Here is a 68,094-nt window from a genome sequence, read left to right on the forward strand (position 1 = left end):
GGCAAATAGAGAGCTGCCAATCTCTGTATATATGTCTCTGACTGTATGTTTCCCGTCCCAAGGAGAGGACTCTATTTTTTCCGATGTATCCAGTCTATATCGTTTTTATACATGATATTCTTAAATTTGGTCGGGGAAAAAATCGATCGACCCACTAAATATCTATATAAAGTTTAAAAAACAAATTTTATAGTTTATATAATTTAAATCCGCGATAAAATGAACAGTTCTGAATAATTCATGGTTTGGTTACAGACTTTTCCGGACTGTGTGACCCGCTTTACCCGTTTTGTATTAGTGTGCATTTTGTAACTTCCTGTTCGTCTTCAAAACGACATGTGCAACAAGTAGGCCTACTTTTACCAAAAGGTAAGGTTGTTTGGTTTAAATCTGGAATTACATTAGGTGACCTTCATCCCATGATAGCACATTGATTACAAGCACGCTCAAGGTTCAGTAGTGAGTCGAAAATTGGCAAGTATTGTGATGCAAACTGGTAATGACCGAAACGGTTTTACCGGCAGATCAAAAACAGTAAACAACAAGAAAACCTTGATGCTAAAAGCCTCAAATCATCGGGGAAAATATAAAAAAAGTCACCAACTGCTTTGATAATTTGGTGCCATTGAAATCAAGTGTGCATCTTCCTGTTAACGTGGAAGTAGCAACAACAAAACACTAGTGACTATAAATATGTCTGTCACTAGAGAGAGAAACGACAGAGAGAAAAAAAATAATCTTAAAACCACTGGTTTTAAACGCCCTTTGATCCATATATCACATTCCTAGATGTTTATGTGTTGCAAACATTCGAAATGTCTAACACTAGCTACTGATGTTGGACATTCCTCATAAATGAACAGGAAGTCATCGTCTTGTCTTTTATGACATACATTGATCTATAATATGTCAGAGGTTTCATCATCCAAAATAATTAAATGTGTAGGTTTCGACATTTTAAAATATTTTTTGGGTTTCTTTGTATTTAGATACGTAACTTTTCTAGTTGAATGTATCAGATGTAAATTACCAAGTCAAAATGCTGCCTCTAGAAAACAATACATTCATCAACATAAAAACAAACTGCTCCCTTTCTCTGTGTGCAAACATTAAACCAACCAGAAATAGATTGATTAATAAGTGAATGATAATCACATTAGACCTACAGTATATGTATAACTATATACCTTAAATGAAATGGCGTTCTGAATTGTAACACTTAAAATGGGATTTCAGTGTCATTTACTTTCGTTATGGTATTTATTGCATGTTTATATTGGAGTTTAACTGTTAACCCAGGTTGATTATTTACCGAATATGTACAATCAAGGGGTATTGCCCAGTGCAATGGTTGACACCATCCGGTGAAAACGGGTTATTCAGAAAATATGCATAGAAACGTTTCCACACAAAATTAGTTATTCACTGATGTTGATAGAGGCTAAAATGATAGGGAAATGTTGGTAAAAGTGAAATGTAGCGTTTTCATATTAAAAAATCACATACTTTGTCGATGTTCACGGAGCTGCATTGTTCTTGTTTGATGAAAGGTAAATTATTTTCTTACCTTCACGTGTATCCCGATTATAATCCTGTACTGATGTATTATGACAACCTAATAAGTTTTTTTTAAGAAAACTGGTGAGAAATATAAAAAAAAACCATATTTATGTCCACAATATCCAAAACAGTTGCTTAGGTGACAATTTATTCTTATTGTTTTTTTTTTAGGTCACCTGATGAGACAAAGTCTTAAGTGACCTATTTTAATCTGACACTTTTGTCCGTTGTCGTGCGTCCGTAAACAATTTACATTTGACTTCTTCTCCAAAACTGCTTAACCAAATTCAATGAAATATGGCAGGAAGCTTCTATGGCTAAAGGTCAACCACAATTGTGAATTATATAGTCCCCACCCTCCAGGGGCCTTAGGGGCAGGGCTAAAAAGGATCAAATTGACTAAAACTTCAAAAATCTTCTTCTCTACTCTCAGATATGGTGGAATCAAATACTCTTCATAGATGGAAGGGTCTTAAGGTGCTTTACCAAAATTGTGAATTTCATGACTCTGGGGTCACACGTTTGCTTCTGGGGAGGCGGTAAACTTTGCTATAGTTTATGTAAGGAAATCACATTTTTGAATATCATTTGTTCGATTCTTACTGGAATTCATTTTTACTTTGTTAACATGTACATTATCAGCATGGGTTGACATGGGCCACTTGTTTTCTTTCTCTCTGCCTTTAATTCTAGATCTGCTATATATTTATTCTAAATAAATATGTTTTTGTTTAGTTCTATGACCATGTTCTATGACCATAAACTTGGTTGAACTGAGCATACTGATTATAGACATATATTTCATGTACATGTAGTCCTGTACCTCATCCTGTAATTCAAGATCATAGCTGCTGTCTATAACTTAACACAAGATGAGAGATGGATTCCCTTTGTCTGCATTGGTAGATTGGGATTCAAAAGCCCAGCAACATCACAATACAATTTAATTGATATGATACATTATTGTGTAAAAGGTATGGGTCAGTGTGGCTTATATATAGTGTTAAATATGTACAGTCTCTGCCACTCAGCTGATGGATCATGCTTCTTTGGCTCAGGAAGTAGAGCTTGTCACGTTGGAGACCTGGGTTCAATTCCTGTCAGGGCACTTGGCAGGAATGTGCTTTTCCCTGTTCTTTCACAATAATATCCTTTCCAGCAAAAAAATCACATGTTGAAATTGCATTTTCAGGAGTAGAGGACACCTTTCGCTATGAGTACAGCACAAGTCCTGTCAAAGGGTCCTCACAAAGGACCAAAAAAGGGATCCTTGACAGTAGAGGAAATACAGGTGGATAACATAACACAGGTAAGAATGCATCACATGGATAATGTAATACAAGGAAGAATATTACAGTGAACATAACATATATATGTAAGAATATTAGCATAAAATATTATGCAGGTGAGATATTCACATTATAAAAAGATATTGTAATAATGTCATACAGGATATAAATATAAATACAAAAGACACTGTAAGGTTTCAGTAAATTTGCTATTTAGTATGAAGTCTTTTGATTGTGTATGTCATGTGCAGTAATAAAGTCTTTCTCAGATTCAACAGTAGATATAATCAGGATAATGATACAGTATTTCTTAGAACAGACCATCTACTTCCCTACCCCTAATAATATAAAGAACCATTTATATTTTCTATATTAAAGTTGTGCTTTGAGCTTGTAGAATAATTCACTATAACACTTGTAAGTTAAATTTATCATCTAAATAAATACCAAGACTATTGTTGATGGTTTGAAATTTTTGTTGAACAGTTGGCCCGACAGCATTGGTCACAGGATGCTTTAAAGAATGGGAAAGATTTTAACCCAAAGGTAAGATTGAGAAATGTTTCAAAAAGGTTTAAATTTCTGTTATTTCTAAATGGTTGCCTTTTCATTGCTATTGCTAACTTACACACTTCACTCTCTCATAATATTAAACATCATTAAACTTAATATTGTTTTGGTATGAAAGACATACTGTAAATAGAACGAAATAGAAAAGAAATTAGTTGTTATATCAGTTATGTGTACTTGTTTATTGTATGATAACTGAGTCAGGTCAAATATGTAAAACTTTCTGTTTTCCTGTTGCAGATTGTAGCAGATATATACAGAGAGGAACTTCAGGGAACACAGTGAGTAAAACTACCCTACTACTAACAATATTAAAATGTTGATATTGGTATTTACGTTAAATATAGTTCATGTCATGATGGTCACACTTTTAATCAGGTGAAATTACTTCATGTACATCATTACAGAAGCTAAACAAATAAATCATCTGAAAATATATTTCAAATTCCTAAATATATACTTTTGTAAAATTTTATTTGCAGGTTTTCTGTGAGAAGAACTATGATGTTAGAATTCAGGTCAGTATATTATAATGCTCAACTTTCCTGTTAAAGAATTGATGTTATAAAAAAGATTACTTATTTGTAACATTAGAAGAGCAAGCATATATGTTTGATGATATCTTCATTTTCTTGTTTATTTTAGTCAGTACCTGGAGAATTACTTGTGGCCAAACTTCAAACCTGAGAAGGTGAGATCACAATATGTCTGTCAATAATTGTCTAAATGCATATATTAGTATGCCACTTTCTTTATTCACTTTTTTTCCTTTCATCATCAATTGTCAATTGCCTGCTTTAAACTATTCTGACATATGTGGTGTTTTCAATATCTACTCTGCATATCTGTCTGATATCTTCATTCTTGCATGTAAAGTTCCCAGATTGCAGCTTTCACTAGGCATGCCATCCATAGATCATTTAATTAAAGTGTTTCCCCTATTACGTAATAATCATGATTTGATGTGATCTTTCAGTGTTTCATGTCAACATAAGTATGAATGTTTTTTGTGTAAATGAAATCGGTTATTTTCGCTCATATTATTTTATTTGTACAGTATATGAGAAGTTATGGTCCTTTGTTAATTTCTGATTTTAAAGTTTGTCAGAAGGTGACGTGGAGGATAAGGAATTGGTGAAAATGACCATTCTTGTTATTAATTCAATATGTATGCTTATTTTCAGTCCAACAATGCACATATCACATCTACTGCTCTTATGGTGAATGAGAAATTTAGAGAAAGAGTTCCACCATGGGAGGTAAGCAGGACTAACCATATAAGTGTTTAGTTTAGATATAATTTATTGTCTTAAAAAGGGATGAAATGACCAGGTGCAGGTCATCACAAGTGAAAATGCTAAGTCCCATATTACTGTCGGTCCACTATATGAACGGAACATAAACTTGACTGAGGGTTACATATACAATAACATTAAGTTGTGTTTAGCTCCTTTTCTCAAAAAGTATCTGCTCAGTAGCAACAACAAAAGTAGATCATATAATGCACTAAATGGATCAGGTGACTTTGCTTTACAATTAGACTGAGTTTTCGAGAGTCAAGCAGGATTGGTAAGACATGTTTTTCAGAATTCTTGTTATACGATTGAACAGTCTATGATATACCGTATATGACCTAATAAGGGCACAGGGCGCTGGTAATTGACAGCTGCCCTTATTAAGATTCGTTATTCTGAAGTTTTATGAAACAGACTATACGTTATAGCAGAATACCCAAGGCTGTGGAAACGGTAAAATATTCAGTCATAAAAATATTCAAGATTATGATATCTATTCATTATCATACATTAAGCTTAAACATCACTTGAATATTCCTGTAAACTTGTAAACCATGCCAGCTTTTCTTTGTTCCACCATTTATGTTTAAATGGAACTCTTTTGTGTTCTATTTATAGACACAGGTGATTTCCCAGATCATATCAGACATCGTTTTCTTTGACCTAATAATTGATTTACAATGTCTTTTATTAGCTTTCTGTTCTGAACAACAGTTAGTTAACAACATGAATTAAGTCTTTTACATTATCTTCAAATAAAGATGGTAAGTTATTATATTTGTATGTGTGTTTAGTTTCAGGTGCACGTCTTTGCACCGACATCTGTAGGAATACTTCAGTAGACAAAATGTGGCGAAAACTTGTGTTCCAGTGACTTAATTTGCTGAAGAAAATTGAACACATAAAGTAGCCAAACGTTTCACATGAATTATTTCTTTTGGACACCATTTTAACACTCAGTCAAAGATTTTTTTCTTGGAAAAAAGGTAGGGGCGCCCTTTTTAGGGCAGGCACCCTTATTAGGTCATATACGGTATACACTGTATATGAATTGAATCTTTCTTTAATGTGTTGATTTTAAAAGGATATGTGTTGAGTTTGTCTTAATTAAGAGAATTTCCTGCATGCACTAGATGTTTACCTGATCAAATTTATGGGCCATTACAACAGACATTTGGTAGTTTTATGGAGTCGAATTTGAATACAATGAAATATAATGAACATATAACATTTACTAAAGCTTAGACAACTATCACTCTGGCATTATATTGTAAGGAACTTATTATGTTTGAATTAGAGATTGCCATGATCGACAGCAATTGTTTTACACACTGGGTAAAGAAATATATCTTGTATAACCTTTTTACAGTTACAACAGTATATAGTTGATAATCATAATGATGATTTCTCATATAAGTAATACTGAGTGACTCCCTTCTCTGGAATATTATAATTATAACTAGAATTGAGCTTTATGATTTTGGTCTTTTTATGTTTGGTTTTAGACCAATGAGGCCACACATTCTAACCACATCTTAATCACTGGGTCAAATCATCACAGTCACAGCATTGTAATATGGACTTTAAACTTCTATGCTTACAAACTAGGGGGAGATAATCTAGTATTAGAATTCAGCTATTAAGTAATTTTATTTTGAAAAAACTTAGAGCCAGGTGGCCAGTCTACATATTAGTTTGTGTTGCATGTTTAATTTGTTAAAATTCCATACATATTGTTATGAAAGAAATTTTTGGGAAGAAACCCTAACAATTTAGAAGGGGTAATTTAATTAATTAAAACCATTACAAAATTTTGTTTTAGACACATGCTTGTTAGAAAGTTCTGTATCACTTTTCAATACATCACCTCATTTTACTATTCCATATTAACTGATGTATAAATCATGTAATGTTGTTGTGTTCAGTGTTTCAGAACCAAGCCAGAAAATTTTGAAGAGTTTTTCCATCAGGTATTGAATGTATGTCTAGCTGAACACACATCTCTGCTGGAACACACACATCTTCTCATGTTCCTCATTCACTGCTTCAACAGTCTGGTAAGTTCAAAAAATGATTTAAGCATAATTTAAAAATTTGATTTTCTGCTTTCATTTCCCATCCATCAATGGTGTAGAGATGGTTTTGTTATATGTCTAGTTACAGACATCCTTTCCACTAGACTTTTTTCATTTTATAAATTGGATTTACTTTTGACCTGAATTGATAAAGTTTTACCTTGAACTTAATATTAAAAAGATAACTGGCACTTATCTCAGTCTGTTTAGCCAATGATGTCCCCTTTAATAGGATCACCAGTAACTTGTCGGCATTTTAATGGGGCATATCTCAAAAGTTCCTGGGTTTAAATTCTTACCCACTGCAGTTTTCACTTCTGCAGAGATACACAATATTACAGTTATTGTTTTCTTCATAATCTTCATATCTGTATGTTTTATTGAATGTACAATGTATTTAATTAGTAAGCATGGCTATGGTAACCTCTGTCAGTGATGTAACTGTTTTTATTCACAGGAAATGGACCTGATTCGAGAACAAGTTCAGAAGTTAGTGTCTCTTCCAATCTGGACTAACCTCCTACCAGTAAGTTAGCTTTACTATTCCCGGGTCTAAATAAGGCAATTTTGTAGGAAGGTTTTAAACCATTAATTTGGATGATGTTCTTATCATCTTACCCTATTAAATTTTTAACTTTCCTATAAATCTTTTGGCTAAAGATTTTAGTACTGTTCTTCAGATCAACTTACCTGGTATTATAAAAGGTGTGTGCTCACTGAAAGGATTTGTGTACCAGATAACTGTGATTAGTATGGAAATGTTTGTCCCACGTCATGACGGTACTATGACTAAAATGAAGGTCATGTAAAGGACTGATCAAATGATATGCCAATATAAGTGTTTATAACATTATAAAGGTTGTGTATTTAAAATAGTGGTAACACACTTGCCTTTCACCGAGTCAAATAGGGTTTTTACTGCCCGTTAATTTAAGTTTAAAAATAACAAGTTTTGCCTTTGTTGTAAAATTTTACATTGTACATATATATGAGTGTCTGCTGACATTATCTACAATTATGTTATTTTTTTCAGGGAAGAAGAGAAGAACTGTTCAAAACAAATGCCAAGTACAAAAAGTTTTATAACCTTATACAGAAAAATGATGCTAAAGTTGGGACAGAAAAGTTGAAGCGATTACAGTTTGAAAGGAACTTCATGTCCAATCTGATGAAGAAGTTCTTCAATATATTAGACACAATACCAGAAACAGGTAGGAATCAATGTTTGTGCCTCTGCTATGAATAATGTGTTTTTTTGTTGTTTGCATTGATGTTACAAAGTCAAATTGTGACAATTTTATGAAATTATTTTGACTACAATGTATTTAAAATCTCTAACACGAGTCAAACTCAACAAGTATCCTTGTGGGGTTTATTTTTGGCCATAATCTACAGGCTATGTTTTGGATAGCCTAAGGTTTAGTTTCCTTTCCTTCAAAGGAGCAGGGTCATACTGTATATATATCTGATATAATTTCTTCCATATCAAGTGATATATTGTACTGAAATTGTGGCACTAGTGAGTTTACTACTTCTGAAGTTTTAAAACAAAACAAGTGACTCAAGCACAATGGCCAAACTATGGTATCCACAGGTTGGATACATGGACTTTTGTAAGTGTTTGTGTAAAGTGTTTGTGTGTGATGTTGGAGTCATATTTACCATATACTACACTCCATTGTTACAGGGAAGTTAGCACATACAAAAGGTACAGTACTGTGAACGCTTCATGGAACTTATGATTGACATCGAGAGTCAGCTACCCACGCGACGGTTCTTCAATGCTCTCATGGACGATGTCCATCTTGTTGTCAGGTGTCAGATGTCCACACTGGTGAACAGAAAGGAAGGAAAACTGTTTGGGGAGGTAAGAGTAGCCATAGACTCTCAAGCTTACCCACCCCCCACCCCCAACAAAAAAAATAAATAAAAATAATAATAATATTCAGTGCAAGTATTTATGAAAAGGCCCTTTATTACCAAATTTGATTTAAGCTTTAGTCAACCTGAAATAGAAATGTTCTTGATATTAACAAGTACCAAAATATGACTAGGTAATTTAATATAATTCTGGAATTGAGTCGACTTTTTAATTGATGGATGGAATGATTTTTTAAGACATCTGACTCATGGAAGGTAAAAATTATGAAAAGCTTATAGAGACCATATTTATTTTCAACTCTCATGTTATAGAAGAAGTCTACTACATCGTCAGCCTTTTCTACTTTAATGTTTAACCTGTTATGTCAACTGATAAATTCTGTGATATGTTTGTCTAGCTCCTGGAGATGCTACAGCGGTATGCAGAGTTTGAGATTGATGACCAGACAGGAGAAGCTCTGACTATCCACGACAGGATAGACCTCCATTACAACAGGGTGCTGGCTTTACAGGTAATCTCAAGAAAACCATGTACAAAATATTTAAAAAACATCTAATTAAAAAAAAAACCTGCCTAATTAGCCTGATGAGACGGAAATTATATGAAAGGTAACTTTATATGAAGGGTAACTAGAAAGGGATTTGAATAGACTAAATATAGGTCAAAGGAAAGTGATAACCTCTTTTCATCATGTACTTAAAAGCAGATTGCAAAATGGGATACTTGTCAATTGAATATACCTTAAATATCCAGGTGAGGGATGCAAGCCTTGTGGGTATCTTGTATTGAAAAGAACTTCTCAGTGGTTAAAAGTAATAGGTCTGAGTAAAGAATTATAGACGTATACATGTACATATAGCCTATAGACTTCAGTTAGTTTTAGTATAGTTTCTTTCCAGGCAGGCAGTGTCTTGGGTTAATTGTTGGCTTTTTTCTATGTTGAATTGCCCTTGTTATAATATATAATAATTCTAATATAATAAGATGTCTTTACATAATCTATGCATCTTTCTAGAAGAAAGGATTTTTGAAGCACTGTGATGATAATAAAACTATTGTTAACTTTCTTTCACAAGTTCGCTAGTTTGCTGGTGAATGTCTTACAATTTGTGTAAGCTTTAAAAAATTGATAGTGTTTCTCATACCTGATCATATGTTTGTATTGTAGAAAGTTGCTTTCCGACATTTCTCGGACGATCTCCGCAGCTTTGCTGTTTCAAACGTTGCAAGTGTAGACAGCAGGGAATCACTGCTTAAATTCTTCAAGAGCTTGAGGTACTTTATAAGAATGAAAATCTTCAATTTGTTCAAACTAGTAATGGTCATTCAGAAACTGTCAGGAGGTAAAACAGCATAAAGAGATTAGAAGAACACAGATGAAAATCTCAAGCAATGTAGCTATAATTGGTTGAAAACTTGAAAGATATCATCGCATGTGTTGGTACATTTTACCAAATTTTCCTTGATTTTACCATGTTAAAGGTCATCAGATTAGATATATGGAGCTGTGATTGTGCATTACATTCATCAGAGGAGGAAGTAAACTTTAGGATTTGATATGCTACATCATATAAGCATTCTTTTCAAGATAAATCCCACCTGTCACAAAAAAATAGATTGAGCTGTGAAACTGAAGGATGTGTTTTACAGGTAGTTAAGGATGTGTTTTACAGGTAGTTAAGGATGTGTTTTACAGGTAGTTAAGGATGTGTTTTACAGTTAGTTAAGGATATGTTTTACAGGTAGTTAAGGATGTGTTTTACAGGTAGTTAAGGATGTGTTTTACAGGTAGTTAAGGATATGTTTTACAGGTAGTTAATGATGTGTTTAACAGGTAGTTAAGGATGTGTTTTACAGGTAGTTAAGGATATGTTTTACAGGTAGTTAAGGATGTGTTTAACAGGTAGTTAAGGATGTGTTTAACAGGTAGTTAAGGATATGTTTTACAGGTAGTTAAGGATGTGTTTTACAGGTAGTTAAGGATATGTTTTATAGGTAGTTAAGGATGTGTTTTACAGGTAGTTAAGGATGTGTTTTACAGGTAGTTAAGGATATGTATTACAGGTAGTTAATGATGTGTTTTACAGGTAGTTAAGGATGTGTTTTACAGGTAGTTAAGGATGTGTTTTACAGGGAGTTAGGGATGTGTTTTACAGGTAGTTAATGATGTGTTTAACAGGTAGTTAAGGATGTGTTTAACAGGTGGTTAAGGATGTGTTTAACAGGTAGTTAAGGATATGTTTTACAGGTAGTTAAGGATGTGTTTTACAGGTAGTTAAGGATGTGTTTAACAGGTAGTTAAGGATGTGTTTAACAGGTAGTTAAGGAAGGATGTGTTTAACAGGTAGTTAAGGATGTGTTTTACAGGTAGTAAGGATGTGTTTTACAGGTAGCTGTATGGTCTGTTGCTATCATGTATAAAGTTAAATAATAAATGTGTAACCATTGTAGAATAAAGTTTTATAATAGAAATATAAATCTTTAAGGATAGCTATTTTGACATGCAGAACAAGCAATATTTGAAGAGTCACCACTCTATCATCATTAAAGTATAATGTTAACATTATTCTGAACATTATAGTAAGTCTGACCTGCATCGAGTACTGGCTTACATTCATCAGTTACCGATGATCAAGGAAGAAGAGGAGTCAACTCAGAAAGAAGACTACATGTTGGAACTATTGGTTAGTTTTTAAAACTGAGTTTAAAATTAATGCTTCTGTTTGATTTGTTTGTTTTGTATACAGATGATCAGGCAAAACTGTTATTTATTTTTTGATATGGAAAATGTTTTAAAATTTGAAGTTTTTTACTTTTTTAAGTTTGAGTAGTGTTAAGTGTAAAATTTAAATTTGTACACTCATGCTTTTTATGTGAGTAGGTTTTCCTCTTTGGTGCTGCTTTTTAACACATTTTTTATATTTTATATGAATTATATTATCTTTGGTCATAGTAAACATAGATATCCCTTTCTTATACAGGTCTCCCGTCATGAGAAGAGACGGTCCCAGCTGGAACAAATCAATGAAATGCCACTGTACCCAACAGAGGACATCATTTGGGATGAGAACATAGTACCCACAGATTTTTACTCCGGGGACAGTGAGTGTGAACCTTATATTCATCTATAGAAAGCAATTACTATTGACAATATGGTTTCTTAGGAATGAAAATAGGAACAGTTTATTATGGTTTCTTAGGAATGAAAATAGGAACGGTTTATTATAAAAAAACTACATTATACAATGACTACTTAAAATGACCAAATGATAGATCATCGCAACATTCCACTGTAAACAAGTTTTTCTTTTTATTGAATTGATCAGTGCTTTCCTTGCCACTATCTTCTGTTTACCTTGTATTTCTGGGTTATTAGCTCCTTGGTGCATTTTTATTCCTGAAAAAAATGGGAAAAGGAATGTTTAAATGTGATGGTAAAAGTATATTTTTGATATTGTAATATTGATATGAATATATTTTCACAGGTTGTCTAGCTCTGCCAAAGCTTAATCTACAGTTCCTTACATTGCATGATTATTTGCTGAAGAATTTTCATCTGTTCAGACTAGAATCTACATGTAAGTAAACTGTGTTTTCATTTAAAAGATATTAATTCTTTTGGCATCAGTATAAACAAAAGAAATATGCAAATTTAAAGATTAAACAGAAATCATACACAGCAGGAAGTTTGAACAGAAATTACATCTAATTGGAGGAAGGAACTCACTAAGGCTTGATTCATATTCTCTGTACACATAAAGGTGATACAATTCTCTCCTTTCCTGTTACAACTAAATGCTTTTTACTTCTTTACTATTCCAGATGAAATACGACAAGACATTGAAGATGCTGTATCTCACTTAAAACCATGGTAAGGGTCGATGGCGTCTTTAAGGAAAACTTATGCTATTAAAATTCTATATAAATTGCTTTAAAAGCAATGATCTTAGGTCTAGCATATAAAAAAGTAACCTCTCCACACCGACCTAATAGTTATAGGAAAGTGTTCTATATCTGGTTTGTTATAGAATTAAGATACTACAGTCAAACCTGCTCTAACGACCCCCTGTATATAACGACTGCCTGTCTATAACGACCGGTTTTAAGATTCCCCGTGAGATTTTACTATATAACGACCCTCTGTATAGCGACTACCTGTCTAATGTGGCTAACGACCGGTGATTTCGGAACGGCGGTCGCTAATTTGTTTTCTATAGCGACCGATTTCTGTCAGCCATCTTCTGCTCTCGGCAGTCATCCCTCATAAAATCCCCGGAAAATTCAGACACATCGACCCTGGCTTGATTATACAAACAAAGGACCACCACAACCCTGGCCTGAGTATATAAACAAAAGACCCCTACCACCTGTTAGCCTTTAATTACTGTAGCTGCCCTGGCCTGGGGCTCGGTAAGAGAGGAGTCGGGTCACCATGCGTGTCGGTATTACATTACAACTGTGCACAGGTGGCTTCATTTGACACGGTCAGTTGATTTTGTGATTACAACTAGGATACATCACTTCAATAACAAACACTGGTCATATCTGTCAACAAGATTTACTCACATGAAAGCCAATAATGCCTTTCTTAATCGTAGCTGTCGGTACTAGCGTTTGTACTGCCGCCATCTTTAATTAGTCAATACTAATAAAAAGTCGTAAACTGACACAAATATCCGGATTTCAATTTGGGTCAGAAAAAAAAATATTTTGGTTTTAAGAAGTAAGACTATAACACAAAATAATTAGTAGTAACACAAATATAATTAATTTATTAATTATTGTGTATTCTTTTTCTTTATTTATGAAAGAAAGGGAGATAATTTGATAGATACATATAGCATTATTTCAGAACAAAATATTAAAAAAAAATTATCCATAAGACCATTTTGAGTTATATTTTGTGTTTGGGTCCACAAATCATTAAATATTAAACCCTTCAGATTTATAAAGTTTATGCATTTATTTAACTTCTGACTGGTTTTCTGAATGCCCTGTTCAATGACAATTTATTTATGGCAGGTTTAAGTAAATTGGTTGGTGCAATAATTTTGACCTGTCTATAAAGGCAACCTGTCTATAGTGACCATTTTTCTGCCTCCCCTTGGGCGGTCGCTATAGACAGGTTTGACTGTATTCAGATACAGTGTAACTGATCATGAGGCCTACTGTAAAAGTGGATATTTTCGCGTGTTGAAATTTTCGCTTAGTCAGCTTCATACTGTTTGTGATGTGGATATCTTTGTGCTGTCAGTCATGCTAAAAATATATTTTTTGGTGCTGCGATGTCCTTCAGCATCGAGTTATCTCCCTTGTCCTAATATTTAGACAGATGTCAATATAAGTATTAAACATCAGTAGTACTTACATATTGTTATAGTGTTAGTACGTAAATACTTCAGTATAAGAGCAGTAAGAGGTTTGAATTTCAAAGAGACAGACAATTCTACTAAGTTGTGCTACAGCCCTGGTTGAAATCTGGCCCGCCGGTCAAACACTTGACTGACCATGACAACGTAACAAAACACATAAAACATGATGCTTGAATGACGACATGGTTTATCACCAGGAACTTGTATCTTGGATTTTGTTGAATTTAGTTTATTTGGTGGAAATATTCGCATGTCAACATTTTCTTGTGTTAATATGTTCATGTGTGGATATTTTCATGGAGATTTAATGATCGCGAAATACATGTAAGTGAAAATTCCCATGCCGTAAATATTTCAACTTTAACAGTATTCATAATCTGAATACAATCTTTGTATTTGTCTTTTTTTCCATCCCCTATTGATATGTGTAGTTGTTTGATTGACAGCTGTAGTCATTGTGTACATCCTGTTTAACAGGAAAGCAGAGGATAGCAGTTGTCTGTTTGGGGGATGGGCCCGGATGGCACAGCCAATCGCAGGCTTCAATGTGGTGGAGGTAAGCCTTCTACACCAGGAATACTGGTATTGTGATTGAATTAGGATTTTATTTTCTCCCACTGAACCATTTAAAGTAATGTTATAGCTGTTTAGTATACTGATAGCAATAAAAGTAAATAGCTTATCAATATACATGTGGAGAACAAGTCAGGGTTTAAGTGTTTTTGGAGTAATTTTTATGAATGACAGTTATAACAAAAACTCTTTTTTTTTGCTGTCAAAGTAACATTAATTTATTGATATCTTAAAAGTCTCCAAATTGAATGTAAAATTAAAACATGGTTGATAAATTACCTCGTTTGACCCCTAGGTGGCGAAGCCTCTGATCGGTGAGAACCATCCTGCCCAGGTGCGAGCAGATGTCACAGTCAGTCTCAGTGTGCGGGAACATGTCAAGAATGAGTGGGAAGGTAGTTAAGATTTTACTAAAGGAGTTTGGAAAGTCATTAATTTGACATATGATAATCAAATTTCTGTAGAATATTTTGTTGATCTCTGTGTGGTTTACAGATAATTCTGATGTTTAAGAAAATTATGGCCGAATATTAATATTAGGAGTAAATTATTTGTTTGATGCTGTTCTTATCTGTCTTGTTAAAAATTTCTATTATTATAAAAGTAATTGTACTAGATAGGCAGGTCTTCTTAGATGTATAGTGTTTATGGAGATAATGTATTCATGTCATTGACCGTTCTTAGTAGAATTGTCAGCATTGCACTAACATCAGTTTCAAATTGAAAGGTCAATTAGAAAAAAAAATGGTTTATGTTTTTATGTTTACAAATACTGTTTGTGGTTTTGTGCAGGCCTGAGGAAGCATGATGTAGCATTCCTTATCACACTTCGTCCCACTCTAACCGTCCAACAGAAATACAACCACGAGATGCCCTTCATACCCCAGGTTGGACTAGTGTATGTCAGAGGCTGTGAGATCGAGGGCATGCTGGATGCAGAGGGCAAGGTCATAGAAGAAGGTAAGGCCAGAGACTGCTGAAATAGTAAATTGAAACAAATTTATTAAAAAAGGGTAAATAAACAAAATTGTTACCTTGTAATTATGATCAAGATCACAGAGATTCTGAAATCTCAAAGTCATGTAAATGCTTAGGATCTACAATATTTCCTCATTTTAATTAGTCCTCTACCGCTGAAACCAGGGGGACTATAGGTTTCCTCACCTTCCGTCTATCTGTACGACAGGCTGTCTGTCGTCTGTCAGTCCATCCACTCGGTCATTATAGCATTGTTGAAGCCATGCTTCAAGATATGTTGGTGAAAGTTGGCATGTAACTTCAGTATGAGTAGCTACAGATCAAGTTCGAGTTTCATTTTTTTGGTCAAGGTCAAAGTCACTGTTACTATTTTTAGTGAGGGCCATTAGGGGACACGTATAGCTTTAGCAATGCTCTCAGAATTCTTGTTGATATGTTGAGATATAGCCATGTTATGTGTAATGAAAAAGACCAGTATGAACTTTTCTTTTACATTGAATATTAGATGAGAAATGTGATTTTTTGTGTGTTGAAAATTGGTAGATAATTATTATCTATACAATAATAATGAGTTTGAAAACAGTCATCATTATCTCTTTAATTTGATTATTATTATGAGTGTGAAAACACAACAATGCAAGGTACTTTCTGATTCATTTTGAGTAAGTTGTTTCCCTGAAAAGTGGACCTAAATTTTCACATATATGGTAAACCCTGTGACTGAGAATGAAAGTGATGATGAAAGTGGATGATAATTTATAAAGTGTTAGTAGTGTTTCCTGAGTGTTAATCACATATCAACGTGATAGAATACTGGAATTTTCTAAATGTATTTAACACCAAAGTATATGTCCAAAACATTGACATTTGAAGTTGTAAAACTTAAAGAAAAGTAAAATGTCTTTTAAATGCCCCATTTGTATTTATATTTGAATTTTAGGGCCAGAACCCCGCCCAGATCTTCCAGGTGACATGAGGACATTCCGTGTCTTCCTTGACCCTAATCAGTACCAGCAGGACATGGCTCGTGCTGTGGATGGAGGCGAGGTAAAATATTTACAACTCGTGTAATAAAGGTGTGGATATATATTGTATATGAAAGATAAATCTCAGGCCCCAAACCCTGGTATTCCTTGAAAGGATGCTGGGGACTAAAAAATAATTGGAGCTTTGGGAAAAACGTCTGAGAAAAAGGGATGAGAACTGATCATGAGAACATCCATGCATTTTCATTAGTGCTCACACTTCTGTAATTTTGCAATAAAACTACTGAACATGCTTGTGAGGATTTTTTATACACTCAGGAAATCAGCAGTCCTCTTACACATAGTAATTTGTACATTTTAAATGTGCCGATTCAGAAGTGTCTGTTGAAGACAAATATTTGAATTTCTGATATACTGTCCATTAATTAACATAAGAACTGTATACATGCAGTTCTATGTATGTAAGAGAAGGTATCACTGGTTTCTGGCTCTGTACTATGACAATGATAAACACATTTTAACTGTTACAGGATGTGTATGAGACATTTAATGTGATAATGAGGAGGAAACCCAAGGAAAACAACTTCAAAGCTGTGTTAGAGACAATGCGTGACCTGATGAACACATCGTGTGTTGTTCCAGACTGGCTCCATGACCTTATTCTCGGATACGGTGAACCTAACGCAGCACATTATTCTCAGTATGTGTCACTCTTATGATTAACTTACTGAATGACAGAAAATGTTTAACATAATTTTACCTAATTTATAAACATTAAAAATATTGTTGCATAAGTAGATGTAGATATATTTCTACTTTTTAAGTTATTTCCCTAGTATTAAAATTAACAGATGTTGTTCATATGCATAATATTATATAATTGGATATTTTCTTGGACAGAATGCCAAATAAGATAAACTCCCTTGACTGGAATGACACTTTCCTGAATATAGACCACCTAAGGGCAAGTTTCCCTGACCATGACATAGAGGTCTGTACGGATGAAGTTGGCAAACATGTGCCACCATTCAGGTAGGATATAAAACTAATTAGTTGTGTTTGATGTCTCTAAGGTTGTTTAAGTTTCAAAGTGTATTTTTCATTTTATAAATACTTACGATAATAAAGGAAATGATGAAGGAGGCTTTTTAAAAAATAATTTATGCAGGGCAGTCACAAAAGTTAACAAAGTTAATCTTTTGCATAAGTCAAACTGATAACAACCATACAATTAATGTTTACCAGGTCATGTTGCTAAGGGCATAGTAGAAAATTATCAAACAAATATCTTTGATACAGGTTAAAGTTTCCACAGGAAGAGGTGACCGGGAAGAGGAAAGCTGATGCAGAAGAGACGAAAGTAAAAAAACAGATCGTAGTGGAACCACACACCATCCCAAACAGAGGGCCTTACCCCTACAATCAACCCAAAAAGTAATAATACATATTGAATCTGAAAAGTGGGCTACATGGTAACTGAGGATAACATTTCAAATTGGGATCAAAGCCATGACTCTGACCTTCAGTTATTAAATTTCCTTAACCTTTGGTATCTTCATATTTACAATTATTATTGCAGTTTTGTTAGTTTGCCGGGACGAAGTCAGTAGGGAGCTATTGTTATACTGTCGGTAACCGTAGACAGTAAGGTTAACGTTTTTATGAGACAGTGTTATGTCAGTACTAATGAGGATACAGCTAGGGTACTTCAGGTGTTCCTTGTAACAAGACCTTTTCACTGGTTCTACATTTTTGGACCTAGTGACTTTGACTGTGATCTTTGACTTTAACTTTAACTTTGACCACAGTACTGGTAACCATATGAGGTAGGGCTTTCATATTTGACATGCGTGTTCCTTGTCACAAGACCTTTCTATTGGTACTACATATTGGTAACCTCGACTGTGATTCAATTTTTTTTTTTTTTTTTGTGACACCAGAATGTAAAATGGTATCTATAGGTAACTCTGACATACACCCACAAAGTATTGGAGAAATAGGAATGAAATCCTTGTGTCTTGAAATTTAGCGATTCATATTTTCTTTTAACTTCCATTTTCACACATTTTTGATTGACTTAAAACACAAACTGTCATATAGATTCAAGAACAAAGTTCATTTAATTTTTCTGATTAATTTATTGAAAAGTTTGTGTAATATATGGGTGACATTTCGGTGACTAGTATTATACATACTTTGTAACTTGTCTGATAAAGATGATAGGATACAAACATGCATACCAGTCACCATAATGTCACATGTAAACACCTGACTGGTGTTATATTTAAGCCAGTCTTTACATGCAGCGTATCATAAATAATCAGAATATACCAATAATTTCTCACTTAAATGTTAGGGAATCCAAAAGATTAGTTTTGGGTTGATGTAAAAACAAGATGAGTTAGTGAGGGATTTAGGGATAGGCTCATAGGCTCATAGGCTCATAGTACATAACCAAACAACGTCCTCACTCTACCAACTTCAGTAATGATCTAATTATCCTGAAACTTCATATGCTCACAACAATCATCTTGTGGACAAGTTCGCATTTCAAGCACCTTGGATCAAAGTTGAGCCCACTGTTACTATAAATATGTCATCAATGTCTTGCTCTACCAACTTCATTACTATAAATAAGTCTTCAATGTCTTGCTCTACCAACTTCATTAACTTGCTCATAGTCCTAGAACTCAATACACTTACAACCATTATCTTTTTGGTGAATTTGGGTTTTAACCTCCTTGGGTCAAAATTGAGGTCACTGTTACTATAAATAGATGTTTGACATACTCGCTCTACTGACTTGATAATATCTGATTGTACTAAAACTTTGTACATTTACTCACAACTATGATCTCTAAAAGGAATTTGTATCTCAATCTCCTAAGGCACTCTTACTATAAATAGATTCTTGTAGTCCTCGCTTTACCAACTTCATTAATTGTCAGATATATATAGTTCTGTTACTTCAACTCTTACAACTATTATCTCTTGTGATGATATTTAACAGTCTGACCATCTTTTGATCAATGTTGAATAGCACAGGGATTTGTATTGCTTGAGCTGTCTTGTTGGAATAGTTTTTACACAAAAGATACTAACTAAGATTACCATTTTGTGAAAGAGGTGGAATGATTGCATGCTTATGTCTCAGGAATCAGATCTCGTTCACGCCGACCCAGATTGAGGCTGTCCGGGCGGGGATGCAGCCCGGCCTTACAATGGTTGTAGGACCCCCGGGGACGGGTAAGACTGATGTTGCAGTACAGATCATCTCCTGTCTCTACCACAACTTCCCAGACCAGCGTACGATTATCGTCACCCACTCCAATCAGGTATGTATGATAACACAGCAGCATACTGTCATCTTGTGAGACTATATGTCACTGTTGGGGGCCATGATAATTGGTTCAGACAAATGGGATTCATGGTACAAAAGTGGCAATAAACTATCAATCAATCAAAAATTAACTGAAACAGAAATTCATTGCTTCCAGATTTTCAGAGTTTTAGAGCAATTTATCATAAAGAAATTGCCTACAATGTGTATCATTTAAACATTTGTTGTTAAATCAAAATACACTAGTTGGACATTTCTGTTAAGATGGAATATCAGTCAGCCATATTGTAAAAGTATGTAATAATTGAAAATATACAGTATAAATCTCTGCATTGTAACTTATAACTTATCCATCATACAGTCCATGTGCATTTAGCACTAGAAATATCTAGATTTATACCCAAAACTTCACAACACAGTCACGAACATGTAGAACCAGAAAAGTACACTTACAGCCAATGCTCCTTAGAAGTTCACTGACAGCCAATTATCCTTAGATGTTCACTTACAGCCAATGCTCCTTAGATGTTCTTGAGGACTTTGAGATAGTTGTGTAATGATATGACCTTTGTTGTTGACCTCTAGGCCCTGAACCAGCTGTTTGAGAAGATCATGGCATTAGACATTGATGAGCGACATCTGTTACGTCTCGGTCATGGAGAGGAGGCGTTGGAAACCGAGAAAGATTTCAGTCGGTATGTATGTCAAGTCATTATCTAAAACAAAGATAAAATTATTACGTCCTTCCTGGAATTTTTTTACAGCATGTTTTTATCAAGAATGAGATTTGATGTTACAGTTGATTAAAAAACTTTCATTATTCTAAATTTTATTATTCTAATAAATATCAAGGTGGAGTTCAAGGAAAAATTATAATTTTAAATCATAATTATAATTAGATCAGGTTATTAAAATAAGGGTTGTTCCAGTAAAATATATATCTTTTGAGAGAACCTCAGAATAAAGAAATTCTATACATGGTGGGTGCTGGCAAAAATGTTGCCTATCATAGAGTACTGTTTTAAATAAATCATTTCTATGGGTGGTACCTGTTTAACACACGTAAAGTCCTTCCATATTGGGTAGATAGTTTACTGGAATAGCCAGAAACTATTCCAGAAACTAAATGTGAAAAATGAAGGGTCTAGAGGAATTATTGATATGATTGGGTTTTTTTAAAGACAAACTCAAGTCAGAAACAAGATTTAAAGGCAAACTGGGGTCCCAAACAAGATTTAATATAATATGTAATTGATTTTTAAGGTATGGCCGAGTGAACTATGTGCTAGCACAGCGTCTAGAGTTGCTACAGGAAGTGGGGCGTTTACAGGACAGTCTGGGCGTGCCTGGTGACCTCTCTTACACGTGTGAGACAGCCTCTTACTTCTTTCTATACCAGGTATGCATAACCCAGTGGAGTAGTAGATATTGTTTTAATATAGAAGTTAGACATAACCCAGTAGTGTAGCAGATATTGTTTTAATATAGAAGTTAGACATAACCCAGTGGAATAGTAGATATTGTTTTAATATAGAAGTTAGACATAACCCAGTAGAGTAGCAGATATTGTTTTAATATAGAAGTTAGACATAACCCAGTGGAGTAGTAGATATTGTTTTAATATAGAAGTTAGACATAACCCAGTGGAGTAGTAGATATTGTTTTAATATAGAAGTTAGACATAACCCAGTGGAGTAGTAGATATTGTTTTAATATAGAAGTTAGACATAACCCAGTGGAGTAGTAGATATTGTTTTAATATTGAAGTTAGACATAACCCAGTGGAGTAGTAGATATTGTTTTAATATAGAAGTTAGACATAACCCAGTGGAGTAGTAGATATTGTTTTAATATAGAAGTTAGACATAACCCAGTGGAGTAGTAGATATTGTTTTAATATTGAAGTTAGACATAACCCAGTGGAGTAGTAGATTTTGTTTTAATATAGAAGTTAGACATAACCCAGTGGAGTAGTAGATATTGTTTTAATATAGAAGTTAGATCAACTAGTCATACAGTCTTGATTTCCTGAGTTCAATAGTGAAATACAGGTAGTGGCTGCAAGAAGATTGTGTTTGTAAGAGTACAATATATCTATTAATCATTCTGCTACTGTAAAAGGTTGGAATATAGAAAGCACATTGTGTGTCGGGGCATGTGTGCATCTTTGCAAAATTGTATGCAAGATATCTCATGTACAGATTTAATTAAATTTAATATTGATGAGGGGGGATGGGGGGGTGTCTTTGTGAGTCCCTGTTCCCTTTCAAAAAATTGCTTTTATTTGACCTACTTATATATGTATACCCCACTTAGTAAAGTGGCTGTAGATAGTAATCACTTTGGGTATCAGTGTGTGCCAGTGTACATGTGTCTGTGATAGCCTTGTGTACTTGATATATCACAACCCCGCAATGGATTTGGTGATAGCCTTGTGTACTTGATATATCACAACCCCGCAATGGATTTGGTTCATATTCACATCATAGCATAATACTTTAAATGTCTACACCTGATTAGCGTCCGGTGGTCATCAATCAAAGGTTAAAGATCAAAGGTCACCCTTTACCACTTTTAAAATAAAAAACTTGTGTACACGATATATCATGAACACCCAAGACAGATTTACCGATAGTTCATATTCCTACCATAGCATCACATTTTCACCTAATTCAATTTTGGTAGTGACTTATTGATTGAAGTGTTTTAAAATATTATGTTTCAGGTTTTAGCAAGATGGGAGGAATTTCTTAGCAAGCTCCGACAGAGTAAGGTAAGATTGGGAAGAGTCTGCTGTCTTACCCTAATTAAGCTGGTAAAAATGATGACAACTATTTAATATAATGTGTCTTAATGTTGTTAGAGTATATGAAATAAAACCAAGTAAATTTGTTATATTTTTTACAGGATAAAAAGCCAGAAAACATCAAGGATTTCTTCCCCTTTACAGCATTCTTCAGCAATGCCCCACAGCCACTGTTCAAGGGGCGCTTCTACGAGCAGGATCTGGACATAGCAGAGGGCTGCTTCAGACATATCAAGAAAATATTCACGCAAATTGAGGTACAAGATATGTTACAGAAATTTTTGGTGTCTTCCATATAAGTACAAATCAAGTGTTTGTTTCATGGTTGTGGATCCAAGGTCAAGGTCATTGTTAGCTCCCTCTCATCATCATTGTTGTCGTTGTCGTGTGTCACTTTTTCATTTTATTGTGATGAAATTTTCTGACTAGACCTTAAATACACATGTATTGTTTGAATCAGTTCCTCTTTGTGTTTAATAGCTTTTTTGGTGATGATTGATCAATCTCTATCCAGTTTCATCAGCCCTCATCCTAAGTGTGCCATTATATCAACCAGAAACTGTTCATATATTCAGCTTCTTATTAATAAGCTAGATTTACGTGATATGCGACCAAAATGATATTTGTAGAAAGGAGATTCAGAGTTGTTAAGATTTGTTACAGGACAGAAAAAAGGTTTATGTTTTCATTCTTGAAAATGTTTTCTCTCCAGTTCTAGTTTTAGTGGAATTTTAATACAGTGTTTGAATTGTAATGTTGATATTGTATTATGATGCATCGTGCTGCATTACAACTCTTAATTGTGAGAGGATTGTAAAGAACCATTGTTGTCTTGTTGGTACAGCTCACTATGGAGTCAAAAAGAGAAAGAAAGTATTTTTCAGATGGAGTTCAAAATGAGCATGATAAACTGATTTGGTATGTAAAAAAAAATGAGAAAGTCATTATTTTGGGACATTTTTCACCTCCATATTATAATGTCTTTCATTGGTTTTATTGCTGTTTGCTTACAGGAGTTTCGGGCATTTGAGCTGCTAAGGAGTGGCTCCGACAGAGCAAATTATCTGTTGATTAAAGAAGCCAAAATCATTGCGATGACCTGTACACATGCTGCTCTCAAACGTCGTGACTTGGTGGCAGCAGGCTTTAAGGTAATTATCCAAAATTATCATATTAAGTGTTTCATTTATAGATACCTAAAGACATTAATTCCATATCTATCAGACATCTGTTCTTAAACATGTAAATTAGCTTGATGTTGGAGTTTTGATATCTTTGATAAACAACATTTCAATGTTTATCTGATGTGAAGAAACCAAAGAGTTTATTTTTTATTTCAGTTTGACAACATTTTGATGGAGGAGTCAGCCCAAATTCTGGAAATAGAAACCTTTATCCCTCTCCTTCTACAGGTCTGTATGTACTGATTACATGAAACATGAATCATTTAATATACCTCTAAGGGTTGGGTTCACTGTAACGATCATTCTAGCTCGTTAGAAGACTTCTTTACCGACCTTATGTTTGTCACTCCACTTTTTCACATCATAGCATATCAGCAGATATCAGTTTACAACAAATCTGAAAGTCACCGAACAACATATTTAGTTCTATCAATATTTTAATTTCACATAACAAGCATTAATAAAACTTTCACAAATAAAAACCTGCTGTCCTGAAATAGAATTTTGTGAAGTTGTTGTTTTCCCAATATCATTTTACCGTAACATCTTGTGTTGACATAGAACCCTGAGGACAACATAAACCGTCTGAAGCGCTGGATCATGATTGGTGACCACCACCAGCTTCCACCAGTCATCAAAAACATGGCCTTCCAGAAATTCTCCAACATGGAGCAGTCGCTCTTCACACGCCTCGTCAGACTTGGGGTTCCCACTGTCGACCTTGACGCCCAGGGCAGAGCTAGATCAAGGTCAGTGAGATCATTTTAGGGTTTGATTGATTGTGATTCAGGATTAATATGTAGAATTACAAAATAAGAGAATTAGAAAATAGTTGGTATAATTGTTGTAGTAATTGAAATTATGACCCAAATATAGCACACAGTAATATTTCGTCCATGTTTCAGCTTGTGAATATATCCAGGATGGCTTTGTCATTTAACCTAGCGGGGCTAACAATGCCACGAAATCCTGAGCAAACAGATAAGTTCTCCACATTGTAAAACAACATACAAGATGTCAAATGTACAATATACTATCCTGGATGACTTGTTTGTCTTCTTATTGTACGTTAATAAACAAATCCATTCAAAATGATTTTTAAACTACTGTCTTCAATCCAACAGAGATTGACGTGAAATATTCTACGTGACTAATGAAATATTTATTTTATTTGTTCTACAGTATATCAAGTTTATATAACTGGAGGTACCGTAAACTAGGGAACCTACCCCATGTCATGATGAATCCAGAATACCGCCTTGCTAATGCCGGATTTGTCCACGACTTCCAGCTCATCGACGTCCAGGACTTCAATGGTGTAGGGGAGACCCAGCCCAACCCATACTTCTTTCAGGTAGGTTCATATCTCTTGTGCATGTTTTATGATTTCTGATATGACATCCTTAACAATCTTCATATTGATCTCTCATGGTAGATTCATACACTTTAATTTTCCATGTCAAAATCCAGGTCATATAATGCTCATAGCATCTGTCATTTCATTTATTAGCTCACCTGGTCCGAAGGACCAAGGTGAGCTTATGCCATACCGTGGCGTCCGTCCGTCCGTCCGTCCGTCGTCCGTCCGTCGTCCGTCTGTCGTCCGTCTGTCTGTCAACAATTGACTTATTTGACTTCTTCTTCATAACCGCTGATCGGAATTTCACCAAATTTGGTCAGAAGCATCCTTATGGGTAGGGGACTCAAAATTGTACAAATGATGGGGCTGACCCCATGGGGGCCTCTGGGGCGGGGCCAAAAGGGGTCTATTTAGCTATTTTGATATAAACGACTTCTTCTCTGAAACCGAGCAATGGATATCGCTCATATTTGCTTGGTAGCATCACTATGGGGTGGGGATTCAAAATTGTACAAATAATGGGGCTGGCCCCCTGGGGGCCTCTGGGGCGGGGCCAAATGAGGTCAATCGGGCTATATTGATATAAACAACTTCTTCTCTGAAACCAAGCATTGGATATTGCTGATATATGCCTGGTAGCATCACTATGTGGTGGGAATTCAAAATTGTACAAATGATGGGGCTGACCCCCCAGGGGCCTGAGGGGCGGGGCCAAATGTGGTCAATTGGGCTCTATTGATATAAACGACTTCTTCTCTGACACCGAGCAAGGGATATCGCTCATATTTGCCTGGTAGCATCACTATTGAGTGGGGACTCAAAATTGTACAAATGGTGGGGCTGACCCCCCGGGGCACTGAGGGGCGGGGCCAAACAGGGTCAATTTTGCTAAATTGATATAAACAACTTCTCCTCTGAAACTAAGCAATGGATATCTCGCGTATTTGACTTGTAGCACCTACTTGGAGTAGGAATTCAAAATTGTACAAATGGTGGGGCTAACCCCCTGGGTGTCTTAGGGGCGGGGCCAAAAAGGGCCAGTTTGGCTAAATTGATATAAACAACTTCTCCTCTGAAACTAAGCAGTGGATATCTCACATATTTGACTGGTAATATCCCCTTGGTGTAGGGATTCAAAATTGTACAAATGATAGGACTGACCCCCCTGAGGGCTGAGGGGCGGGCCAGAAGGGGTTAATTTGCCTAAATTGATATAAACAACTTCTTCTCTAAGCAATGGATATATTTATATCGCTCATATTCGCCTGGTAGCATCCTCTTGGGGTAGAGATTCAAAATTGTACAATTGGTGGGGCTGACCCCCGGGGAGCTGAGGGGCGGGGCCAAAAGGGATCAATTTGGCTAAATTGACATTTTTAGAGTTACAATAAAAACAATGTTCATGTAACCATATAAAATGCCTATGATATATTGACATAGCAATAACAGTGGCAAATATTTCATGAAACCAGGTGAGCGATACAGGCCCTCTGGGCCTCTTGTTCACACTATAGACTGGAAGGTTGGTCTCTTTTTTGTCAGTAATCACTTGCAGATGTTGACATTTTATGGAAGTTCTTTAGGGTATAAAATTTACATAAGTGTGGCGATTATCAGAAAAATTATGGAAAACAATTATCGACACATTTTGAATTTATTTCAGGCTCATATCTACAGACTTAGTTGCTGTTTGACTAAGTTTAGCTCTGTTTAATTAAAAGCTCAATAAAGGGTTAAAAAGTACATCACCTTCTTGTAACTAAACAGCTTTATCTTCTTCAAAGCTCTTTTAAATTTGTTCTTGTTTATAATAGGAAAAACTTTTACATAGATCTGTTTAAGTTTACTGGATGTAAGATGCGTTTCTGCTGATTAAGCATTTGTTACTTAAACATATAATATATATAAAAAAGATTTTTCTCTAAATACCATGAAGACTGTTGAAATATTAATTTAAATATTTCTAAATCATTCAATTAAATCTTTGTACTTTAGAATCTGGCTGAGGCCGAGTATGCTGTTGCACTGTTTATGTACATGAGGATGCAGGGCTATCCTGCAGAGAAGATCGCCATCCTAACTACATACAATGGGACAGAAACATCTGATACGGGATGTCATTTACCAGCGGTGTGGGAAGAATCCTTTCATAGGGCAGCCACATAAGGTGGGTAGTTATGGCCTATATCATTTGCAAAGTAGTTTGTTAATTCTGAGTAAATGTTGAGGTAGATTTTAAAGCAATTTTCTTGCAAATGTTTATTGGTCCCCTACTGGTGAAACCTCCCATCTGTTTGTCCGTCCGTCTGTCCACTCAGTTTTCTGCACTTTTCTCAGCCATGCTTCACGATATGTTGGTGAAAGTTAATATGTAATGTAAATATGAGTAGCTACAGATCAAGATCGAGTTTCAGGGAATTTGGGTCAAGGTCAAGGTCACTGTTACTATTTTTAGTGAGGGCGGATAAGAGACACATATTTCTTTAGCAATACTCTAAGAATGCTTATTTTGCATTTTGACTATAATATATATGTTCAGGGGAAGATTATTTTGGTAAGATGTGTATAAAATGTATGCTTTAGATATTATACAGAAAGATATAGAGAATACATGGTCAGTGTAAAATATAAGCTGTATTTTGGCGAGGGTAAAAAAAGACAAAAGTGGCGAGCCTTGGCGAGCCAATTTTGTCTTTCTGTCCCAAGCCAAAAATACAGCTGATATTTTAAGACACTGACCATGTATTCTATTTATCCTGCAACAGTCATAAAAAATAATCATCAAAAAATAATCATTTTGAAGTGAAACGGTGTCAATAATGACAGAAATATGTCCGCCTTTTAAACATAGTTTCACTTTGAAGTAGGTCAGTCGAACTGACGCACGTGCTAAGATTCCAAAATACAGCTGTTTTCTGTCACTGCCGTATACAGCAAAAATATATACGATGGGTGTATTGCGACAATGCCGTGGCAGTTGCAGGATGAAAACAAATACATTGATTTGCTTTCATGTGTGCTTACCTCCCTTAACAGGTGACTACTGTGGACAGATACCAGGGCCAGCAGAATGATTACATTATCCTGTCACTGGTCAGAACCAAGACTGTCGGTCACTTAAGGTTAGTTTGTTACTATTCTTTTATTATTGAGGGCTCATTGATAGTAAATCTGTCTGTCCACAGCCACAATACACAGTAACTACTGTCAGAATTCACAATAACCACAGCCACAATTCACAATAACCACAGCCACAATACACAGTAACCACAGCCACAATACACAGTAACCAAAGCCACAACTCACAGTAACCACAGCCACAATACACAATAACCACAGCCACAATACACAGTAAGCACAGCCACAATACACAGTAAGCACAGCCACAATACACAATAACCACACCCACAATTCACAGTAAGCACAGCCACAATACACAATAACCAAAGCCACAACTCACAGTAACCACAGCCACAATACACAATAACCACAGCCACAATACACAATAACCACAGCCACAATTCACAGTAAGCACAGCCACAATTCACAGTAACCACAGCCACAACTCACAACAAGGATGGATAGTATTGCAACAGCAATACAAAGTCCCCTGCCTGAACCAGGAGTGCAACTATTTATTTCCCATTTTTTAAACTATGTGTTATACTGATCACGTATACCAAGTTTCGTTAAAATCGGAGTAGTACTTTAGGATTGTCCGGACACGCCTCAACCAATGAGAAGTCGGCGGCCATTTTGAAAATTGGTTTTTCGAAGAAAAAAAATGCAGGATGCACAACTACATGTTATACTGATCATGAATACCAAGTTTCGTTAAAATCGGAGTAGTACTTTAGGAGGAGTTGTCCGGACAAGTCTCAACCAATGAGAAGTCGGCGGCCATTTTGAAAATTGGTTTTTCGAAAGAAAAAATGTGGGATGCACAACTACATGTTATACTGATCATGTATACCAAGTTTCATTAAAATCGGAGTAGTACTTTAGAAGGAGTTGTCCGGACAAGTCTCAACCAATGAGAAGTCGGCGGCCATATTGAAAATTGGTTTTTCGAAAAACAAAATGTGGGATGCACAACTACATGTTATACTGATCATGTATACCAAGTTTCGTTAAAATCAGAGTAGTTCTTTAGGAAGAGTTGTCCGAACAAGTCTCAACCAATGAGAAGTCGGCGGCCATTTTGAAAATTGGTTTTTCGAGGAAAAAAAATGTGGGATGCACAACTGCATGTTATACTGATCATGTATACCAAGTTTCATTAAAATCGGAGTAGTACTTTAGAAGGAGTTGTCCGGACAACTATTGCGTGACAGACAAACAGACGGACGGAGGGTAAACCTATAGTCCCCCCCGTTTTTCAAACGGCAGGGGACTAATAAGCTCAGCCACAATACACAGTAACCACAGTCACAATACACAATAACCACAGCCACAATACACAGTAAGCACAGCCACAGCTCACAATAACCACAGCTACAATTCACAGTAACCAGAGCTACAATTCACAGTAAACACAGTCACAATTCACAGTAGCTACAGCCACAATACACAGTAAACACAGTCAAAATTCATATTAACAACAACCAAAATACATAGTGACCACAGCCACAACTCACAGAAGCCATAGCCACAATACACAGATTGATATTTCAAGCTCTATCGTGTAGTGTAGATTTCCTCTTTGGTTGATTTTCAAAAGCACATATATCATTTATATACTTATTTAAATAAAAATTACTTTGAGAGTTTAAATACATGTGTTCTTCCTTTGTTTGTTACAGAGATGTGAGACGTCTGGTGGTAGCCATGTCCAGAGCTAGACTTGGCCTGTATGTATTTGGCAGGGTCAGCCTATTCAGCAACTGTTTCGAGTTGACTCCAGCCTTCAATAAGGTAAAACACCAACACATATTTCCTATAATACTTTAAAAAGTTAGGATCAGCTGTAAGGCACTCTGTTTATGGTTCTGCTGCAGAAAAGTGACATCAAAGCACAGAGCATTATAAAACCTAAATTTTACGGAAACATGGAAAATTAATTTATTGAGCTCTGTATTTCACATTGTGCCTTTCCTTGTGGGATTTTATTGGATTGTTAGTCTTGTCAGTAATTATTTTCTTGGCACCACTTGCTAATTTGAAGATACTTGAACTTTCAGCTGATGTCCCGTCCACAGAAGCTACAAATCGTTCCTCAAGAGATGTATCCCACACAGCGTAAGGTGAGTGACATTTCCTGAACATATTGAATATGACGAGTCACTTCATTCTTAGCCTTTGGTATACTCTTAATTGAAGCAAAACCTACAGACCTGAATGTAAATGTTTAAATTTCTGGATTTATACCTCCACTTAAGTACACTGTAAAGTGGTATGTGTGTCTGTGAATGTGTGCATCTGTCTGTGCGTCCATGACGACCCTGTGTACAGGATATCTCATTAATTCCTGGACAGCTTTAGTTCATATTCACATCACAACATCAAGGTCTGCTACTGATTAGATTTTGGTGGTCATGGGTTAAGGTTAAAGGTCAAACTTGACCATATTTGAAATATAAATGCCTATGTACATGATATGTCATGAACTGCTGGACAGATTTAGTTAATACTCACACTAGAGTTTCACACTATCAATGTCTATCTACACCTGATGAGCTTTTGATATTCATCGGTCAAGTTCAAAGGTCAAAGTTCACACTTGATCACTTTTAAAATAAAAAAGGTTATATAAATATCTCATGAACCCTGGGACAGATTTACTTCATATTTAAGACATAATATCACCCTATCAGTGTCTACACCTGATAAGATTTTGATGGTCATTGGTCAAGGTTAAAGGTCAATGTCACACTTAACCACTTAAAAAAGAGGTGACATACGTGATATCTCATGAAGCCCTGGACATATTTATTTTATTTATAAGGGGATGGGGTATATCTATTTGAGTCTCTGTTCACTTTGCTTTTATTTAACTCTATATTTAAGTAACTTAATATGGTGCCAATACCAATTCATACAATGATAAATTTAAAGATCTTAGTTTTTAAGCCACAAATAATAATTTGACACTGAAATCTACTAAAAAGTGGTTTTAATTTAAAAGTGAAATATGTTTAATGTATTTTCTTTTTTTTATCATTTAGATCAATGAGCCAGCAGAAGGCAGTGTAATGGTTATGGAAGACATGTCACATATGGCACAGTTTGTGTTTGACCTCTACAACTCCAGGGTCACCATGATGATGAGTCAGCGTGGAATGTCAGAGGTATATCACCTGACTACAGCGAACAAACCATTTAATTGGGGGTGGGGAAGGGGGTGGGTTGGGCTGGGCTGGGCTGGAGAGGTGAGGGTGGGGGGTGTCTGACTGATTTAACTCTTTAGTTAAACACCAGTTTTGGGGATATCGTTTGTTTTCACTTTTAGATGCAAAAATATGGGAACAGGATTTGAGTATTGGTTAACGTGTTCCTGTAATGCTGTATTGTAGAAGTGCTAGACTGGTCAGATATATTTCTAGAAAAGCAAGGATTGTTTTATATTGAACCATGTAAATAATACATTGTATCAGAATTAAAAATAAATTGTTTGTAACGTTTTATAACACTTTTAGTCTAATAAAAACAATATGTTACTGTTAATGTATATTTTTTTAGTGGAATCAAATTTTATCACATATATGAATTTAAACAGAATAGAGCAGTGATGAATTGGTGCATCTGTTATAGGTAATGCAATTAGCACAGTCATTGTTCAGCGGAATGCTTTTAATGTGAAAACTGATGAAAAATATGATTATCCCGAAATATTTATGTTAACAGTATCTTTTATTCCAACATTAACCTGAAAGTATAACCAGTCCACATGTAGAAACTTTTCACCGAGATTCATTGAAAACAGATTTCATTCATATTCATTGAGTATTGTTTCTTGAGTGAATTTCTTACTATAATACATTTTTGATTTCAGGCTCAATCATTACAGAAACCACCAAAGAAAAGCTGATCTGCAAGAGAAGAGTGTCAAGCCTGTTAAAAGAAAATGTTTATCGGTCTAGAACAGCTTTTAACAATGTCAGTGTTACCAACAACACAAAACTGTTGAGGCACAGATCTATGTAGAATGTTACTGACATTGTCCGACAGATCTGGAAGACATTTGAATAACAGGTACTTTATGGTACCACTATGTGTCAGTCTGTATAGGAACTGGAGGAGTTGTGCATTAGCTGTAGACTTGTTTTGTCAGATCTGATACAGTATTGTTCTGATGGGGCAGAATAGAGAATCATTCGTACTTAACGAATGTCATACCCTGTCTAGTAATCATCGCTGAAGAGATTTTGATTTGCTAACAGACAGAAAGGAGCAAGATGCAAACAAATTACGGATGTGAAAAAACATTTCAGGCAACTGTTATTAAAATTCAAGCACCGGTAAATATTGGATATACCAAACTTGTTAAGTCCTGAGAAAGTTTTTTACTGCCATTAGTGCATAGAAGTGATGCAATTTCAAATGATATAATCAAGTTACAAACTCTGTCTATTCACCAAGTGAAATTCATCTAACCTCTATCAGGTGGTTCATTCATATTTATCATATTCACAATCACTTATCATGGAATAAATTCATTGATATGTAATTTGGGAGTCTTTTTATGATTTCATAACAACAATAGTTGTAGTTTATACTGCAGCGTAAGTATTCACGGTGTACTCAGAGATTTAACCTTCACAGACAAGATAGGTAGGATATTTTATCTATAATATTAACTGTCCTGAATGATGAAATCGTCCTTTAGACCCTAAAATGACCCTAGTTGTTGATGGGCCGTAAAACACAAACAAACAAACAAACAAACAATGAAATCGTCCATATTACAACAGTTGTACATGTAGCTATGTTTAAGTCACTGAGGGGAGATAGGGATCAGTCAGTATGTATGTCCATATGACATCCTTAATCTACACAATTTATTAATCACTTACTTAATCATGTCTTAAACAAGTTACAGGTTTCAAGTATCTGCGGTCCAAAATGAGGTCACTGTTACTAAAAATAGATTCAACTTCCTTGCTCTACCAACTTCATTAATTACATTGTATCTGATTATCCTGAAACTTACATTTTGTGCATCATTCTGTGATAAGCCCAACCTCTGATTTCCAGTAAGAGGCCAGTTGAGGGTATTGCAGAATAAATATTAAAATCAAACTAGAAATATATGCATGTATATATAATTTTCTATCATCCATTAAAACTTGGGATATGGTGTTTGGTTTGTTTGTTTTGTTTAACGTCCTATTAACAGCCAGGTTTATTTAAGGACGTGCCAGGTTTTTGGAGGTGGAGGAAAGCGGAGAAAAATCAGTGGCCTACGATCAGTACCTGGCAACGTAGGTTTCGAACTCGCAACTCAGAGGTGGAGGGCTAGTGATAAAGTGTCGGGACACCTTAACCACTCAGCCATCACGGCCCCTTGGGATATGGTGAATATTTCTGTCTATCAAAATGATCATTTTGGTGAAAGTGGTTTGTATGAGATGTTATAACAGAACATGAAGAAAACATCAACAGCAAGGAAATGTTTATAGTAATTATAGTTTAATGATTAAGATCAATTCATATTCACTGGGATCTGATCAGGTTCCAATAGTCAATCAATACATAACAGACATGAAACATCCTAAAAGTTGCCAAAATTACCCAAAAATCATTGAGTTTCATTTTTTAGCTCGCCTCTCAAAGAGGGGGGAACTTATAATGTCACCCTGGCTAAGGCATCAGCGTTGGTTTTGAAATGTCAAGTTTTTGTACAAGACATCAGTAAACTCCTTGATAAGTGTACTAGGTTTCTAGTATTTTTGTTTGAGGGTTTCTATTAGGGTTATCTACTAGTATTATTTCCCGTAGTCAAATATGTTTCATAATAATGTTTATTTCAATGCTTTCTACAATCCAAAACCTAATTTTGATTATGTCTATTTTACCTTTGAATATTGCAAATGTTTTTTTTTGTTACAATACTGTACATTTATTGCAATATCAATTCCAGTTTGTAAACTCGCCCCCTAATTCTAGTGTGAGGTATAGGGATATACCATGAGAGGTGAGCTTTGTACCAATGGTTGCATGTTTAATGTTGGATTAGAAATGGTTGATTTCCCTTTCATAAAATGGGTTATTTTTTCGGGTATGACCTATTGGTTACAAAAAATTACATACATGTAGTTTATATTTTGCTTCTGGTGAAAACTGTTATATATATATTCTGTTCTGATAATTCAATGTATATTTAGGAAGACCAAATCAATAGATATCTAAAAATAAAAGATAAATGTAACAATAACACCATATAAATCAGCATACATGTATATGAAAAGTATGCATAAAAATATCTACTAAAATAAATATATTTATTTATAATTATGAAAATAGTGTCTAGTCTTAACATTTTTGACAAGGTTAATGAAAGGATGTTTTGTGATTATGAACATTTGGAAACTGTCACACTTTTGAAACTCACAAACAAATTTGTCAAATATGACAGATTTCCCTTTTTTACGGCTGTTCTAGAAATTAATTGCTATTCCGAGTAAAATTAATAGGGTAAAGAAATTTAACTTCCATGATTTAAAAGAAAAATACTATTTTTGTCAGTTCTGCAGGCATCCATACATAATCAACAACACATATTGAATATATTGTATGGCTTTGTCCTGTGAAGGTAAAAACAGCAAATTCACTTAAATCACATATTATGTTAAATTGGTATGTTTAACACCGATCGTAGCACAAAAACGAGTACACGGACATATAATTCTTCTTACAATGCCATTAACTCCTGATATAATGTAAGAAGTCACTGTTCCAAATTCTTTAGTTTAGGTAATATATCATTATGATCACTTGTTCACCGTGCACAAATCCGCACAAAGTGTATGCGGTATGTCGCAGCGTACATCTTTCAATCAACGTTTTCCCTTTGAATTAAACATTGTAAAACTCAGGGTCCTTTTTTCTCAGGTATATTGGTGGTACATACATTGAGGGTCATAAGATTTCTTTTATAGCATACGAGATACCCCGTTTAATGTTCCATATAACTTACAATAATAAGATAGTTAAAGCTATATCCAATATATCGATATAAAATGGAATGCGAGATCAAAACTGATCCTTATATATACATTGTCATACAGGTGTGTGTCCTCAGCTTTAGCAATCGGAAAGATAGGGGACAGCGCACAATAGAAAAAGCAAATTCAACACGACAATAATCGTGAAGCCATAGCAGATTACATAAACAATGAAGAAGCATGATCCGTTAGCTGAGTGACCCAGTCTCAGATCTATTCTATAGAACTATCCAGAACGACTCTTTCTGTTTTCTATACGAAATGTTCCAAATTTCAGCCGAGACTCAGTACATCATCCATGGGATTTTGTTGACTTGCAGTACTAGCCTCGTTGAGTGACTAGGTACCTGTGGTGAAACAACTGGGGGAAACACATTCCCTGCTGAGAAACGCATCTACTTATGTGTACCCTCGGGTATAATATTCATATTCAACAAGAAATAAATGGTCGGATATTAAGGGAGATTGAAAATCCCCGCAGAGTATCTTTGCGAAAGTGAAAGTTGAATAACACACCCCCATTTTTGACCAATCAACAAGAAGGAGTTTTTCTCTTTGGCGCTTGAATATATTCGCATTCAGATCATTTGCCATTCAAGCGTTCACATGATCGGAGTTTTAAGTTGGAAAAACAACACAAGTTGCAGGATAAAAGGTTAACAGAGATCCAACAGATTCCCTGATTTTACCGGTGACCTCAGAGTAATCAAAATGACACACAACGAAGAGAGAGCTCACTGGGTGAAGGAAGGCGCCATTGGTTTAGGGGGTAAAATTGATATGATATAACGTTACTCATTCGCTCAGTACTAAGGCCTAATTACGGTGACGACTGTTAGACTGTCGCTGCATTTCGCACACATGCAGCTTGCATATTTTTGTTTACATCAGACTTTCAGGTACAATATATGCAAAGGTAGCAACAAAAGAAGCTGATCTAACACTATTATGAAAAATATATATAACATGTATCAAAAAAGGCTTCATCAAGATTAATATGTAATAGGCCTATTAGCCGAGTTAACTCTGGCCCCGATATCAAATTAATAGACTTTCTGACAAATAGTCTTGGACATTCTGAATAATTGTCTGGCCTGTCAGAATGTTTACATTGGTTATGTGGGAGGTAATACCATATATAGCCCAGGTTAACATATCTGGGCCTTTGTACCTGTTATTGTGTGAGTGTGGTAGAATGGTGTATGTGGTCACGTGTGTAGTGTGCATGTCCTGAGTATATCTCAGGCTTGACCAGTGACGAACGGACTGTATGACTTGCCACAGACTTTACCCAACACTCCCTTCCTACCCACCCTAAGCCCTCTGTTTCTACCCGCCAACAGTCACTCCAGACTGGGACTCGCAACAGTCCAGATTGGCGAAACATATGTATCTAACATTGTTAGCGCTGGAGTCAGTCCTCACAGACTATGCTCGGGGAGCCTGGTAAGTGTATACATGTGTGAATGGTTTGTACTTTCGTTTCCTGATATAGATTATTCTATATTTGTGTGTGATGGTTGTGTATTTATGTTGTAGGTTTTTCGTGTATACAAATAAACAAATAGTGCAGAGCCATGCTTTGTGGTTGTGATTGCCCACCCCGGCTTACAATGGCATGACACAATGGGAGAGAGAGAAATGTGTTGATTATCAATTATTAGATGTTGGGTTTTTAGAGGGACTGATCTGAATCTTTCTGCGCTTAAGAAACTATTTTCTAGCTGGCATTTAGGTGTTACCATCCTATCTGACCTAAAATCGGACTCCCATATCAATACCAAAAGCAAATTCCACTCTTGGCTTTCTGAGGCGAAATATCAAAATTGGCTCAACATCAGTCAAACTGCAGGTATACAAATCACTAGTACGACCATCATTAGAGTATGCCTGCACAGTATGGGACCCACACACCCAATCCGACTTAGACAAAATAGAAATGGTTCAACGCAGCGCTGCACACTATATCCTAAACAAACATCGGTAAAATCACCACACATCCAGCATGTCTGAAATGATAGACCACATGAAATTGCAACCCCTAGCAGACAGACGAAGAGATGCTCTTCAGACCATGTTATATAACATTGTCAACAACAAAGTTGCTATAATGAAATCTGATAAGCTAACTCCCCTTACTAGGTATTCCAGGCGTAGTCACCAGATTTCATTTCAATTACACCATATTCCAAAACCCTGGCTAGAAAAACTTCATTTTTCTAAAAACTATGTGAGTGGGACAAACTACCACCAGACACATGCATCGTCTCCTGTCCCACCACAGACTCATTTAAATCAGCAAACTACCGTCATTATACCATCACAAAGTAGAGCCAAATATTTTATCAAGATTTTTATTTACCAATATATGGTTATTTAAGCTGTAAAATTTTGATGACATTTTCCTTCCCCATATATCAGCCCATCTTTAAAGATTTTGTAGGTCTTTTGGGAAGATGTTGTGATAATGGAATGTTTTGATTTGGTGATACAGAAGGCAGTTGTTGGCAAAACGTTGTACTTGTCATTTGACAGAGTTTGGTAGGTCATTTATATGACAGAGGAAGAGAAGAGGTCATAGTACCAACCCTTGAGCCACTCCAGAGGTGACATGTTACTCCTGTGATGTGGTACCTTCAAGTACAACTTCCATTATCCTCTTTTTAAGAAATGATGTTAACCAGGGCCAAGTTGTTCAAAAAGTGATTTGGCTAATCACCTTTTGAACAACTGGGCCCTGGTTAACAATATTAAAATCCTGATAAAATAATTTCTGGTAAAACTTTAAACTATAACACCTACCAGTCTCGTCCTATCTGGTGATTTTGAAGGATATACACACATGATTTGAAGTAAAGGAGAAATGTAATTTTCACTAATCAAGTGATTAAGCTAATCAACTTTTGAACAACTGGGCTCAATTACATACTTAACCTAGCACACCGTACTGCTCGACTTGATGTGGAAGTATATATAAAGTAGGATTCACTAAAATGTTATACATCACTCTTAACATTGGTGACTAGAATAATGTTAGCATTAAAGACACCTGGACACTGACTATGATTTCATGATTTTAGGGGGGAAACAGTACTAATTTCTTTATTACGAGGACTATAACGTTGGAATACATTATCTGATGAACAGCTCACTGTTTGTTTTTAGTTGGAGTTCTCTATGGCCTCACCAATACATGTGTGGGACATCCCTTTGATACCATCAAAACAAAAATGCAGGGACAGGTTGGCTATGAGAAAACCAACATGTTCCAGACTCTGACAAAGACACTGCGTACACAGGGTGTTATCGGTTTGTACAGGTTGGTAATCATGTTTGAATTGTTCTTTCATTCCTAATTCATTACATATGAAATATTTAAAAGTGTTTTTCAATGAAAACTGAAGTAGAGAATTTAGTTTGAAATAAATGTTTTTTTTTTTTTTGGTTTTGAAAGATCTACAGGTTTTACAAGTGTTGTGCAAAATCAATTTCTTATCTTAATTTTATAACATGTTCCATATAGCTCTGAAATTTATATGACCTCCAAGAAATTACAAGTAGCTAGTGGTTGATAACTACAATTATTTTTGTTTTCACAGGGGATGTATACCACCGCTTTGGGGCTCAGGGATCTACAGGTCAACCCAGTTTGCTGTGTTTGAAGCGATGTAGGTACAGTTACAACAGTAGCTTTGTTATAATATATAAAAGTGAACACAAAGAATATATGAATGATTATCAATGAATGTCAACCTACTTTTGTAACATAATGAAAAAAGTCAGTTATTTATTATTAAGCTTTAATACCATATTTCAATTAGCTTGATCCCAGCTTATTTAAGCCTACCAAACTATACATCTGCATAATTATTAGGTAAGATTTGGTCAGAAATAAAATGTGTAATAAAAACAATATGTTTAATCATAGAGGGAGGCAAAATTTTAGAATATGTATCTAAATCACCATTTTTTACCAGCTTTCATTGTAATGGGAACATTTCCTGCTGTAAGTTAAAATATGTTCATGAAATACTTGTACAACATACATATGTACATTACGTTTATAGGGTTGTGCTGCTTATTAAAATAGTGCACCTCGCCAAATTTTTAAAATAAAGACAGTGTCTTGCACCTCCTTACAGAGTTATTGCCCTTTAAGGTCCTTCATCAGGCGTACCTTCCCTTGGGATAGGGGCATGCTACAGCTTAAAAGGATGACTTAAATTCTACCTTCATTACGATGTTATTGCACTTTGTTTATCTTGTCCAGAGCGTAACTTTCATGATCTAGAATCAGTTTAACATACCTGGCAAGGGTTTCTATACTTTATGCATTTACTACAAATTTATTGCTAATTTTTTATTTCTTTTTTCCAACCATTGATTCATTCGATCTTCATCTAGAATGATCAAACTTTGTACATCTTCTGTATACATTGTACTAAGACATCTTGAGGTGGGATGGTGTTGTAGTGTATATTTCCTGTCAGGGACCTAAAATCATCAATTTTTTTGTACAGAGTCTGCATGCTTTGTGCAAATCTACATTTTACACATTGGAATAAATCATTAACCTTTGGAATGGAACTATACTGAAACACATAGTGATGGCTGTATATTGTGTCTCAAAGACACTCTTCTTCCTCAATGAAGCTTTAACATTCATCTGTTGTACTTACTTTAAACATATTTTATTTCAATAAAGGAAAAGGGATTAGGCACAAGTTATTGCAACTTACTAAGGCCTTCTCTGTTGTAGGTATACCTACTTTGACAATCCTGTAGGCCGCCATGAGATTCCCGGACTAGCTGGATTACAATTGTAAGTAAGTTGTGTAGGGAAGTTATGACACCAGTTTTTATGAAAATTCTATACGCAGACAATATTTTATCTCTTGTCATTAATTCATCCTGAATAGTAAGTAGTCTTCCTTGATGTCATTCACTCATTATGTTTTTCATCTTTAGGAGAGTTGTGGGTGCTGGTGTTATCGCTTCTACTTCCCGAGCTATCATAGAGACACCCCTCGAGTATGCAAAGGTGAACAGTATATTATATATTAATACACAGACCTATACAGTGTATATTATAGATGTTATATATCATATAGCTTTCTGATCAATGTAAAAATGTATTTGGTAAAAAAATTAAAAAATTACTGAAGTAAAAGTATTGAATTTGATATAATTCATAGAGATGTCATGTCACTACGAAACTCTTAATTCTATAATATACCTGACCTCTGAATAATTTAGATGATGTTTAATTCAACAATATCTATTCAATAATTTGATTCAGTTATAACATGCAAACGTCAAGGGAATGGGGAAACAAGTACATGTATATAGTTGTAAACTTTCATATATGATTTTGATAGAATGCTTAATTTTGTGATTTAGCTTGACATTCGATACATTATTGAAATGTAATAATTACTTGAAAAATAAAATTATCTATGGTTTCATGGTAACCTGGTAATGTTAATATTTCTGTATTGTTTAAGGTGAGACGCCAGACACAACAAACATGGCAACTCCGAAAGGTTTACACAGTAAGTAGTAACCATTCCAACCAAATAAAGAATATTTGAAAACAAAAGCAACCCATGGCCACCAACAGCTGAACCAGCCACCAAATAAAGAATATTTGAAAACAAAAGCAACCCATGGCCACCAACAGCTGAACCAGCCAGATAATGGAAATGAATATTTACTGTCAGTCAAAATTTTATCTGTATGATAGTCAGTGTTCTTTTAATATACCTCTTTCCAAATTTATCTAGCAAGCATCATTAACCAATGTTTGGTAATGAGCCTTATGTCCTGCAATGATCTGCCACTTACTTTGCTAATGTGTTGGCCTCCTGGATGTATCAAATATGGTAAAATGTTTGATGAAATTTCTACTGCACAAGTAGTACATTGTATATACATGTACTATTCAGTTGATGAAGTTGTCAGTAAATTTGGTGAAGTACAGTGGACAAGTGAATTGCTTGCGGGAAAAATAACTGGATGAGAGTAAATCTGAGCAGTAGACAGATATATTTTTCTTCCTATAGTATTAAACACTTCCAAAATTATTCTGCTTCAATCATCAACAATACTTTCAGATTTTTTTTTGTCAAATGACAAGAAAAAATCACCAAAAGTTGCATAAGAACTTTCTTTGTATACCTACTGTACAATAATTCTTACACTCCATTGTGTAAATTGATTGTAGGGCTTTGATTGTGTGAATTGATTGTAGGGCTTTGATTGTGTGAATTGATTGTAGGGCTTTGATTGTGTGAATTGATTGTAGGGCTTTGATTGTGTGAATTGATTGTAGGGCTTTGGAGTGACCTGGGCCAGGACCATTGGACTTATGACTACCTACTTTATGTTGGTGGATTCTATCCGGCGACATTTCCCCGATCTCTTCAAACAGCCAATCCTCGGCCCCTTCCTCACATCTGGCTTGGCAGCAACTGCAGCTTGGTGGATTGTTTGGCCACTTGAGTACATGAAATGTCAAGTCCAGGCTGACTATGGAAAGTAAATATCACTTGTGTATGAAGAATACCTGTCTATAGTCATCCTTAGCTGTTGATAGGATGTTACACTACAAAACCTGTCTATAATGGGCATCTGGTTATTTCATATTATGTAAAAACAACATCAAATTTCCAATTTTGAAAAAAAAAATGTATTTTTAAATAAGTATTAATTGATCTTTGAGCATTATCAAAATTCATTTTTTTCCTAAAAGGACAAATACAAACATTTTAAGTATGAAATGTTGAAATATTGATAGTAAACATTGTGAGTTGTGAAATATATGTTGTATAAATCATGGACTATACATGCCATTGTTTCTTTTAGTAAAATGTCAGTCTTGCAGAGGATGAAGCTTATAATCAGAGAGAGGGGAGGATTCTTTGCTTTATATCGTGGAATCATGCCCGGCACAATTCGTAGCTTCCTGGCCAATGGAACAAGCATGATTGTGATGTCATATGCACAGAAAAAGGTTTCCGAAATGGGACTGCGTGACTCCTGAAGCAAGTCACCATCTCACATATGGTTTTTTGAGATTTTTCTAAGATATGACATTTTTACAGCTCAAAATGATCAAAATATTTGTTTGAATAAGAAATGATATGCCATCTAACTTTCAACATTCCACAACACTGTGGTATGGTTATATCTTTTGAAACAGAAATACAATATTATTGACAACCATTCTTTTCTCTACATAGAAATATATCACAAGTTTTGGATATAGTAGCCTCATTTAATCTTCCTTGTTACAAAATGTTTTACCATGACAACACTTTAGAAATGAAATTTATCTTTCTATCAAGTGTTATTTTTTTTTAAACTGAAGTTGTTATACAATTGTTTTGTATCATTTAAGTATGAATGTGATATTATGATGTACCAATATTGAAGATGTTTTTGGTTAACATTTTTCAATGCAAAAAACTTTGTTTTTTTTCTGTTTTTAGAGTTTGTAAATTATGGAGGGGTATTGAAAACTCAACGCTTTGATGTCATATTTACATATTGTATGATTTTGTTTTGTTTTTAATTTTGATATTATCAGGTAGTGTGGTTTTATTAACCTCATTCTCACTGCTCCTGTACTTTAACTATATAACCGGTAAACAGGCAGTATTCACCAAAGACAACAATGTTCACCAATATAATTTTACGAAGGCAACACCATGGAATTACAAAAAACTATCTTTTACTATCGAATATTACTTTTAGAAAAACATAACTTGTTATACAATTGTTTTGTATTTTTTATGTATGAATATGTTATCATTATGTACTGATATTGAAGGATGGATGTTTTTGGCAAGTGTTTTATCTGTAAATAACTTTGAGATTATTTGTTTTTTCTTCAGAATTTTACTTTAAGGAGTTTGTAAATTATGGAGGGGTATTAAACCTCAACGTTTTGATGTCATATTTACATATTTTATAATTTCTGTTTTGTTTTTAATTTTGATATTATCAAGCCAGGTAGTGTGGCTTTATTAACCTCCTTCTCACTGCTCCTTTACTTTAACTATATAACCGGTAAACAGTCCTTTACTTTAACTATATAACCGGTAAATAGTCCTTTACTTTAACTATATAACCGGTAAACAGTCCTTTACTTTGACTATATAACCAGTAAACAGTCCTTTACTTTAACTATATAACCAGTAAACAGTCCTTTACTTTACTATATAACCAGTATACAGTCCTTTACTTTTTACTATATAACCGGTAAACAGTCCTTTACTTTTACTATATAACCGGTAAACAGTCCTTTACTTTAAATATATAACCAGTAAACAGTCCTTTACTTTTTACTATATAACCAGTAAACAGTCCTTTACTTTTACTATATAACCAGTAAACAGTCCTTTACTTTTAACTATATAACCGGTAAACAGTCCTTTACTTTTTACTATATAACCAGTAAACAGTCCTTTACTTTAACTATATAACCAGTAAACAGTCCTTTACTTTAAATATATAACCGGTAAACAGTCCTTTACTTTAACTATATAACCGGTAAACAGTCCTTTACTTTTACTATATAACCGGTAAACAGTCCTTTACTTTAACTATATAACCGGTAAACAGTCCTTTACTTTAACTATATAACCGGTAAACAGTCCTTTACTTTAACTATATAACCGGTAAACAGTCCTTTACTTTAACTATATAACCGGTAAACAGTCCTTTACTTTAACTATATAACCGGTAAACAGTCCTTTACTTTAACTATATAACCGGTAAACAGTCCTTTACTTTTACTGTATAACCGGTAAACAGTCCTTTACTTTAACTATATAACCGGTAAACAGTCCTTTACTTTAACTATATAACCGGTAAACAGTCCTTTACTTTAACTATATAACCGGTAAACAGTCCTTTACTTTTTACTGTATTACCGGTAAACAGTCCTTTACTTTTTACTATATAACCGGTAAACAGTCCTTTACTTTAACTATATAACCGGTAAATAGTCCTTTACTTTAACTATATAACCGGTAAACAGTCCTTTACTTTAACTATATAACCAGTAAACAGTCCTTTATTTTAACTATATAACTGGTAAACAGTCCTTTACTTTAACTATATAACCGGTAAACAGTCCTTTACTTTAACTATATAACCGATAAACAGACAGTATTCAACAAAGAGAACAATGTGCAATGTTATTGTTAAAGTACATTTCCTGGATCAACTTGTGGGGTTTAATCTTTTGTCCGTTAACTTCTGGCCCACAGTGGGGTGTGGGTTGAGTTTCCTTTTGTCCGTTATCTTGTGGGGTTGAGGGTTGAGTTTCATTTTGTCGGTTATCTTGTAGGATTGAGTTTGCTTTTGTCTGTTAACTTGTAGGTTGAGGGTTGAGTTTCTATTTGTCTGTTATCTTGTGGGGTGTGGGTTGAGTTTCATTTTGTCTGTTAAATTGTGGGGTGCGAGTTGAATTTCGTTTTATTAATTTTCCTCTCTGTGCACAGAAAGGTTTAATTTGAGCATAATTTGACCACATTGAAATCTAAAGAGCATTTATCAAATAACATATTACTGCAATGATGACTTTGTTCACCAACATTTTTTTCCTTAGAACGGGTATATATTGAAACCATACTTAGCGCAATATTTCTAGAGCACAAGTAAGATTACCACTAAGTTGTGTATATGAACAGCTGTCAGTCATTTAGTAATTTTTTTTAATTATAACTCTGAATTTGTATTTACTGTAATAACCAAGATGAAATTATAACTATTTTCTAGATTTTAGAAATAAGTTCTCACAAGTGCATGGCTGAAATAACTTTAAATGTTAAATGTAAAGCTGACTGAATACAGGAGACTTTCCTACCAATAAAATTTTTCAGTTGGAAATATCCAGAATAAACTTTACAATAACATTAAAAGAAAATAAATCTCAATATGTTGGTTTCATATCAGTTGCAAATTTACATGTCAGAATCTCATTGTTTGTCTCATGGTCCTAATACTTGTTTTATTAAGTCGATGAAATGTTGTTTCTCATTTTATATATCAATATTTACATGATAATGCAGCATTATTCTACCCTGTGTGATATACTGCCTTGTTGATATGTAAAAATCCATGTATTTATACTTATATACCTGTACTCTTAGACTAAGTGTGTGATGTGATCTTTTTTATACAAATATTTTATTAACTGATGTAAGTTGTTTTTCTCAAATTGCACATAAAATTCACTGCTTGTATATTTTTTGAAGGCAGGTTGTTTATATATTCTTTGTCAATCCTGATAAGCAATGCTTTTTAGTGCTATTTCTTAGTTCTATGGGAATGGGAATTTTTGACATGCATGTTGCCATGGTCACTTGCATTAGGAATGATCAGAAACTAAGATGGCTAACAATTAAGTAGACAACTTCGATTTTGTAAGCTAAAGTTTGTAAATAGAAAGTATTAGTTTAAAAGGGACTTCCTCAAATCACACACAAGTTCTTCTTTGTTACAGTTGTGCATTGTTTTTTTTTTTAGCTCACCTGGACCGAAGGTCCGGTGAGCTTATGTCATGGCGCAGCGTCCGTCGTCCGTCCGTCGTCCGTCAACATTTGCTTCAAATCACTACTAGTCATAAAGTTCTTATTGGATTTTGACCAAATTTGGTCAGAAACATCCTTGACGGAAAGGGATAAGATTTTGCATAAATGGTGACTCTGACCCCCAAGGGGCCGGAGAGATGGGGCCCAATAGGGGAAATTGAAGCAATTCCTTTAAATCGCTACTAGTCATCAAGTTATAAATGGATTTTATCCAAATTTGGTCAGAAACATCCTTGGGGGGTGACTCTGACCCCCAAGGGGCCAGAGGGGCGGGGCCCAGTAGGGGAAATTGAGGCAATTCCTTAAAATCGCTACTTGTCATAAAGTTATGAATGGATTTAAACCCAATTTGGTCAGAAACATCATTGGGGGAAGGGGAACAGATTTTGCATAAATGGTGACTCTGACCCCCAAGGAGCCAAAGGGGCGGGGCCCAATAGGGGAAATTGAGGTAATGCCTTTAAATCGCTACTAGTCATAAAGTTAGAAATGGATTTGATCCAAATGTAATCAAAAACATCCTTGGGAGAAAGGGGAACAGATTTTGCATAAATGGTGACTCTGACCCCCAAGGGGCCGGAGGGGCGGGGCCCAATAGGGGAAATAGATGCGATTCCTTTAATTCAATACTTGTCATACAGATATGAATAGATTTAAACCCAATTTAGTCGGAAACATCCTTGGGGGAAGGGGAACAGATTTTGCATAAATGGTGACTCTGACCCCCAAGGGGCCAAAGGGACGGGGCCCAATAGGGGAAATAGAGGTAATGCCTTTAAATCGCTACTTGTCATACAGATATGAATGGATTTAAAACCAATTTAGTCGGAAACATCCTTGGGGAAGGGGAACAGATTTTGCATAAATGGTGACTCTGACCCCCAAGGGGCCAAAGGGGCGGGGCCCAATAGGGGAAAAAGAGGTAATGCCTTTAAATCACTACTTGTCATAAAGTTATGAATGGATTTGATCCCAATTTGGTCAGAAACATCCTTGGGGGAAGGGGGAACAGACTTTGCATAAATGGTGACTCTGACCCCCAAGGGGCCAAAGATGCGTGGCCCAATAGGGGAAATAGATGCGATTCCTTTAATTCAATACTTGTCATACAGATATGAATGGATTTAAAACTAATTTAGTCGGAAACATCCTTGGAGGAAGGGGAACAGATTTTGCATAAATGGTGACTCTGACCCCCAAGGGGCCAAAGATGCGTTGCCCAATAGGAGAAATAGATGTGATTCCTTTAATTCAATACTTGTCATAAAGATATGAATGGATTTAAAACCAATTTAGTCGGAAATATCTTTGGGGGAAGGGGAACAGATTTTGCATAAATGGTGACTCTGACCCCCAAGGGGCCAGAGGGGTGGGGCTCAATAGGAGAAATAGAGGTAATGCCTTTAAATCGCTTCTAGTCATAAAGTTATGAATGGATTTGATCCCAATTTAGTCAGAAACATCCTTGGGAAAAGGGGAACAGATTTTGTATAAATGGTGACTCTGATTCCCAAGGGGCCAAAGGGGCGGGGCCAAATAGGAGAAATAGATGTGATTCGTTTAAATCGCTACTAGGCATCAAGTTATGAATGGATTTGATCCCAATTTGGTCAGAAACATCCTTGGGGGAAGGGGAATAGATTTTGCATAAATGGTGACTCTGACCCCCAAGGGACCAAAGTGGTGGGGCCCCTTAGGGGAAATAACGGTATTTCCTTTAAATCGCTACTAGTCATAAAGTTATTAATGCATGTTGTAAACTTAGAGAGCCTGGACTTCATTATTTCTTTAAAGTAGTTTGGATCCCCACACTATAACCATATATAGCATTGTTTGAGGTTGACAAACAAAAGGAATTGAACATTAACATTATTTTGACATTTGGTCAAATCCAACCAGGTGAGCGATACAGGCCCCATGGGCCTCTTGTTTATGGGACTCATCAGAAATAAAATTGGCTGACTGGCAGCCATTTTGGATTTGAGAGTTGAAGCTTACATCCCAGAGTATTGGAGGAATCTATGTCATGTATTGTATTTGGATGTACTGTAGTATATCAAGTGTTATGTAGTGAAGTAGCCATCTTGGATTTGAGAGCTTGTTTAAATTAGTAAGTGCACTTTCTCAAACTTAACATGAAGTTCCAAATGATCCATATTTGTATATATTACTAATGAGAAACTAAGATTGTAATAGATGCCCATTTTGATTTTTGAGATTTTGATTTTTGAGGGATGAAGGTTGTAACTGCTTATTTATCAGAATTTATCAGAAATTACTAGTACAAAGCAAAAATGCCCTTATGGTTTTTGATAGAGCAAAGTTTCTACTTTTAATGTTACTACATTACAGATTTAATATAGTTTTAATGTTACTACATTACCGACTTAATATAGTTTTGTAGTGAAACCCATGGAGAGTTATCTCCCCTGGTGGGAACTCGCTCTGTGCAGGAGCTGGAGTTGCGCTCTCGTATATAATCCTGCCAGGTGACGGAGAGCGCCCTCCTTCATCCTGAACCTTGGCGACTCTCACATGTTGGTTGCCAGTGATCTATATACATTATGTACAGATGTATTAATATTCTAATCAATAGGTTGAATGATGACCTCAATTTGAAAGGCAGCTACTTTTCAAATCTTGTTACCACACAATTCATTATACCACCTGTTTGCCTTCTGCCATTTTCGGTCAATTTTTCCTCATGGTACTTATTATTAAGTGATCCCATTCAGCCTTAGTATAACATCACTATAAGATGTTCATCAAAATTGGATCAAATATTTCGAAATTATGCCCTTTTTAAAAAAAAAAAAATTTTGTTACTAAACAGTTCCAGATTGCTATTAATGTACAGTTACAGAAAATAAAAGGAAAGAAGAAAAAATAATTGTATTTAGAACCAATTTACATTATACCATGGTGAGCACAATGACCCTATTTATTTTTTTTTAAATTTATTTTTTATTCATTTTCAGATTTTTTTTTACACAAGACACAAAATAAACACTAAAAACAAGCAATACATCATTAATATTCAGAAATGCGATATACGTATAGTCTTTGAAAATTAAATTCAGACATAATTATGGACAAAAAACAGAAAATCACACACAGAAGGAAAAAAAATTAAAATAAATAAATAAAAAGAATAAATAAATAAAAAAAAAAGGATTAAAAAAAAAAATAAAAAAGAATAAAAAAAAAAAATAGAAAAACAAAACAAAAACAAACAGAAATAACACTTACAAAAGAGAATTTTTTTTTTACATTTATGCACAGAAAAACCATCAAAAGAAAGCAGACATAAAATGCACTTACAAGAAAAACAATACAAAAAGAAAGAAAAGTACATACAAAAAATACACTGTGTAATCCTAGATCAACAATATTTTTATTTTAGCATACTGAGGAGTTTATACAAAAGATGAATGAAAAAATCGATTAGTAAAAGGGAAACAATTTATTGTATTACAATGTTGTTTTACCAGGAGATTGTTAGAATTCTAACCATTGTAATATTTGTGTGTTTATTTGTTCTTTATTTTTGTCTCTACTTTTTAAAATAAGGATTTTGTGTGCTTTTAGTTCGAATTTAATATGGTTTTTCAGACTGTTCAGATTTAGTTCTAATCCTAAACATTTATTTTTGTAAATGTATTGCTTTATAATCAGTAATATCAAGTTATCTAAGTTAAATTTCATGTATTTATTTATGTGCTTACCAAATAAGAATTCCTGTTTATCAAATCTTAAACTGAGTTGTTTTTGTAAAATGTTTATTCTAAACTGCACCTAGGAGCAAACTTCGTATTCCGTGCATTAGATGCGGAAACTTTTACTCTACGTTACAATCACTGAGAAGGCATGCCAGCACCTCTCATGGACAGGTGAAAACCTGGTACAAATCCAAAATCTGTGAAAAAAAATCGTACGGAAGAAAGGAGAGCTACATAAGACACTCAAAAACACTGCACCCAGGATACGGTATTGAGCCGGAAATTACGGAAGACAAAACAAAGTTAGAAGCCAAAAAACCAGGAGATAAACGGCCGTTCGAAGCGTTATCGAAGTCGCAACTAGAGCGAGTAAAGTTTCGAGTAAGGCCAGCCGCAACAGTAGGGTCGGCCCATATGAACTACAGATCAGGAGTGGACACCACTATAGAAATGTTGAAAACAGATCTCCACTTATCAGACAGTGATTCATGTAGTACTGCCTCGTCACCTAATCCGTCGGAGGCAGAATATGTGGACTACAAAGCTTTAAACTACAGATCGGAATCTAATTCAACTGTGTGCCTAGATGAAACAAACTTTTAATCCTTTATAACTTTAATATTTTAACATTTTAATATTTTAACTCATTCCATTATGATCATCATTGTTAATGTTTCGTTCAAAATAATTAGTGGGTCCAACTTTTGATAATTTCACGACAGGTATATTACTATATAAGGAATACTTGTGTACATGTTTGAACAGTTCAGGATTAACGTTACCAATCACATGATTGTACTATATGTGCGTCACAATTGTAATGACGTCACAATTAACAATAGATTTAGGTCCCACATTTTATGTACTTTAGGGGTAAGAATTTTACAAAAAATTGTCCTGAAGAAGCCCCTGATGTTCGGGCGAAACCGGTAGACCAAATAAATATCCAAGAACCCTCTAATCCTGTTGCTTGTTGCGATTGAATTCTAACGATATATTGCCCCACTTTCTCAATCGCCCTGCATACTCAGAGGTATCCAAGCCGGGATTTCGGAACCTACAGAACCTTAATTAAAAGAACGGCGTTGGCTCTTTTCTCGAAGAACGTTTATTCTAAAGTTTTCTTTCAGATTAGATACATTATCACAGTCCCATAAAATGTGTGTTATTGTTTCAGAGTGGTTCTTGCAGAAAGAGCAGAGGTTATTATTTGATTTTCCAATTTTGAATAAAAATGAATTTGTAATTAATATTCTGTTATTTATTCTGTATTGTAGCCATTGTAGTTTTGAGTTTGTAGTGGTATTGAAGGGAGATACATATATTTTTTCCATGTTTCTTCATTTATATTGAATACTTGGTTCCATTTTCGTTCAGCAGTAGGTCTAAGTTCATTTCTACTTAATATCTTATATATTTCTTGAGTTCCTTTTTTGTTTCTTAGTATTAGTTTAAGGTTTATAGATATGTTAGGTGTAATATAACATTTTTTTCTGAATTGAATGGTCGTTGATTTTTTGAATATATTAATTTACAGCATTCTTCAGACTTTGGTACTTTAGGAAATTAGTATGGATATTATATTTTTCTCGAAATTCTTCGAAACTATATATGGATTTATCATTTTTAACAATGTCATAAACAAATTGCACCCCCTTTTTAAACCAAGCTTTATTATATATAACTTTCCTATCAATCTTTATTTCACTGTTAGACCATATTGGATTTTCAAGGATATTTGTTTTGTATATATTACTTGCAATGATAGTTTTATACCAAGCTTCCAAAACCTCTTTCCAAAATATATTTTTACAATTTTTTGACACTTCCTCTACTTTTCAATTCCAATGTTTGCAAGTAATTGTTTGTGAAAATATGATTCTATAATAAGGCTCCAACTTCCTTATTTATTATACACTCGTCTAATCCAAGTTGTTTTAAGAGCAGTTATGAAAGATTTTAAATGTATCATTTTAAGTCCCCCCTCTATATAATTTTTAATTATCAATCTCGTTTAACTTTATCAGGTTTACCATTCCACAGATATTCATACAATACATTATTGATTTTTTATATACGAGTCAATAGGGTTAGGAAGGGATAGGAACAAATGATTGAATTGTGATATTATTTAAGTTTTTATAACAACTATTTTACCAATGGGTGTAAGTGTTCTTCTATTCCACATATTAAAGACTTCAGTTTTGCAAGTTTTTTGTCAAAATTCAGTTTAGTAATTTTGTGAAGATCTACATCGTATTCCATGCCCAATAAAGAAAAAATTGTGCTTCCCCACTTTAGGTCGAAATTAGTAGAGTAGGTATTTTTGCTGTACTTTTTACTGCCAATCCATACTACCTGGGTCTTGGAGAAGTTCATTTTTAAACCAGAGATATTTGCAAAGTAAGTGAGATTATTTAGTGTTACTTCTAAAGATTTTTTTTGCACCATCTAAAATAACAGACGTGTCGTCAGCAAATTGCGATAACAGTATTTCTTTTCCCCTAATAGTGATTCCTTTGATATTATCATTATTTCTTAAAATTATTGATACAATTTCTGCACATAGGATAAAGATATAAGAAGAAATAGGGTGGCCCTGGCGAACCAGATTCAATATTGAAGAAGTTTGATAGGTCCCCCTATGTTTACTACTGACTGTGTTTTGTTTTGAAAAAGCTTTACCATTTAATAATATTAGGGTCAAAATTTAAAAAGTTCAGAGTTTTTGAGATGAAGTTCCAAGAAACAGAGTCGAAAGCTTTTTCAAAGTCAATTAGAAGTTAAAGTCCAGGTAAGTTGTTGTCTTCTGTATACTGCATGATGTCATAAATTAAACGTGTGTTTTCACCTATGTATCTGCCAGGGATGAAGCCAGTTTGGTTGCTACTTATTAATTTACTTATGACAGTTTTAAATCTTTCAGCAAAGCTGTTTATCTATTTTAGGCCAGTAGGGGGATATTGCTGCTGGCTGAAAATTTTTAATGAGATAGGTGGTCACGTGGTCCGACGCGTCATCTGGTTCAACTCACCAGTATCACTAGGCTAGAATCTGCCTTGTTATATGCATTTATAGAGGGAAACTTCAAAGAGCCCCATATTATTTTGTAAACATTGAAAGCAATGACAGTGAATGTCCTGATTTTATTATCTTACATGTTTAGATTTTCTTTCCACACCTCATGTCTGTAATTGTATAATCAAAATAGTAGACCAGCAGACAATATCATAACCTTGGTAATTTACTAATATCACATGTCATCTTTTTATTTCTTTTTTTTTTTATTTTAAAAACACAAACAATGGCATATACACTATAGGTCTACTCAGAGATGTAAATATTACATATGTGATGTATACATCTCTGGTCTACTATACAGTGAGGTGACAAAATGATCTCACTTGTGCAGTCTTTTTACGGTGAATAATTTTCCTAGCCTTGTTAACCATTTTATTTTTGGCATAATTTGATAAGATTTTGTGCACTTTTAAGAACATGTTTTACCCTTTCCTGACGTGATATTAACATAAAAATATCCATTTCTTAATTTTGCAAGATAAAGATTGATAAAAATGCAGTAGTTTGAAATACAGTTGTCTCATCCTGATGTAATTTAATTAGATAGTACGTAATCACAGAACTGATTTTTTTTTATCTGAGACGATACATGGGTTTTTTGTATATTGAACTTTGAGGATTTCCTTTGTACATATTAAATCAAGAATTTTTAAATATTGGTTGAAATTAAAGCGTCCAGATAATTTTTTTCACTATTTTTACTCAAAGCATGTTATGATAACATGTTGGAAACTAAAGATCCTTGGATTCTTTATTTAAATCAGTAACTTTGAACTGTCAGTCTTGGGTAAATGTTTGAAGAAATCAGTTACTGTTCTGATCAATTTTACAGTAATGTATTCAAGCAACATCCTTTTTGACAATTTCCTTAAAGAATGTTTTATGAAGGTTATGAATGAAATGTATTTGATGTGGTGAAAATGTTACGCAGACATTCGTATTGATTTGATCAAAACATATCATTTTAAATACTATAGTATGTTTAAACGTATTCAGTTACTCAAAGTAGAAAATATAAAAGAACTTAACAATTTAGGAAAATATTTATCACAAGCAAAAAAAACTAAAGGAAAGATTTTTTATAAGATTTTAATTAGAATATATTCATTTTTAATGATTATTTCTCTGTTTCCTTGTAACAAATCTGACAAATTAGCATATTGAATTATAAATCATGTAAGAGTGGATGCCTTTGTCCATTAATGTGATATACTATTTTATCCAAGAAGTTGTAAAACTTATGGAATAAAGTTGAATTTAATACAGTTGTTTAATGAATAACGGGATCATCACTGGAGTACATGTAACCAATTCACTGTTGTAACCCAATATATTAATGTAAAGTATTCCCACATCACAAAACCTTTGGTAGATAGTGTGTAAATAGTGATTTAATGCGACACACATTTGGATGTTTATAACGTTAGTTATACTATCATCTCGGCAGCAGTGAACATGTGACGTAGGAGGCTGACCGACCTCGTTATCAGAATGAAATTTTGCATATAGGTCAGTTGTCCAGATGGGCCCATGCTGTGCCCTGTATCTCAGCGTGTATATACACAACCGCAGGAGTGTGAGGGTAATTTGACTGGCTTTTCAGAAAACCAACCTATAGACAACTTTAACCTTTTTGTGTCTAAAACCCTTTAATTTGATTTATCAGATTCCTTTCCCTTTCATTTGTTTTTTCCTTAATATGAGTACGAAATTGTTTTACCCATAATTTCCATCAGTAGTGTTTCTAGGAATAATTGGTCATTAATAGAAAAAATTATTTCACTTAAAGGAATTTCATTGATATTATTAGTGTTATACACTGGGATAGCATATTGTAGTTTTATGTTATTAATTGTAGATTTAATGAGTGTTGTATATTCCAAATCAAATAATAGTGAGTTGTTGAATTTCCATAAGCCATTTCCTCGTTTGAAGTCAGTGAAAGTTAATTGTATGACCGAAAGAGAATGATCTGAGCGATAACCTGGTTCTATTGTTGATGATGATAGACTTGATAGTAAACTGTCAGATATCAAAATGTAGTCTAATCTTGCTTGCTTTAGTGGATTTTTTCTATGCCATGTGTATCTTTTAGTTTTGGGATTTAGTTCTCTATATGTATCTATTAATCCACATTCTTCTTTTAGTTCTAAAAACCTATTCCTAGCATTCGGGTTATTTATATTTTTATAGTTATAACAGTCTAAAGCAGAATCAAAAATCATGTTAAAATCGCCACATACAAATTGTAATATGTATGTTGTTTCCAATGTCTTCTATGATATTTAATAGTTCTGTGATGTGTAAGGGGTTCGTTACCAAGTCACGTCTTGGGATTCGAGATATTGTACGTAACGTCTGTTGAATTCACCTTGAATGGTCCCTGCCACATGGACGTTAGCTTCCTAGATTTGCCTGGTTTGACTCTTGAAAAGAAGACAAAAACACTGTCATTTGGCTTGTACTTGTTCCAGTAAGCCTTTTGGTCATGGTATTTCTTCTGCTTCCTCATTTCGCCAACGGTATGCAACCTCACAAAACGATGTGCTTCTTCCATGCGTTCTTGAAGTGTCCACACCCATTCATTCTGCGGTATGGATTTGTCGTCTACTGGCATCTCATATTGTATGTCTAGTGGTGTTGTTCCTTCTCGCCCCAACATCAGGTAATTTGGAGTGCAACCCGTGGTTTCTTGTTCAACTGAGTGATATGCCATGGTCACGTACGGCAGCATTTCATCCCAGTCTGTGTGATGTTCGTTAACAAATGCACTAAGCATTGTCACCAAGGTTTTATTGAACCTTTCCACCATACCATAACTCTAGGGATGATACGGTGAAGTACGTTTTTTTTCTCGTACCAAGGAGTTGGCACATCTCTGCAAATAACCTGCTCTCAAACTGAACGCCCTGGTCAGAATGGATCGCGTATGGCATGCCGAACCTTGATATGACCTCCTCCACTATCAGAGTCGCAATAGTGGTTGTCTCCATGTTAGGCATTGCGAAACATTCCATCCATTTCGTATAGTAGTCACCAACTACTAGCACATGTCGGTTGCCGTTTTCTGTTTCAGGTAAGTCAGTCAGTATATCAACGGCTATACGCTCCATCGGGAAGCCTGACTGGACTATTTGCATTGGCGCTCTGTTCTTCCGAACTGGATTTTTTGCGCCTGGTGCAAATTTCACAGCCGGCAACATACCTTCCAGTATCCCCTTGCAGACCGGGCCAGTGATACCCCTGCCTTATCTTACAGAGAGTCAGGAGAATGCCCTGCAGTTCTACCGTCATGGTATTGTTGAAGTATGTCCCTTCTCTCACCAAGTGGTACTACCGCTTGTAACGTTGTATTAGATTTGTCTGAGACCCATCTTCTGTATAAAACACCTTTATCCAATACGTTGATTCCGTTGTGACCACAGGGATTTGATCACGAAGTTCTGATTCTGGATATCCTCAAAGGATGGTTTCTTGCGTCTTTAAGCCATCCTATTACAACACACAGGTCTTTGTCGGCTGCCTGTCGCTGTTGTATGACGGAAGATGTTTCCGATGACTGAGGTCCAATGTTCTTGCTACTGACAGCTACTGCGGTATTTACTACTACCCGGGACTGTTCCTCCCAATCCGAACGATACCCACACTGCTTGCATGGGATACGGCTAAGGGCGTCAGCAACGCTGATCTTGGCTACAACCGCATCTGTCATCCTCTCGTTGTTGCCAAAGTTCAGCGAGAATCTACCTTTGCCTTTTACATCTAAAGGCTCTCCGCTGGCTGTAATGATTGTCTGGGAAACTTGTAATGCTGGCCTAGTCCTCATTTTCTCATAAAGCGAGGTCGAGATAAGCGTAACGGTTGCCCCAGTGTCCAGTAGTAGGTTAGCCTTACTGCCTTGATGGACACATTTATGAACATACCAGCCTCCTTAGTACAAGAGGCAGCTCCAACTGGACGTGCATCATCGCTATCACTGGTCGTGGCGGGGACCTGTTTGTTTGAGTTTTTCTTTAACTTGGGGCAATTGCGCTTGATATGCCCCTCCTTGTTGCAATAGTAGCAACGGAAGGTTTGGGTGCCTTTAGCACCACCATTCTCTTTCCTTTGTTTCTTCCGTTCTCCTGAAGCGGTGCCAGATTTCAGGTTAGAGACATCCTTCTGCAATGATTCCATCTGCTCCGTCAATGTCTTTATCATGGACTTCAGCTCGCTACCAGCCGTACTGTCCTCATTCTCGTTATTTTCGGTAAGAGTTTGACGCAGGAAACCAGTACCGTCATCCTTACGCTTTTCTGCTCGCTTAAATGTCTCTAGCAGGAAAACCTGCTCATTCCGGCAAAACTTCCATCGGTGAACAATTAACCGCACCTCCGCGGTAGCGTGGTTACAATACTACGGAATATGGTGACGCTCACCGTGCAGTTCTGACGTCATTTCTAGAGCTGCTAGGAGGTTCGGATCTTTTTGGGCACCTCCAGTGGGATGTGATCAACAGGAAAACCTGCTCATTCCGGCTAAAACTTCCATCGGTGAACAATTAACCGCGCGTCCGCGGTAGCGTGGTTACAATACTACGGAATATGGTGACGCTCACCGTGCAGTTCTGACGTCATTTCTAGAGCTGCTAGGAGGTTCGGATATTTTTGGGCACCTCCAGTGGGATGTGATCAACAGGAAAACCTGCTCATTCCGGCAAAACTTCCATCGGTGAACAATTAACCGCGCGTCCGCGGTAGCGTGGTTACAATACTACGGAATATGGTGACGCTCACCGTGCAGTTCTGACGTCATTTCTAGAGCTGCTAGGAGGTTCGGATCTTTTTGGGCACCTCCAGTGGGATGTGATCAACAGGAAAACCTGCTCATTCCGGCAAAACTTCCATCGGTGAACAATTAACCGCGCGTCCAGCGGTAGCGTGGTTACAATACTACGGAATATGGTGACGCTCACCGTGCAGTTCTGACGTCATTTCTAGAGCTGCTAGGAGGTTCGGATATTTTTGGGCACCTCCAGTGGGATGTGATCAACAGGAAAACCTGCTCATTCCGGCAAAACTTCCATCGGTGAACAATTAACCGCGCCTCCGCGGTAGCGTGGTTACAATACTACGGAATATGGTGACGCTCACCGTGCAGTTCTGACGTCATTTCTAGAGCTGCTAGGAGGTTCGGATCTTTTTGGGCACCTCCAGTGGGATGTGATCAACAGGAAAACCTGCTCATTCCGGCAAAACTTCCATCGGTGAACAATTAACCGCGCGTCCGCGGTAGCGTGGTTACAATACTACGGAATATGGTGACGCTCACCGTGCAGTTCTGACGTCATTTCTAGAGCTGCTAGGAGGTTCGGATCTTTTTGGGCACCTCCAAGTGGGATGTGATCAACAGGAAAACCTGCTCATTCCGGCAAAACTTCCATCGGTGAACAATTAACCGAGCCGTCCGCGGTAGCGTGGTTACAATACTACGGAATATGGTGACGCTCACCGTGCAGTTCTGACGTCATTTCTAGAGCTGCTAGGAGGTTCGGATCTTTTTGGGCACCTCCAATGGGATGTGATCAACAGGAAAACTTGCTCATTCCGACAAAACGTTCATCGGGGAACAATTAACCGCGCCTCCGCGGTAGCGTGGTTACAATACTACGGAATATGGTGACGCTCACCGTGCAGTTCTGACGTCATTTCTAGAGCTGCTAGGATGTTCAGATCTTTTTGGGCACCTCCAGTGGGATGTGATCAACAGGAAAACCTGCTCATTCCGACAAAACTTTCATCGGGGAACAATTAACCGCGCCTCCACGGTAGCTTTGTTACAATACTACGGAATATGGTGACGCTCACCGTGCAGTTCTGACGTCATTTCTGGAGCTGCTAGGAGGTTCGGATCTTTTTGGGCACCTCCAGTGGGATGTGATCAACAGGGAAAACCTGCTCATTCCGGCAAAACTGTCATCGGGGAACAATTAACCGCGCGTCCACGGTAGCTTGGTTACAATACTACGGAATATGGTGACGCTCACCGTGCAGTTCTGACGTCATTTCTAGAGCTGCTAGGAGGTTCGGATCTTTTTGGGCACCACCAGTGGGATGTGATCAACAGGAAAACCTGCTCATTCCGGCAAAACTTCCATCGGTGAACAATTAACTGCGCCTCCGCGGTAGCGTTGTTACAATACTACGGAATATTGTGACGCTCACCGTGCAGTTCTGACGTCATTTCTAGAGCTGCTAGGAGGTTCGGATCTTTTTGGGCACCTCCAGTGGGATGTGATCAACAGGAAAACCTGCTCATTCCGGCAAAACTTCCATCGCTGAACAATTAACCGCGCGTCCACGGTAGCGTGGTTACAATACTACGGAATATGGTGACGCTCACCATGCAGTTCTGACGTCATTTCTAGAGCTGCTAGGAGGTTCGGATCTTTTTGGGCACCTCCAGTGGGATGTGATCAACAGGAAAACCTGCTCATTCCGGCAAAACTTCCATCGGTGAACAATTAACCGCGCCTCCACGGTAGCGTGGTTACAATACTACGGAATATGGTGACGCTCACCGTGCAGTTCTGACGTCATTTCTAGAGCTGCTAGGAGGTTCGGATCTTTTTGGGCACCTCCAGTGGGATGTGATCAACAGGAAAACCTGCTCATTCCGGCAAAACTTCCATCGGTGAACAATTAACCGCGCCTCCGCGGTAGCGTGGTTACAATACTACGGAATATGGTGACGCTCACCGTGCAGTTCTGACGTCATTTCTAGAGCTGCTAGGAGGTTCGGATCTTTTTGGGCACCTCCAATGGGATGTGATCAACAGGAAAACCTGCTCATTCCGGCAAAACTTCCATCGGGAACAATTAACCGCGCCTCCAGCGGTAGCGTGGTTACAATACTACGGAATATGGTGACGCTCACCGTGCAGTTCTGACGTCATTTCTAGAGCTGCTAGGAGGTTCGGATCTTTTTGGGCACCTCCAGTGGGATGTGATCAACAGGAAAACCTGCTCATTCCGACAAAACTTTCATCGGGGAACAATTAACCGCGCCTCCGCGGTAGCGTGGTTACAATACTACGGAATATGGTGACGCTCACCGTGCAGTTCTGACGTCATTTCTAGAGCTGCTAGGAGGTTCGGATCTTTTTGGGCACCTCCAGTGGGATGTGATCAACAGGAAAACCTGCTCATTCCGACAAAACTTTCATCGGGGAACAATTAACCGCGCCTCCACGGTAGCTTGGTTACAATACTACGGAATATGGTGACGCTCACCGTGCAGTTCTGACGTCATTTCTAGAGCTGCTAGGAGGTTCGGATCTTTTTGGGCACCTCCAGTGGCATGTGATCAACAGGAAAACCTGCTCATTCCGGCAAAACTTCCATCGGTGAACAATTAACCGCGCCTCCGCGGTAGCGTGGTTACAATACTACGGAATATGGTGACGCTCACCGTGCAGTTCTGACGTCATTTCTAGAGCTGCTAGGAGGTTCGGATCTTTTTGGGCACCTCCAATGGGATGTGATCAACAGGAAAACCTGCTCATTCCGGCAAAACTTCCATCGGTGAACAATTAACCGGCCGTCCGCGGTAGCGTGGTTACAATACTACGGAATATGGTGACGCTCACCGTGCAGTTCTGACGTCATTTCTAGAGCTGCTAGGAGGTTCGGATTTTTTTGGGCACCACCAGTGGGATGTGATCAACAGGAAAACCTGCTCATTCCGGCAAAACTTCCATCGGGAACAATTAACCGCGCCTCCACGGTAGCGTTGTTACAATACTACGGAATATGGTGACGCTCACCGTGCAGTTCTGACGTCATTTCTAGAGCTGCTAGGAGGTTCGGATCTTTTTGGGCACCTCCAGTGGGATATGATCAACAGGAAAACCTGCTCATTCCGGCAAAACTTCCATCCGGGAACAATTAACCGCGCCTCCACGTTAGCTTTGTTACAATACTACGGAATATGGTGACGCTCACCGTGCAGTTCTGACGTCATTTCTAGAGCTGCTAGGAGGTTCGGATCTTTTTGGGCACCTCCAATGGGATGTGATCAACAGGAAAACCTGCTCATTCCGGCAAAACTTCCATCGGTGAACAATTAACCGCGCGTCCGCGGTAGCGTGGTTACAATACTACGGAATATGGTGACGCTCACCGTGCAGTTCTGACGTCATTTCTAGAGCTGCTAGGAGGTTCGGATCTTTTTGGGCACCTCCAGTGGGATGTGATCAACAGGAAAACCTGCTCATTCCGGCAAAACTTCCATCGGTGAACAATTAACCGCGCCTCCGCGGTAGCGTGGTTACAATACTACGGAATATGGTGACGCTCACCGTGCAGTTCTGACGTCATTTCTAGAGCTGCTAGGAGGTTCGGATATTTTTGGGCACCTCCAGTGGCATGTGATCAACAGGAAAACCTGCTCATTCCGGCAAAACTTCCATCGGTGAACAATTAACCGAGCCTCCGCGGTAGCGTGGTTACAATACTACGGAATATGGTGACGCTCACCGTGCAGTTCTGACGTCATTTCTAGAGCTGCTAGGAGGTTCGGATCTTTTTGGGCACCTCCAATGGGATGTGATCAACAGGAAAACCTGCTCATTCCGGCAAAACTTCCATCGGTGAACAATTAACCGGCCGTCCGCGGTAGCGTGGTTACAATACTACGGAATATGGTGACGCTCACCGTGCAGTTCTGACGTCATTTCTAGAGCTGCTAGGAGGTTCGGATCTTTTTGGGCACCTCCAATGGGATGTGATCAACAGGAAAACCTGCTCATTCCGGCAAAACTTCCATCGGTGAACAATTAACCGGCCGTCCGCGGTAGCGTGGTTACAATACTACGGAATATGGTGACGCTCACCGTGCAGTTCTGACGTCATTTCTAGAGCTGCTAGGAGGTTCGGATCTTTTTGGGCACCTCCAATGGGATGTGATCAACAGGAAAACCTGCTCATTCCGACAAAACGTTCATCGGGGAACAATTAACCGCGCCTCCGCGGTAGCGTGGTTACAATACTACGGAATATGGTGACGCTCACCGTGCAGTTCTGACGTCATTTCTAGAGCTGCTAGGATGTTCAGATCTTTTTGGGCACCTCCAGTGGGATGTGATCAACAGGAAAACCTGCTCATTCCGACAAAACTTTCATCGGGGAACAATTAACCGCGCCTCCACGGTAGCTTTGTTACAATACTACGGAATATGGTGACGCTCACCGTGCAGTTCTGACGTCATTTCTGGAGCTGCTAGGAGGTTCGGATCTTTTTGGGCACCTCCAGTGGGATGTGATCAACGGGAAAACCTGCTCATTCCGGCAAAACTGTCATCGGGGAACAATTAACCGCGCGTCCACGGTAGCTTGGTTACAATACTACGGAATATGGTGACGCTCACCGTGCAGTTCTGACGTCATTTCTAGAGCTGCTAGGAGGTTCGGATTTTTTTGGGCACCACCAGTGGGATGTGATCAACAGGAAAACCTGCTCATTCCGGCAAAACTTCCATCGGTGAACAATTAACTGCGCCTCCGCGGTAGCGTTGTTACAATACTACGGAATATTGTGACGCTCACCGTGCAGTTCTGACGTCATTTCTAGAGCTGCTAGGAGGTTCGGATCTTTTTGGGCACCTCCAGTGGGATGTGATCAACAGGAAAACCTGCTCATTCCGGCAAAACTTCCATCGCTGAACAATTAACCGCGCGTCCACGGAAGCGTTGTTACAATACTACGGAATATGGTGACGCTCACCATGCAGTTCTGACGTCATTTCTAGAGCTGCTAGGAGGTTCGGATCTTTTTGGGCACCTCCAGTGGGATGTGATCAACAGGAAAACCTGCTCATTCCGGCAAAACTTCCATCGGTGAACAATTAACCGCGCCTCCACGGTAGCTTGGTTACAATACTACGGAATATGGTGACGCTCACCGTGCAGTTCTGACGTCATTTCTAGAGCTGCTAGGAGGTTCGGATCTTTTTGGGCACCTCCAGTGGGATGTGATCAACAGGAAAACCTGCTCATTCCGGCAAAACTTCCATCGGTGAACAATTAACCGGCCGTCCGCGGTAGCGTGGTTACAATACTACGGAATATGGTGACGCTCACCGTGCAGTTCTGACGTCATTTCTAGAGCTGCTAGGAGGTTCGGATCTTTTTGGGCACCTCCAGTGGGATGTGATCAACAGGAAAACCTGCTCATTCCGGCAAAACTTCCATCGGGAACAATTAACCGCGCCTCCACGGTAGCGTTGTTACAATACTACGGAATATGGTGACGCTCACCGTGCAGTTCTGACGTCATTTCTAGAGCTGCTAGGAGGTTCGGATCTTTTTGGGCACCTCCAGTGGGATGTGATCAACAGGAAATATGGTGCCTAGCGTGCATCTGCAGTCATTTCTAGAGTGCTAGGAGTTCGGATCTTTTTGGCCCTCAGTGGGATTGATCAACAGGAAAACCTGCTCATTCCGCAAAACTTCCATCGGTGAACAATTACCGGCTCCGCAGCGTGGTACAATACTACGGAATATGGTGACGCTCACCGTGCAGTCTGACGTCATTTCTAGAGCTGCTAGGAGGTTCGGATCTTTTTGGGCACCTCCAGTGCGATGTGATCAACAGGAAACCTGCTCATTCCGGCAAAACTTCCATCGGTGAACAATTAACCGCGCGTCCACGGTAGCGTGGTTACAATACTACGGAATATGGTGACGCTCACCGTGCAGTTCTGACGTCATTTCTAGAGCTGCTAGGAGGTTCGGATCTTTTTGGGCACCTCCAGTGGGATGTGATCAACAGGAAAACCTGCTCATTCCCGGCAAAACTTCCATCGGTGAACAATTAACCGCGCGTCCGCGGTAGCGTGGTTACAATACTACGGAATATGGTGACGCTCACCGTGCAGTTCTGACGTCATTTCTAGAGCTGCTAGGAGGTTCGGATCTTTTTGGGCACCTCCAGTGGGATGTGATCAACAGGAAAACCTGCTCATTCCGGCAAAACTTCCATCGGTGAACAATTAACCGCGCGTCCGCGGTAGCGTGGTTACAATACTACCGAATATGGTGACGCTCACCGTGCAGTTCTGACGTCATTTCTAGAGCTGCTAGGAGGTTCGGATCTTTTTGGGCACCTCCAGTGGATGTGATCAACAGGAAAACCTGCTCATTCCGGCAAAACTTCCATCGGTGAACAATTAACCGCGCGTCCGCGGTAGCGTGGTTACAATACTACGGAATATGGTGACGCTCACCGTGCAGTTCTGACGTCATTTCTAGAGCTGCTAGGAGGTTCGGATCTTTTTGGGCACCTCCAGTGGGATGTGATCAACAGGAAAACCTGCTCATTCCCGCAAAACTTCCATCGGTGAACAATTAACCGCGCGTCCGCGGTAGCGTGGTTACAATACTACGGAATATGGTGACGCTCACCGTGCAGTTCTGACGTCATTTCTAGAGCTGCTAGGAGGTTCGGATCTTTTGGGCACCTCCAGTGGGATGTGATAACAGGAAAACCTGCTCATTCCGGCAAAACTTCCATCGGTGAACAATTAACCGCGCGTCCGCGGTAGCGTGGTTACAATACTACGGAATATGGTGACGCTCACCGTGCAGTTCTGACGTCATTTCTAGAGCTGCTAGGAGGTTCGGATCTTTTTGGGCACCTCCAGTGGGATGTGATCAACAGGAAAACCTGCTCATTCCGGCAAAACTTCCATCGGTGAACAATTAACCGCGCGTCCGCGGTAGCGTTGTTACAATACTACGGAATATGGTGACGCTCACCGTGCAGTTCTGACGTCATTTCTAGAGCTGCTAGGAGGTTCGGATCTTTTTGGGCACCTCCAGTGGGATGTGATCAACAGGAAAACCTGCTCATTCCGGCAAAACTTCCATCGGTGAACAATTAACCGCGCGTCCGCGGTAGCGTGGTTACAATACTACGGAATATGGTGACGCTCACCGTGCAGTTCTGACGTCATTTCTAGAGCTGCTAGGAGGTTCGGATCTTTTTGGGCACCTCCAGTGGGATGTGATCAACAGGAAAACCTGCTCATTCCGGCAAAACTTCCATCGGTGAACAATTAACCGCGCGTCCGCGGTAGCGTGGTTACAATACTACGGAATATGGTGACGCTCACCGTGCAGTTCTGACGTCATTTCTAGAGCTGCTAGGAGGTTCGGATCTTTTTGGGCACCTCCAGTGGGATGTGATCAACAGGAAAACCTGCTCATTCCGGCAAAACTTCCATCGGTGAACAATTAACCGCGCGTCCGCGGTAGCGTGGTTACAATACTACGGAATATGGTGACGCTCACCGTGCAGTTCTGACGTCATTTCTAGAGCTGCTAGGAGGTTCGGATCTTTTTGGGCACCTCCAGTGGGATGTGATCAACAGGAAAACCTGCTCATTCCAGCAAAACTTCCATCGGTGAACAATTAACCGCGCGTCCGCGGTAGCGTGGTTACAATACTACGGAATATGGTGACGCTCACCGTGCAGTTCTGACGTCATTTCTAGAGCTGCTAGGAGGTTCGGATCTTTTTGGGCACCTCCAGTGGGATGTGATTAACAGGAAAACCTGCTCATTCCGGCAAAACTTCCATCGGTGAACAATTAACCGCGCGTCCGCGGTAGCGTGGTTACAATACTACGGAATATGGTGACGCTCACCGTGCAGTTCTGACGTCATTTCTAGAGCTAGCTAGGAGGTTCGGATCTTTTTGGGCACCTCCAGTGGGATGTGACTAACAGGAAAACCTGCTCATTCCGGCAAAACTTCCATCGGTGAACAATTAACCGCGCGTCCGCGGTAGCGTGGTTACAATACTACGGAATATGGTGACGCTCACCGTGCAGTTCTGACGTCATTTCTAGAGCTGCTAGGAGGTTCGGATCTTTTTGGGCACATCCAGTGGGATGTGATAACAGGAAAACCTGCTCATTCCGGCAAAACTTCCATCGGTGAACAATTAACCGCGCGTCCGCGGTAGCGTGGTTACAATACTACGGAATATGGTGACGCTCACCGTGCAGTTCTGACGTCATTTCTAGAGCCACTAGGAGGTTCGGATCTTTTTGGGCACCTCCAGTGGGATGTGATCAACAGGAAAACCTGCTCATTCCGGCAAAAAATCCCATCGGTGAACAATTAACCGCGCGTCCGCGGTAGCGTGGTTACAATACTACGGAATATGGTGACGCTCACCGTGCAGTTCTGACGTCATTTCTAGAGCTGCTAGGAGGTTCGGATCTTTTTGGGCACCTCCAGTGGGATGTGATCAACAGGAAAACCTGCTCATTCCGGCAAAACTTCCATCGGTGAACAATTAACCGCGCGTCCGCGGTAGCGTGGTTACAATACTACGGAATATGGTGACGCTCACCGTGCAGTTCTGACGTCATTTCTAGAGCTGCTAGGAGGTTCGGATCTTTTTGGGCACCTCCAGTGGGATGTGATCAACAGGAAAACCTGCTCATTCCGGCAAAACTTCCATCGGTGAACAATTAACCGCGCGTCCGCGGTAGCGTGGTTACAATACTACGGAATATGGTGACGCTCACCGTGCAGTTCTGACGTCATTTCTAGAGCTGCTAGGAGGTTCGGATCTTTTTGGGCACCTCCAGTGGCATGTGATCAACAGGAAAACCTGCTCATTCCGGCAAAACTTCCATCGGTGAACAATTAACCGCGCGTCCGCGGTAGCGTGGTTACAATACTACGGAATATGGTGACGCTCACCGTGCAGTTCTGACGTCATTTCTAGAGCTGCTAGGAGGTTCGGATCTTTTTGGGCACCTCCAGTGGGATGTGATCAACAGGAAAACCTGCTCATTCCGGCAAAACTTCCATCGGTGAACAATTAACCGCGCGTCCGCGGTAGCGTGGTTACAATACTACGGAATATGGTGACGCTCACCGTGCAGTTCTGACGTCATTTCTAGAGCTGCTAGGAGGTTCGGATCTTTTTGGGCACCTCCAGTGGGATGTGATCAACAGGAAAACCTGCTCATTCCGGCAAAACTTCCATCGGTGAACAATTAACCGCGCGTCCGCGGTAGCGTGGTTACAATACTACGGAATATGGTGACGCTCACCGTGCAGTTCTGACGTCATTTCTAGAGCTGCTAGGAGGTTCGGATCTTTTTGGGCACCTCCAGTGGGATGTGATCAACAGGAAAACCTGCTCATTCCGGCAAAACTTCCATCGGTGAACAATTAACCGCGCGTCCGCGGTAGCGTGGTTACAATACTACGGAATATGGTGACGCTCACCGTGCAGTTCTGACGTCATTTCTAGAGCTGCTAGGAGGTTCGGATCTTTTTGGGCACCTCCAGTGGGATGTGATCAACAGGAAAACCTGCTCATTCCGGCAAAACTTCCATCGGTGAACAATTAACCGCGCGTCCGCGGTAGCGTGGTTACAATACTACGGAATATGGTGACGCTCACCGTGCAGTTCTGACGTCATTTCTAGAGCTGCTAGGAGGTTCGGATCTTTTTGGGCACCTCCAGTGGGATGTGATCAACAGGAAAACCTGCTCATTCCGGCAAAACTTCCATCGGTGAACAATTAACCGCGCGTCCGCGGTAGCGTGGTTACAATACTACGGAATATGGTGACGCTCACCGTGCAGTTCTGACGTCATTTCTAGAGCTGCTAGGAGGTTCGGATCTTTTTGGGCACCTCCAGTGCGATGTGATCAACAGGAAAACCTGCTCATTCCGGCAAAACTTCCATCGCTGAACAATTAACCGCGCGTCCGCGGTAGCGTGGTTACAATACTACGGAATATGGTGACGCTCACCGTGCAGTTCTGACGTCATTTCTAGAGCTGCTAGGAGGTTCGGATCTTTTTGGGCACCTCCAGTGGGATGTGATCAACAGGAAAACCTGCTCATTCCGGCAAAACTTCCATCGGTGAACAATTAACCGCGCGTCCGCGGTAGCGTGGTTACAATACTACGGAATATGGTGACGCTCACCGTGCAGTTCTGACGTCATTTCTAGAGCTGCTAGGAGGTTCGGATCTTTTTGGGCACCTCCAGTGGGATGTGATCAACAGGAAAACCTGCTCATTCCGGCAAAACTTCCATCGGTGAACAATTAACCGCGCGTCCGCGGTAGCGTGGTTACAATACTACGGAATATGGTGACGCTCACCGTGCAGTTCTGACGTCATTTCTAGAGCTGCTAGGAGGTTCGGATCTTTTTGGGCACCTCCAGTGGGATGTGATCAACAGGA

The 68,094-nt window shown here is 37.5% G+C and overlaps 2 protein-coding genes across 2 annotated transcripts; both read left to right on the top strand.

Annotated features, from left to right (window-relative positions):
* Positions 1-304: 304 nt before the first annotated feature.
* On the top strand, positions 305-32,936 carry LOC117325803 (RNA helicase aquarius-like). The gene is given in 40 exon segments (XM_033882282.1): positions 305-369; positions 2,753-2,869; positions 3,336-3,395; positions 3,660-3,700; positions 3,902-3,937; positions 4,065-4,110; positions 4,604-4,678; positions 6,640-6,771; positions 7,247-7,315; positions 7,823-7,992; positions 8,470-8,656; positions 9,069-9,182; positions 9,840-9,946; positions 11,253-11,355; positions 11,653-11,773; positions 12,157-12,249; positions 12,494-12,542; positions 14,521-14,599; positions 14,912-15,011; positions 15,409-15,576; positions 16,535-16,641; positions 17,111-17,280; positions 17,481-17,612; positions 17,880-18,014; positions 19,735-19,915; positions 20,506-20,615; positions 21,184-21,319; positions 22,646-22,693; positions 22,828-22,983; positions 23,740-23,877; positions 24,067-24,138; positions 24,472-24,659; positions 25,093-25,264; positions 27,266-27,361; positions 27,363-27,437; positions 28,307-28,392; positions 30,073-30,184; positions 30,451-30,513; positions 31,435-31,557; positions 32,262-32,936. Coding segments are annotated over 39 exon segments (4,182 nt in total). The 5' UTR covers positions 305-369; positions 2,753-2,773; the 3' UTR covers positions 32,298-32,936.
* A 3,139-nt stretch (positions 32,937-36,075) lies between these two features.
* Positions 36,076-46,051, top strand: LOC117325804 (mitochondrial ornithine transporter 1-like). The gene is made up of 8 exons (XM_033882284.1): positions 36,076-36,202; positions 38,599-38,752; positions 39,033-39,101; positions 40,193-40,255; positions 40,402-40,474; positions 40,938-40,985; positions 41,765-41,970; positions 42,298-46,051. The coding sequence occupies exons 1-8, from the start codon at positions 36,145-36,147 to the stop codon at positions 42,473-42,475; spliced, it is 849 nt and encodes a 282-aa protein (XP_033738175.1). The 5' UTR covers positions 36,076-36,144; the 3' UTR covers positions 42,476-46,051.
* Positions 46,052-68,094: the final 22,043 nt, after the last annotated feature.

This window comes from Pecten maximus, chromosome 4 (genome assembly GCF_902652985.1).
Source record: "Pecten maximus chromosome 4, xPecMax1.1, whole genome shotgun sequence".
NCBI classification, from domain to species: Eukaryota; Metazoa; Mollusca; class Bivalvia; order Pectinida; family Pectinidae; genus Pecten; species Pecten maximus.

What these genes read in the sequence shown, in the direction of transcription:
- LOC117325804 (XM_033882284.1), top strand. Translation starts at nt 36,145, where the DNA reads ATGACACACAACGAAGAGAGAGCTCACTGGGTGAAGGAAGGCGCCATT. An exon ending in GGTGTTATCGGTTTGTACAG is followed by an intron (nt 38,753 to 39,032) that starts GTTGGTAATCAT and finishes TTGTTTTCACAG; the next exon opens with GGGATGTATACCACCGCTTT. An exon ending in GTCCAGGCTGACTATGGAAA is followed by an intron (nt 41,971 to 42,297) that starts GTAAATATCACT and finishes TGTTTCTTTTAG; the next exon opens with TAAAATGTCAGTCTTGCAGA.